The sequence below is a fragment of the Coffea eugenioides genome, chromosome 9, assembly GCF_003713205.1.
Source record: "Coffea eugenioides isolate CCC68of chromosome 9, Ceug_1.0, whole genome shotgun sequence".
NCBI lineage: Eukaryota > Viridiplantae > Streptophyta > Magnoliopsida > Gentianales > Rubiaceae > Coffea > Coffea eugenioides.
The window spans coordinates 41401025-41470998 of record NC_040043.1 but is presented as its reverse complement, the minus strand read 5'-3'; the positions used below and the strand labels follow the sequence as shown (position 1 = coordinate 41470998).

Sequence of the window (69974 nt, the reverse complement as noted above, 5' to 3'; positions counted from 1 at the left end):
CTTACACTAGGATGTGAAAAATATAGTGACCATTAAACAATTAGACGTGAAGCATACAAACTGTTATCAAATTAAAAGCATCTGCTGCAGTAGTAACCATGCTACATGAAAGAAGATAAAAGCATTGTCAGTATATTTAAGAGAGGGAGGGAGGCAAAAGTAATTTCAAAGTCAAAATTTTGTTAATGCCAACTACCAACAAAACAAAACATAGAACATACATGTCAATCACGAGTTTGACAAGCACGCTCACTGCCACATCCATTGATGGCTTTCCACTGTTATTACTTAATTTAGATGAGACTGTCATGAAATTAGCATTTGGAGAACGTGTCTCGGTGCAAACTGCAGCTATAACCTCGCATACCTCTGCCGCATTCAGACGCAAAGGCTGTTGTTCGCTGATAACATTCAAATTCTCATTTCGTAAGACAGGTAATAGAGCATATTAAACAAAAGGCAAAAAATTATAGATCAATGACAGAGAAACCAAGAAAACAGGAGGACAGTATGTATGTAGGAACTAATTTCTGAATTAAAGAGTCTCCAAAGTTCAGACAATATATTAGTTCCCTATTCAGCTAGAACTTTTCCTCTCTGACCCTGGCAAGATGCAAGGGGGGGCATCGATCAGTACAGTTTGCAATCATTCTAGGTATCTAAATACTCTTAACACTCAAACTGAAGAATACCAGATAATATGCAGTTAAAACAACTAATGCTGGTTGATCCAGTTGGTAGTCACAAATCCAAAGCACAAAATGTTCTACAGTCAAATGGAAGATGCATAAAGAACAACATTGTTCCACATATACAAGCCAACAACATGGTTCAGAATACTAATAATGTTTAGCATGACGTTCATCAACAGCATTATCAATGAGTGTATGAAAGGAACTAGAGAATAAAATTCAAAACAGTTCCGCCTTTAGAACCAACTAAACAGAGAGTCATCACACCCTTCCATTCCTTTCACCCTTCTAATATGACTCTAATTCTTATTGCAAGAGCTACAGATGCTCTCTAGTGTGCAAAAAGAGCTACCACAAACATAAATACAACTATACTAGTCATAGTCAGAAAGAACATAGAAAAGAAAATCAGATGCTGCCAATATAAGAAATCTGATATCATAATTGAAAGTATTCCTGCTCTGTATACCTGTAGTGCCTGTACTGGAAAAGCGGTTTTGCACGTGGACGGAACATACTTATGGGCGAATCTTCCCTGACAAACAAAAAGCATGGCTTTCAACACCAAAAATTACGCTCTTGAATGACAAAAATATCAGACAACTTGCTTGAAATACTTACTCGCAGCAAAGCACAAACAAGGGTAATTACGACATTTTAATTACCAAGTATCTACCCAATCATTTTACTATCCAGCATATCCAGTACATTTAGATTTGTAATTTAAAAATTCACAAAATTTAGGAATTCATATCCTTTCTCAGGAGATTATATCCTCATCAGGTTTCTAGTCCATGGAGTGATGATCACACGGAAAAAAATCATAAATAATTTATCCATTTTCTAATGTCATCATACATACTCATATCAAGCACTAAAACTATGTCCTAACATGGCCCATCTCTACGAGAAAGATCAAGTAAATCAGGACCGTTGATCATAAGTTGTCACCATGTTTTCATTGTCTGTCTAAAAAATTATAAGAAGATAAGCAAATACCTTCAGTAGAGATATGCATTTGGACTTATATCACTGATTCTTTGAGTTGATTTACATAGAAATTTGAAAACGAACTAATATATCAACTATCATGTGTCAACTAAAGGACAAGCCTACGGTGCCATTTGAAACTTCTGGACATAAAAATGGCCTCGAGGCTAAAACATATGAATTCCTAGATTTGCATAGCAAAGAAATGCAACCATGATAATATAAGAATTTTCAAAAAAAAATAAGCATAAGCTCAAATATGTGCATCCCACTAAAAGACAAGCAAGGGATGACTTATGAGTGCTAGTTACTGGAAATTCATGAAAGTCACCAAACCATCAACAATTATCTTTCAATATGTTAACACTCTATAGTCTATACAACAGGAGATATTCAACAGGAGAGGAGAAAAAGCTCTTTACTTTAACAGTTTCAGCAAGAAGAATTTCATATCTAACACTATACATGTATACATGTCTCAATTACCAGCAACCAAACAACTGGTGAATATTAGCCGATGTTAACTTATCAAAGGAGTAATCATGACAGGAAGAGCAGGTATGTAATAAAATATCAAACAGCAAGAATCCAGGAGTCAGAAGAACGTACCAGATTTGTTGAGGTCCTGGTTTAGAGCGTTTTAAGGCTGTTATTGCTTTTAAGTGCGCTCGAGCAGCAGCAGAATTGGTGACAGTTGTAAGCAAAGAAGGCTGTAAAAGTTGATCAAGATATGGCATATCAGCAGTCCCAAAAGCTCCCCATGGTTTGCCCTGCATTTTAGCTTCCAAGTCCCCTACAAGAAGGGCTGCAGCACCTACTTCCAGAAAATTATGTGTGCTGACATCTTGGGGTTTCAAAACATGATCACTGAAAGTTTGGAGATGTAAGAATCATACATAGCCACTGCAAAATGCTAAAAGAGATAAAAATTAGTGTTTCCAATCACTAACAGACGAAATCAACTACCTTTTAGGTGAAAGAAGTGACGACTGTTGATCTCTACACCAGCGCCATTTAAAAATGTCAAGGGCTATGTATTCGTAGTCTTCAGATACATCAACTTCTTCAGGAATTGCTGAGTCTGAAACCGATAATGCAGAAGCTTCTTTCTTTTCAGAAGCTTCTTTAGAATTTACTGGACTTAACTGGGAATTAAAAGATTTACTCAATAAAGATGACAAAGTTGGAAGTGACTGTCTTGAGGCAGTTGGTGCTCCAGCAAAAGCTGCAGGCTGGAAGGACCGTCTTGGGATGTATTGAGCCACTAAAGAGCGAACATAGCTCAGTGACTTCACCAGTGCTCCTGATGCAAAACTTGATACAGGCAAAGGAGAAACATTTGTGGATGTAGTGGGCGCTGCAGATTGCAGGTTTAAAGAATGAGAGTGGGCTGCCAATTTATGGTTTGGGTTCAAATTGCACTCAGCAATTATGCTAATGCAAAACCGATCTATGTGCTGCAATGTCTCCTCACTAGGTTTATATCTGCAAAGCATCAAAAAGGTTTGCAGAATCACTAAAATGAAAGAGCAAAATAAAAGCTCATTCTGCGAGAAGTAAACCTACATATATAGTATGCGTGCTATTTAGAGGTAAAGGGGATTATTGAGAGTCCAACATACTTGGCAAGCATTATGAACTTGCAACCTCAAGACCAACTTAACTCACAAAATTACCACCCTCCTTTCAATAACTTAACATGCAATAGAAGATAAACCCATTTCAAAGCACAAGCTAAATATATCGTCTAATCAGCTTAATTATTAAAGCATAGATGACTACTTAAGCTACGCAAGGAACCTTGAATGTGATTAAAACAAGAAGGTTTCCAATGTTATGGAATAGAAAGCAGTAAACATTAAAAGACGATAATGAGGAGATGAAAATTAGAATCAAAACATAAAATAAAAATAGATAACCAGTAGCTCAAACTAGAAAAAATGGAAGCTTCCCCATTTTTATAACCAAAATAAAACAAGGGGTAGTTGCTATCGAAAGAGATCAAACATATACTATTGGAGAATTGGCATTTATCTGCTAATAATTCCAATGCTGAAGAAGCAGAGTCAATCTCCACAAAGATAGCAATTTAATCTAAGGAAAGGAAAAGAAAGAAAGAATATGAAACCAGTCATTGATCCTTCATTTAGTAATTTACTTAGTGAAGGCATGATGAAGTAAAAAAAGAAAAATAGCAGGGTGCTACTAGATAAAATTATGGACAAACACAAACAGGAAAGTATGAATCGCAATCATCTTCCTTTTGCCAGACACAACTCTCACCAAAACAACTTTAAAGCAAGCAGAACAGCTTTATAACACTGGAAGATTAATTCATCCAAGGGAAACAAATGTTGAAATTTCTAATTCTAGAAATCCAAATCAACAAGTAGTGATCTTTTTATTGAATTAACTCTAATCACTTCAAACTACCATGCATGGATAACTACGTACTTATTGATTTACCTTTAGTACACAATTATAGCAGTTGCAAAATATATATTATTGTGCATCAACTCCTAAACACGGTTCAATATGTGAATTTATAGCTTAGAGAAAGAAAGAATGCTTATATACAATACCCAGACTGACCTCAAAAGATATCGCTTCAAAAGTGACACACACCTTGCAACCACCGCTGGACTGGTCAAACAAAAAAGTATTGCATCAGCAAAAATAACAGAGTAACAGAAAATTGTTTATGAACATCATCTAGAAACTTTTACTCAATTTCAATGTAAAGGAGAGAAGACACGTTGCCCAACACAAGCAAGTATTGCATTTTTAAACCATCAAAAAAACTGCCCAATCTAGTCTTTAACAGGTCTCTTAAAAAGTGAAGAGTTTCACTTTAGGAAGAAATTTTTTATTCTCTAAAACAATAGTGGGACAGATGGTTTGGGAAAGAAAGAAGCATATACTCTATCCTAGATAAAATTTTAACTTAGAATTAACCGACTGAGAAGATGACAATAAACCACCCTTAAGTTCCTATCTATCCTGTACATTTGCATGACTTAACTGCATTAACTTTCACTCCACGAGCTTTGAGATTTTCATCTAGGATATCTAATGTTTAGAATTTTTTCTATTCTTGTTTGCTCCAATTTTGATCCATGAGTTGGATTTCCCTGAATTTTTACATACCACCTATATGGTTTGCAAATTGGTTATTCACAAGACTAAGCCCAAAAGAAGAGAAAACAGAAATATTTAAGTTTTTTACTCAATCTCCATCAAGAATAAATAATTCTCCAAATCATTGGTCCAAGACTTGTCTAATAGTAAAAGTGAATGGCAAAGCTAAGAAAGGTGCTTCAAATAATCAGTCTACCAGGCAGTTCATCTGGGTAAATCTGCATACTGAAAGTGAGAATGCAATCTCAGAAGAAGCTCTCCTACTTTTAACAGGCAATATAACTTCATCTGTTAGGCTACAAGGTTGCAAGTTTCATGGTTACAAAAATAAAACAAATACAAACATACCCTTTTCATGAAAATGCAGCTCAGTTATTCCTTGAGGGATTATAAAAATACTTAAGACTCGATTAAATACACCCAAAAGTCTTGCGCAAAATACCAAGACCGAAGGCCAATTCATGGTCAGAAGTCCAAACCCAATATTACTGCAAATGACACATACTTGGTCTTTCTCGAGAAGAACTTTAGGATGAGAAGACCCGTGAAAAGATATGTTGGCAGAATAAAACACCAAAACTTGCTATAACTCTCGAATAAACAATTTGACAGTATCGAAACCATATGCAATACTTGAATGTGTAATTTATGTACCTGCGTTCTCTTTCTGCAAGTGTATGTTCTAAAAGCACACCATAAGCCAAGTCAGTTGTTGAGTTTGCTGCCAAGTAATCCTGCCATAGATAGATAATCTCAACCATCCACCATGCTAATTTTTAATTGTATTATGAAAACATGTACTTGGTGATTCAAAAAACCAAAGTCCGGGGTGAATCATATTTTTACAAATGAGAAGGCCCATGCACCCCATATATAGTGCATTTTTTTGCTGATATTTGAAAAATAAAATGATTCAAGAAAGAGTAAAAGGTTACAAGCATACAACAGAAAACCAAGAAAGCAAGCAAAGTTGTATCTTCAAAAAAGATATTAACATGAAAAACTTACGCCTTTTCATCTCACCTTATGCAATTTGATGTTCAGATGGATGAAATCATTTTGCAACAAAAAATCTTGTCCATTTCATTAATAGATTACTTCCCTTGTGAAAATCATCTTTAAATTTATTCCGCCATCATAATAATTCCCCACGAGGCATGTCTCGAACGAAGAGGCCCCACATAATGGCTCATTAAATCTCATTAGTTTCCATGACAAGGGAGTTCTTTGTCTTATAGTAATTTTCAACACTGCTATTTAATTATCGCTTGTCCTAAGCGAGATTGGATGGATCACAGTTCTGCTGAACTGAAGATACTTAATCCTAGGGGACAGCTAAATTTTAGTCAAAGTAACTACATAAGGAAAAAATTCAGAATGTTCGCGGTCAATAATTTGGTAGCCGTTAAAATCAACAGTGGGCTCGGTCAAAACACCCAAGAACAACATGAAGCCAACACTTTCTGATGCAAGGTTCTCACTGAAGAGTAGTGGCATTTTTATATAAACATGCACGTGTACCTTTATCTCTCTTTTAGCATAGTAATACAAGCGTGTACGTGTTCTATCTCATAATTATATACGACCTGTCATTTCAAACTACTGACTGCCAAATCCAAGCAACATTTAAAAACAACAGTCAATACCGTTTCTTTCCTCTTTTCCTTCTCCATTTGAACACAACAGTCATCATTCTACACTCTCTAACACACTTACATAAAGCGAGAGCCTTTATGTAAAAGTAAGTAGCTGATGGCCAAGTCATAACCAAAAAAATTCACATGTCCCCCTCCCACTCTCTAATTTCTCCTTTATACTTTCTCTTCTCTTCATTTCTCTTAATGCAGGAGATAAATTCGTGAGAAAGTTGCTTTAACAGCAGCATAGCTGCGAAATCTCTAAACAGGGAAATAAACGTTCAGAACCCTCATGCAAAATCCAACCTTTACAACCCCAACTTTTGGCATTATATAAGTAAATATTCATAATGCAGCACATTGTCACCAAATCTATGCAAAGCTCCGAATGCAGAATAAAGCACTCAATTAAAATAAAAAATAAAAAAAAAAGACTTTCCAATTAAATGCAGACGAGCAAAATCAAATTCTAATTAAAAGAATTAGCGCGAAATCACACACCGAAACGGCATAAATCCCTAACTTCAGAACCAATAAAACAAGACAAAACAGCTTAAACAGTTGAAGATCTAAATTGAGCAAAGAGAATTTGTAAATTCAAACCCGAAGAGTCCGTAAAGCTTCGGAGGCGGCTGCAGAGAAGCTCCCATGGTTGGACGGAGCCGAAGACGATAAACAGTCGGCAACGGCTCGGCGGAGGGGCTCCGGCGGCTTCTTCAGCGATGAAGATCTAAGCCTGGAAGCACTGCCACCTCCGCCCAATTGTATCCTACTACTGGCCGGGCTTCTCGACGGACTGTTAAAGCTCGTCGTCATCGATTATTATATTAATGTATATACCGTATATATATATGTATGTATAAATAAACAGTACATATAATACAGTATATATCTATACATACATAAGAGTGTGTGTGTGTGTGTGTGTGTTTTTTTTTTCTCCTTTTCTGGGGAGGCTCAGATTTACGTAGAGCAAACGTGTTGGTCCAAATTGAAGCGTCTGTTTCACTACATTTGAACAAGAAAACAGAGACTGCGCTTTTATGGGGAGTGTGAGAGAGAAGAGGGATGGGGGCGGTGTATTTTGGTGGGTAGGAATCTGATTTCTGATGTAGAAATTCTTCCGCTACTGATGAACAGTGTGGGGAACATTAGCGGAGATTAGCTGTTAAGTATGACGAAGGATTATTAGCTGTCAAGCGCTACTAATTGGCCCCATCCTGTTTCTACTTTGATGCTTTCAGCTTTTAAGGGGTGCAAAAGGATAAATACGGTAATACAAATCTAGTAGGAGTAAAAATTCTTTGATGCTTACAGCTTTTAATGGTGGCGGAAAAGGATAGACACGTCAATCCAAATTTAGTAGCAGTAGAAATTGACTATTTCGCTTCGGATTCAGGCCATGATGAAATTCACAGTGAATATTTTACATTCTTCTCATTTAATATAGAATTTTTCTAATTGGTGTCTAATAAACCGTTGTTAAGAGTCCCTTGGATTGGCTCAGATTATTTCGGAGTAAGCTAATTAAATTTCGAGATCGTGTGTTCGAGCCACCTTTCTATCACTTTGTGTATTCTTGGGTGGCAGGAGATTCACAAGCACAAAAAAATTAGTCTGATAAATCTGAGATATTTCTAATGTTGAAAATAATAATAATAATAATAATTAATCGTTGTTAATATCCTTAAATTTCATCTAATTTTATTATTTATATATATATATATGCTAACAATTATCTTGAAGTTGCTACGTATTAGTCCACTACACGGATGCCATCAATTATGACTTACAGCTATAAATAGAAAGCTGATTTGATAGCCCAATTCCATGCTCGTGGAAGAAGCTTTCTGCTTAGGCAACTTTCTTCATGAGTCTCCAGGCTTCCTAGATAATAATGCCTAATGGGCTTCTGTATTGAAACATTAGACGATGACTTATTTCTTTGAGCTCGAAGAGTAAAGATCCAGCCCGCTACCAGGACCACTGGGCAATTACGGGTAAGTGGAAGGAAACTTCCCCTCATGACAAGACATTTTGCGGCGGCTTTATTACAATTCATGGAATGGAAGCTAAATCTCATACTCGTAACAAGATTATAAGTGCTCAAGGTGTATCTCCATTATAGTAATCAATAGAGAAATTGACAACGATTGGTTGGTTTAGTGGGAGAAAGACATTTAATTGCCATATAAGGACAATGATCTTTTTTATTAAACCATTCGACAAATGCTTAAGAACACAATAGCCTTTCTTATAGTTGGATTTACAAGACTAATAACAACGTAATCAATGATTAAGACTTCTATCAACAGCATTTGAACCAGAGAGTTTTTTTTTTTTTTTTTTTGAAAAACCAAAGAGTTGCATCACCACATTTTTTCAAATTTATTCGTATAACAACCAGCCTAAATGCCAACAAGTTCATTAAAAAATAATAATAATAAAACTAGAAGGTAAAGGTAGGTAATTGTATTCGTGGAAAAATGCGGAGGCATGTTCGTTACACTTTTATAATTGAAGTGCAGTTTAGCATATCAAAATGACATTGGACTTGTTCTTTGTTGGTTATTTTAATTGATTATAAATTTTGATTTTAGATGATTAAATTTTTTAATGCTCTGGATTGTTTTTGTATTCTGATTATGAATTTTTTAATGACTAAAAACATTAAAATCTATAATCATCCAAAGAGGAGTTTTTGCTGATCAATTTCTATAATTAAATTTTGTAAAATCTAAACAAGGTCAAGGCCATCCTAGGAGTTAGAGGACACGAAAAATAGAATGAATATAAATGCTTCAAGAACTCATACTTCAATTTTGATTGGAGTTAATTTTTTTTTTTAAGCGAGAAATCTTAAATCCAGACTCCCTACTTACAATACCTCTTCTTTACCACCAAATCCAACCCTCTCCAAATTAATCATTATTCAAAGAACATTTCCCCATTAATATGACATCTTTGTTATTTAACTATATCTTACAACAGGAAAAAAAAGAATAATTAATCCTAAAAAGTTAAATAGGTACAACAGTACACCACATACATGCAAGGAAATGAATTCAAAGCTAGGAAAAGCTATCTTTAATCACGATTAAAGAAAACTTTTACTGCCATCACTAGAAAGTTTTTTGGTTTAAGAATTAGAGTACTAGGTAAAAAGTTTCAATAAAAAATTTATTTTTTGCTTCAACTTTATTGGTCTTACTTGTAAACAACTAGATAATAAAAAAAGCATGGGCCATATCAGATACATGCAAAGAAATGAATCCAACAGCAAGAAGGTTTTCAAGTCACAGCTTGGACAAAGTCTTAGCGACGGATTCCGCAGGCTTTTCATCATCACCGCCGGCACCGGTTTCATGCGAACGAACCGCAGCCAGCACCTCAGCAAACACCATCCTCCTGTTTTCGCTGTATACTTCTCCGTCCCATTTTCTCTTCACCAACGCCTCCCCTAGTTCCACAGCTGCTTTTACCGTCTCCTCTGCACTAACGTGAGCCGAGCTAACAACGCCCATCTCCATTCCCATCTCAGCCGTCAACTTAGCCGCTTTCAAAACCACCTCGCGCCAAGCCACCGGTGACTTGGCCTTGGACTTCAACAAAGTCACAAACCATGGCGGGATCACAAGCCCAATATCCAGCTCACTCATGTAAAGAAAACCCCGATCTTTGCGCATTAGGATGTAGTCGTGGGCCATGGCGAAGGCGAAGGCAGCTGCTGAGGCATGGCCTGTGACGGCGGCGATGGTGGGCATGGGGAAGTTGATGAGGTCGGAAATAAGACACCGGAGCTTGGCGTCCATGAGCAGTAACCGGGATCTGTCGGATTGGGCCCATGCAAGATCATAGCCGTTAGAGAAAAATTTTCCTTGGGCTGTGGTGATGAGGGCGGAGGGGCCACTACACTCACCCCGAGCACGGTGCAGAGCCTCCCTGATGGAGTCTATCAGCGTTGGGTTCAACCGGTGCTCATCATCACCGATGATGGTTAAGATGAAGAGGTTGCCTCTCTTCTCAAGAGTGCACATATTTTTGTACTACTAATTAACAACTAGTACTATTATTGAGAGTTAGCCCTCTATACGTAGATTAATGAGCTAACATTTTGTTTATGGAGACTTTATTATGGTATAGGGAGTATGATCAGCCTAACAAGCAAAGTTTTTATTTATTTTTTTGGCCAAGTCAGGATAGGCAGCTGTAATCAGAAACAAACAAGCAAGAGTATTTTCAAACAAGATGGTCAGCAGTCAGCCTGATTTTGGGTTAGTCAATCCACAAAGTAATACGTAATTCTTATAATGAAGTGATATTTGCACTGAAAAATAAAAGTCCAGGCACTCTACGCTTGTTTATTTTAGTTAAAAATGACAAAAACATCTAAAACCTGTATTCTTTAACAAATTGAATACCAAAAATACCTCCAAGGCATAGTAAATGATAGCTTTTGCATTATTTTTTTGTGAAGACCACTAAACTTTTGATTACAAAGTTCTAAAACTTAATGTAAATAGATTCATGCACACATATAGTTGGTTAAAGTTGTAAAGTTCTAGTAAAGAATAGTAATGAACAATTCCAAAAAATAATACACAACTTCAAAACCCAAACCACAAAGAATAATAGTTTACTTATGAATTACTAAATATTTTATAATCATACAGCATTTATAGAATAATATTTTAAAAAAAATTCATCCGTTATTAATGATACAACAATTTAGGGCTAGTGTAAGACTAGTGAAAATTGAACAAATTGAAAAGGAAATAGGGAGAGCTATCAGCAAATACATAAAAAGGGCCAATTTCGTCTCTTAAAACATTTTATAGGTTTTCTGTGTCATTTCATTAACTAAAAAATAAGAATGGAGTACCTAAAACCAGTTTAAAGTGCCAATATCATTTGCCCATACAACTTATATTATAATAGTTATAGAAAAGGTAGATAGCATTAACTTGTATGGTGCATTTTTTTTTTTTAATTGTAATAGGTACAGGTATCAGAGTTCATTAGCTCATATTAAACCTCGATTTCTTATTTATTTGTATATCCATTTAGGGTTGCAAACGAGTCGAATGGAGTCGAATCGAATTTTGGACTAATCGAGGCGAGTCTTAGCTTAATTTTATAAAACTCAAATTCGAGTTCGAACTCGACGAACTAGCAATTTAAAACTAGAACTCGAGCTTGAAAAAAATAAAAAATAATTATTTTTATTTTTAAAAATAATATTTTTTCTTAATAAATAATAAAATATTATGAATATATATATATATATAATTTTACTATTAAAATAAAAAATAAAAAATATATATATTCGAGCTTGCGCTTAATATTTTGAGTTTGAACTCGAGTTCGAATTAAATTTAGCGCTCGAACTCGATATTAATCGAATTCAAGTCGAGCGTCAATATCGAGTTCGAGCCGAGTTTTGACGCGAAGGGCTTGATTGCAACCTATTTAATCCATTACGTTGTCATTCTTTGCCATCAGGTCAACTCTCAAATTGGTGAACCAACAATTATCCGTAGATGAGCTGTGTCAGCTTTTAAAAAGATAACAATACAGGCCCAAGTTTGGAAGTTTGGATAATTAGAGAAGGTGTCAATCTTGATGTCTAACATGAAGTGTTATTTTCTACTTCTTTATCTTGTCTTCTTGAATCCGTGGTAACCGTCGCCTCCACACTTGCTTTTTTGGCCTTTTAGTTGCACGAATCAATCACGCCTTGCATTATTTTGTAAAGAACTCGTACGCTAGTACAATTTAACAAGAACGACAGCACCTAGAACATAATTGCTCCTGCCCCTAAGCCACCCCAACTAGTATTCCTCCTTTCACAATTTCCACCTCATTTTCCAAAAACCAATACTATTAAAATTAAACATGAAAAAGACAAACGAACAAACATGACTTCTTTTTTTTTTTTTTTTATAGGGTAGGATTATTACAAAGGAATATCTCAGAGTCTTGAAAAAGTCTTGGTTGAGCTCCCATAATCACCCACGGTTTCGTCAAATCCAAGCGTACTCAACACCTCATCCAGCACAGCCGTCCTATTCTGAGCGTACATGTGTCCACTCCACTTCCTTCTCACCAACTCCTCCCCTAGTTTCACGGCAGCGTCAACCGTCTCCTCCGCGCCATCATGCGCCGAGTCGATAATGCCCCTCTCCAGAGCCATCTCAGCTGTCAGCTTAGCCGCTTTCATTATCATCTCCCGCCGTGCCTTTGGCGAGCCAACTTTGCTCTTTATCAAAGCCGCAAACCAGAGAGGAACCTTGTATCCGATATCCAGCTCGCTCACGTAGAGAAACCCTCGATCCTTTCGCATTAGATGGTAGTCGTGACACAGCGCCAAGACGAAGCCGGCTGCGGAGGCGTGGCCGGTGATAGCCGCGATGGTGGGCATGGGCAGAGTGATTAGTTCGGAAACGAGAGAACGAAGCTTGGAGGACATGAGCTGTGCGCCGCCGACATTGCTTCCGGCCCACTTAAGGTCGTAGCCGTTGGAGAAATACTTACCTTGGGCCGTGGTTATCAGGGCCGAGGGGCCAGTAGATTCGGCTTTGACTTGCTGGAGCGCGGCCCGGATGGAGTCGATGAGCGTCGGGTTTAACCGGTGGTCATCGTTGCCGGTTAGGGTCAGTATAAAGACGCTGCCTCGCTTCTCCAGGGAGCACATATCTCTTGGATTTGTTTTCAGATGTTACCCTGAGCTCACAAGTCACTGCAATGATTCTATTTCTTTAGTTCCCAACCTTTTTAAGGGAAGATATTTTTCTAGGTTGTGTCTATTCTCCGGACATATAGGTACCGTAGCAATGGTGCCGAATTTATTGGGTACCATTCATTATTAATTGTTTCCCTAGAACTGTTGTTGTATCTTTGAATTAAATTAAATTTATTGTTTCTTGAATTTATCGAAGAAAAAAAACCGAATCTATCGGGTAATCAGAAGGTGGAAATCTACCACATTTTCACATTAACAATTTTTAAAAAGATGAAGAAATTCAATGTACTAAACAGGCAAATATCATCCATATACGCCGTCTGGAATGCATATACCGACATTTGCACGTTAAACAGTGTGTCAAATTGATAGAACAGTGTTCATTTTCGCAGTTAGATATGAAGGCCAAACAGGATTGCAGTAAAATTTCCCTACAATCTTTTCGTTCAAATTTGACACTTGGAAACAGTAAATTCTCACTCAATTTAGTGATGATTTTGGATGTAAGCAGTAATAAATCAATGTAAACAAAGGATAAGAACGGCAGCTACACAACTCATTGGACATAATTGTTACCAAATAAATTTACCTATTGTCGGATGGGCTGTGAAATAATGACAATTGTTACTTGTTCATGAAGGTTGTCAACTAGCAGCGAAAAACAGACCTTCAAGGAATTGCACGGCAGTGGCCAAATAATCAGAATTGCCAATGGCTGCTTGACTTGTATGAAAAGAAAGCTCACCTAGAAACTAGCATCATTCCTTAGAGAATCATATTCCAGCTTCCTTCTCATGGCAAGACCGACTCAGATGGCTGTAATGTACTGCAGGAACAGGTCTGATTCAAGGAGCACTGGTTCCGCGGAGTTGTCAATTATAGGTTCATGTTCTCCTCCTGAAAAGGATCTCTGCAGTTTACTCTGCAAATCAATATCTCCAAGTTAAAGGAGCATAGAGGATTGTCATCTGTTTTTTAATAGGCAACGGCCTCATCCAGGTTTCTCCAAGTTTTGGAAGCAATTCTGTAGGTAGATCACGATACCATTTGCAAAACTATCTGCAAAAGATCCTTTGAGTTCAGTTCAGTCATTAGTTGAAAAATCAGGAAAGAAAGTCAGGCCTGTCAGCATTTCTGATTTGAAAATGACCAGCTGAGGATTAAGAAAGACTGGCAGATAAAAGGACAATCATGTAAGGTAAATGTTCATGAGATGCATGCTTATTGCTGAGAAACCTTACAGATTCCCTTCTGCCGGGAATAATACAGGGACCCAAAGTAGAACCGTGAAACATTCAAAAATGGAAAAAAATTCAGAGTCTAGATTCACAACTCACTTTAAATTCAGTGACAGTCATAATAATCCAATGAATCTTTCCTGCTCAAACAACCAAAAACAGAAAATCACTCGAGCATTGATAATTTTCTACATTTCCATGTTGACATAATAACTTAAGATTAATTACTAGAGCTTCACAGAGCAGTGATTAACTAATACTAAAAAAGATTTGGGTGTTGGGGAGAGAGAGGGGGGGGGGGGCAGTTAAGGGGGAAAAGAAAGATTTTGCTAGAAATCGGGAACTAGTTACAACATTCCCCACAGTTATCATAGCCACATCACTGAGTCTTGAAAACTATCAACATGCTTGCATTTGGTAAATAGCTTTTTTGATACTTTCTCCCATGTTGGAATGACTTTCACATTTATTTTGACTAAGAATTCATTCAGAATAAACAGGAAAAATTAATTTAAAATGAAGCAAGCTGAATCCAACAATAAAGGCTGGTACTAAAATTGTGGATGAAACCAAAGGAAGAAAACCAGGGCCCATAATAACCAGCTAAAATCTGCAAAACCCAACATTGTAGCATTCTTGAGCTTATCATTTAATGCATCCCTGTCTAAACAATAATCACCCGACACTATTGTCAGTGTCCTTAATATGCTCTTGTTCAGCACTTGACTAATTAAAAAAATTGCAAATTGAGAATATAAATACCTATAACTCTGATCCTAAATAATATACTTCGTACAATATGGCCAAGAATGTTCCTTCAGAAAAGAAACCACTATAAGTTCTTACCCTGGATCTTGGATGAACTTGAAAATCAATCCAAATGGGAAACTTTCAGCACCAAGTAATGACATCCAGTCGTTACCAATAATCTCCACAAGAACAAAATCCATCTTTGAAGTGATGAAAACGGTTTGAATCTCTCACAATAATCTCCCTCTCAGTGATCTTAGATATAAATTTAGTCATATTGTGGCAGTCTCCACAAACACGCAAGTTCTTAAAAATTCGAATAGTGCTTTTTGGGGGTGAATTTAAGATTCCATAAGCAATAGCCAATCTCTCACTGTGACTTGTGAGAATGTTTTCCTTCTCATCATCCTCAACATCCTGCAACACAAAGCTGTAGTCTGGAGCATAACCAAGGTCTTTTGCTTTGGCAGTTAAAATGGCCAGTTCCATGTACATCTCTTCAGACTGTGGATGTCCAGTATAAAATACCTCAATCATATTATTTAGCTCAATCGAGCTCCACCCAGGTGTCTTCCTCAATCCCTTGTCTCTAGCCCATGATCTTACCACATCAACCCCTTCCCATCTCCCAACATTTGCATATATATTTGACAATAAGACATAGTACCCAACATTATCTGAATCAACTTCAAACAAGTGGTGCGAAGCCACTTTACCCAACTCAATATTTCCATGGATTCTACAAGCATTAAGAAGAGCACCCCATACGGAAGCATCAGGAGGTACAGGCATACATTTAATAAAATTGTATGCCTTTTCCAGATGTCCGGCCCTACCATACAAGTCCACCATGCACCCATAGTGCTTCATACCAGGTTTAATTTCATATTCTTGCTGCATCAGGTGAAAATATGATTTACCTTGGTCAACCAGGCCTGAATGGCTGCAAGCTGCCAATATGGATAAAAAGGTTATGTGATCTGGCTGTACCCCCTCATCCAGCATATCTCTGAATAGTTGTAGAGATGTCCCACCGCATCCATGAATTCCATGGCAAGCTATAATTGCATTCCAAGGGACAGAACTAGTCCTGGGAACCTCATAGAATAAAAGCAATGCCTCATCCAGTCTCCCACACTTTCCATACAAGTCAACCAGGCATGTGCCCACAAAGATATCCCAATGTAGACCTCTTTTGAAAACCTGGCCATGAGCTTTAGTCCCTTCTCGCAAGGCTCCAAGATGAGCATAAGCAGGTAAAACACTAACCCAAGTACCCTCATCAGGTGTTATGTTTTTGCAAGGCATCATGCGGAATATTTCAATGGCCTCGCTTGCAAGACCATTTTGACCATAACCTGCGATCATTGTGTTAAACGAAACCACATCTTTAACAAACATTTCATCAAAAACCATGCGTGCAGAGTCCATAATGCCCAGTTTAGCATACATGTCAACAATTGAATTTCCAAGTACAACATCTTCATTAATCCAACATCTCCGTAAAATATATCCATGGATGGATTTTGCAGAAACACAATCTCTAGTCTGAGCAATGCTGGAAGCTATGCTTACCATTGTCAATAAATCTGGCTGAAGTTGATTGAGTTGCATCTGATGAAAGAAGTAGATTGCACAACCTGGGAGATCATTTTGCTCATATGCAGCAATCACTGAGTTCCATGAAACTATATCTCTGAGCACCATCTGATCAAAAACCTTCTGGGCGCTTTCTAATTCACCAAATTTAGCGTACATGTTAATCAGGGCATTGGACACATAAACATCAACTTCCAAGTGATGCTTTATGGCATACAAATGAACCAGCATGCCTCGTAAACTATCATTCATTTGTGCACAAACAGGAAGAATGCTAGAAACAGTCACTGAATCCATCTTAATTCCTTCCAATCTCATTTGATCCAAGATTGCCAACGCCTCCGCTGCATTCCCATTCTGACAGAACCCAGATATCACAGAATTCCAGCAGCCCATATCTCGAGATGGCATGTCCTTGAAGATCCTATTGGCAACAATAAACTGCCCAAAGCGGCAATACATGTGGACCAGTGCAGAAGCAACAAAAACATCCCATTCCAAGCCCAATTTGAAAACCCAACCATGTAGTCTCATCCCATCAATTAATCTACCACAAGCTTTCAGAACCGGAGGAAAAGTATAGAAATCAGGCCGAACATCAGACATTGACAACATTTTGTAAACACAATTAACGGCTTCAGTAAATTGGCCATTACGAACATAAGCTGACAACATCGAGTTCCAGCTATAGGTGTCTTTTGTTTGTATCTGATTAAAAGTACTGCAAGATAATGAAACATCACCCAGATGGGCATAAAGATTGACAAGTCTAGTTGTGTGGGACAGTCTCTGCGCCCTCCCTGAGACAATAAGGAGGGCATGAAGCCTCCTAACGATATCAGTTTTGGTGCATGAGCTGAATAAAAGCTCAAAATCAATCTCATTCTTCTCATCCTCAATGTCATTTGGTGGAATCTGAAGGCAGATTGCATTCGTGGAATACCAATGATAGTTGGATCGAACATATGGAAGAGATGTTGAAAAATGCCTACCTTTCCAGGCTGGCAACAATCTGAACATGCCCTAGAGCCACTGCAATATCACAAGGCAAATACTAAATACATATAGTTTATGTGCTGGAATTGGGACAAGGACACAAAGCAATATCGGTAACCAAGTTATTTTAGAAAGACTGAGTACCAAGAGTTATTACAACATTCTCTGCAGGTCTGCTGTTATAGCCTTTTTCTTTTGAATAGGTTTTCAAATTCCATCAGAAACAGGTGACCAGAATCAAGTCTTGTCAACTACTATGGACCTTTCAGATAATTAATTTGCACGGTAAGTCATTACTACATCTTTTTTGCCGAGACGGAATACTTAATTGTGGAGTATTTTCTTCGCGTTGCTCCTTCCTTCCGTCAAATTCTTTCTGAAACATAAAATTTAACTCAACCCTATATCAATAAGAGCTTTATAAAGAAACAAACTTCCTTAACGCTAGACTAAAACCTGCCAATAGTATTGTACTCAGCTGAAGTTACTAAGATATATTTCGTTTTTCTCTGCATGAATGGTGAGAAATTTTTGCAGTGGAGAAGAAATTTAAAAAGATTTATTAAGAACAAAGGTAAATAATCTGACCTCCTAAGACTAGCTTTTCTGCGTTTAATTCCGCCCCAAGTGCTACCAGAAAGCAGGAGTGGAATGAGACCATCGATTGTATGATGTAGGAAACCTCAGAGGAGGAGGAGGAGGACGGCGGGAGTGAACTGATGTTGTACCTTCAAACTTGGGAAATTTGAGGGCGGTGCGTGAAACGCTGCCGTTAAACAGCATTTTCAATTTTCTCTCTTTTTTTTTCCCTCTTTCTTTTTTATCCTTCTTCTTTTTCCTCAGGAAAATTGCACAAATCGTCCCTCACATATTAACGATGTGAAAATTTAGTTCCTAAGAACGAAAACGAGCATTTTTAGTCTATTACAAACAAAAAATGATCAATTTTGGTGTCTGTTAGCTTTTTCGTGTGAATTCTCGACGAATCCAGTCACGAAAACATCACATGACCAACTTTTGAGGGACAAAAAGGGCAAATCACTCAGATCTTGACCAAAATGTAGAGGACCGGTATCTTTTTTCCTTCAAAGCACTTCAAATCCCTAAATTTCTTTGAAGTTGCCATGGAGAACTCCCAAACTTACTTGGAAGGCCAAGTTTCCGAGCTCCGGCGGACTGACACCAGTGAAGAGGTTGGGACCGAGGGTGAGGATTTCAAGACGAGTCAACTCACCCAGTTGGCTTGGTAACTCGCCGAACAACTGATTATCGCCAAAGTCTAAGACTTTGAGCCTCTGAAGCGAAGCAATTGGGGGTGGCAACAAAAATCAGCAAAGAAAAAATCCCATAAGTTTAGATTTTGGTTAAGATGAGTGACTTGCCACCGTACCCTGCTGCTGCGACTCATAAGAAATCCAATATTCTTCTGTTCACATCGCAGAGGAACGGAAACCGATATTCTTTCGGAGACAAAACTAACCTATCCAACAATGGAGGTGGTGTCAAGGGGTTCAATTGCATTGGTGGCTGTCATTTTGCCTCGTTTTAGCCACTACTTTCCCCACCGCCGCTGCCATAGCTAATGCTCCTGCTCCCACCAGCAGCGACGGTACTGCGATAGATCAGGGGATAGCCTACGTTCTGATGCTGCTGGCATTAGTGTTGACATACATCATTCACTAAATAATCTTTGGCGTGCTTCTTCATCAATTATCATCTTTATCACGGCTTTCATTCAGAATCACTTGTACAAAATTTGAAGGAAGAGGGAAAGCAAATGGAAGAAGCAAATATCCAATTTTCAACCAAATTCAACATTGACTTTTGACGGCACATTAGATAGAAGAGGCAACATTTATTCAAAAATTTGGACTCGATCGATGATTTTTATTTTATTTTGTTTATCCTTTATCATTTTCCGAAGTAGCCAGATTTTTTTTTATCGGGTTTTTGGTTTGTATAGTTTCTTCGTAGTTTTCTTTTCTTTTTTTATTTGATTGCTGGGGTTTTTTTTCCCAATTTTTATGGGGTCTTTCAATTTTTTGTTTAAAAAAATAAAAAAAAAAAGATGAGTGACTTGCCCTTTTTGTCTCTCAAAAGTTGGTCACGTGATGTTCGCATGACTGGATCCGTCAAGAATTCACGTGAAAAAGCTAACAGGGACCAAAATTGATCATTTTTTGTTTGTAATAGACTAAAAATGCTCATTTTCATTCTCAGGAACTAAATTTTCATATCGCTAATATGTGAGGGATGATTTGTGCAATTTTCCCTTTTTCTTAAGTAACTTTCTTCAGTATTTTTAAGGCAAGGAAAGGAAAGTAATTCCTTGTTTTTCCTTCTTCTTTTTTCTTAAGTAACTATCTTCATTATTTTTCAGGTAACGGATCTTCTGTCCTACATTCTGTGCCACTATTTGTTTCACTTTTTATTATATTACTATTTCTCCTTCATAAACATCATATTTTAATTCTTTTTAAATTTTTTAAAATCTAATAACTATTAACTGAGTAATACACAAAATTTAACAAACTCACAAAATAAAAATGCATAAAAAATGAGATTTTAAAGAATTTTTTGCTGTATTTTTAAATTTTCTATTATATATTACTTTTTAAAGTTATTGTATTTATGTTTTACTCAGTTAATAGTCATTGAATTTTAAGAAAATTAAAAAAGAACTAAAATATAATATTTATGAAAGAGAAAAAGCAATATAATAAAAAATGAGACAGAGAATAACACAAAATGTAAGACTGAAAATCCATTGCGATGGGAAAAGGACCTTCATTTTTCCTTTCTTTGAAGAGGAAAAGGAAAGTATAGAAAGGGTAGGACGGGTCTATATTATTTGTTTGACATTTAATTGTCATCCAAAAATGGGTGAAAAAAAAAGAGTTAAATTAAATGAAATAATTTAAAATTTTTAAATATATGTTATTCCATTTCTTTTCTATTAATTAAGACTTGAACTTTTCCTTTCCTCAATCTAAATAAAACACTGGTGTTTGTTTATTTATTTTTCTTTTCATACTTAGTCCAAACAAAATTAAAGGGAACCTGCCAATAGTATTGTACTCAGCCGAAGTTACTAAGATATATTTCGTTTTTCTCTGCATGAATGGTGAGAAATTTTTGCAGTGGAGAAGAAATTTAAAAAGATTTATTAAGAACAAAGGTAAATAATCTGACCTCCTAAGACTAGCTTTTTTGCGTTTAATTCCACTCCAAGTGCTACCAGAAAGCAGGAGTGGAATGAAACCATCGATTGTATGATATAGGAAACCTCAGAGGAGGAGGAGGACGGCGGGAGTGAACTGATGTTGTACCTTCAAACTTGGGAAATTTGAGGGCAATGCGTGCAACGCTGCCGTTAAACAGCATTTTCAATTTTCTCTTTTTTTTCCCTCTTTCTTTTTTATCCTTCTTATTTTTTCTTAAGTAACTTTCTTCGGTATTTTTAAGGCAAGGAAAGGAAAGGAATTCCTTGTTTTTCCTTTTTCTTTTTTCTTAAGTAACTATCTTCATTATTTTTCAGGCAACGAATCTTCTGTTTCACATTCTGTGCCACTCTTTATTTCACTTTTTATTATATTACCATTTCTCCTTCATAAACATCATATTTTAGTTATTCTTTAATTAAAATCCAATAACTATTAACTGAGTAATACACAAAATTTAACAAACTCACAAAATCAAAATGCATAAAAAATGATATTTTTATGAATTTTTTGTTGTATTTTTAAATTTTCTATTATATATTAAAATTTTAAATTATTGTATTTATTTTTCTCAAAAAATAAAATTCATAAAAAAATGAGATTTTTATGAATTTTTTGCTGTATTTTTAAATTTTCTATTATATATTATTTTTTTAAAGTTATTGTATTTATGTTTTACTAAGTTAATAGTCATTGAATCTTAAAAAAACTAAAAAAGAACTAAAATATAATATTTATGAAAGAGAAAAAATAATATAATAAAAAATGAGACAGAGAATGACACAAAGTGTAAAACAGGAGATCCATTGCAGTGGGAAAAGGACCTTCATTTTTCCTTTCTTTGAAGAGGAAAAGGAACGTATAGAAAGGGTAGGAAGGGGTCTATATTATTTGTTTGACATTTAATTGTCATCCAAAAATGGGTGAAAAAAAAAGAGTTAAATTAAATGAAATAATTTAAAATTTTTAAATATATGTTATTCCATTTCTTTTCTATTAATTAAGACTTGAACTTTTCCTTTCCTGAATCTAAATAAAACACTGGTGTCTGTTTATTTATTTTTCTTTTCATACTTAGTCCAAACAAAATTAAAGGGAACCTGCCTTTTTTTCTTTTTAACTATCCTTTCCTTCCCACTCATGTCATTTCCCTTCAATCACCCAATCCAAAGGCTCAACCTCTTCCCCCTAAACCCTCAAAAATAAAATAGAGCACAAGGAAGCCGGAAAATGGCAATTTGTTACGCGTCCAGCCCACTGGTGGCAATGACAAGGAAATTGATTTATTTTTGGCCCACAGACGGCTTGACAAGTATCTTCTGTAAAATATGCAGTCTTGTAGCGTAGGTCGAGATGTTACTCGCATTTCAAAAACTTCCTTGTCCTTCAAAGAAAAAAACTTCCTTGGGCCAATTAAAATAATTAAGACTCGACCAAGTCGTTACTCCATATTCCCGACTGTGAAATCCTCCTATTTCCCTCTTAGCTCTTTTCCGTGTTAGAGAATCTCCCTTGTTTAAGATCCAATCAATTGCTTACTTAAAACTGCTTAAAAAAACTCGTCCACTCTTATTAGTTTGGTCACACTCTAGTCTTTCTCCCTCATGGCTCATGAGAAGCACTCACCTGGATTCATCCCAAGAAAAAGAGGCTTAAAACAAAAAAGGAAAGAGAGAAAGAAAATAGGACTGCCTATCTCCACGAGTAAAAATGAAAGTTGTTTTCTGACGTGCACGGCTGGCTGAGCCTCGGTAAAACCATTGCTGACCTGGCCGGAGCTTTTATATGTTCTTCCGGGTACAACAGATTTCTAAAATGAGGCCACCATACGAGACTACTCATGCCTGTTCAAACTTTAGGGCCAATTCGTCTTCACAGTTTGTGTGACAGGCCGAACTTGGCCAATTTCTCAGCACCTTTAGTCCCTCTCTGAGTTTACACGTTGATAATTGCAATTCCAGACTTCAAGATCTTGCAGGTACACTTCTGTAGTTAGATATCCAGGCAAAATTGAACACCATTTCTGCTGGGACTTCTTTGCATCATACGTCCATGGGAAGTTTTGAGGTCACCATTAGATGCCCCGAGTGGTGACTAAGCAACCAGGCGATTGCCCTCTCATCCTCTAATTCATTTTTCCTAAGCAACATTTAAAACAATGTCGAACCTATTGCAGGCTGATACACACAGAATTTACTCCTACATCAGTATATGCCCACTTTCATCATCGTTTCTTTTCTCCTTGAATACTTCCTACTAGGGGGCTCAAAGCCATGACACCTTATTATCATTCTCCTCTTTACTCTTTTTTTTTTTTTTTGGGTCTTGGCAAGTAATTCCACTCTTCATTTTACAACGCTCACAAATTATATCAAGTAATTGAGCATACTAAAAAGAACCAAATAAAGCCAACGGTAAATTTTTTGCTAAGCTACACGAAGGATCGAAGGATTACAAGAAGAACATGAGCAGAAGGTGAGAAGCTTGATGTATTTCATTTGTTGAAACCTTTGTTGCCGAGCCATACAGTTTGCAACAGCAAGCCTTCTCAACTCAAGTGGAGCAGAAATGCTCTTATATTGCCTTCAGAAACCTGATGCCTTATGAATACATCACCCTGAGACAAAGTGCTAGTTCTCAATGAGTGAGGTATTAATTGAAAATTCACCAACCCATCAGAGTTCCTTTAACCCTCTCAACAATCTCACTTCGAGCTTGCTGGCTAGCTAATGGGAATCCTCGGCTTTCTTCCAAGAGAAATCTATACACTTCCCACTGGCGATCTGATGTTGAATGCCTATCAATCTCAGCCTGCAAATGAATCAAAAGGATAAGTAATTTGAATAGGTATAATTGAAGGACTTCTCGCTCTTCTCTAAATGCACAAAAGTAAGTTCGTTCACATAGAGAGAGAGAGGCTGGGGGAAGGCCAGTGAGCTGGAAGAGCAAAAGAAACCAAGATCGTGTAATTGTTTAAAGTATGTGTTTTCATACCGAAAATATACAGATCCCAAGTGTTTTTAGGGCAAATGTAACATCATAAAAAACACGTGGCCTTCCCTTTCCAGATAACTCAACAGGATTAGCAACCAAGAGTTCTGTATCAGGGCCACGGCTGGTAATGGTGACTCTCAGCGGATGAAGCATCTCTTCCTTTAGGTGAGAACATAAAGCAACTTGACTTTCATCACCTACAATCTTTTTCCCATCTCTTTTCTGGATAAACAGGTCCATGTTCCGATATCCTTTAGCAGTAGGAGAAATTCTTCCATAAGCAATCTAGAAGAAAACAGCAAAAATTGGCATTGCAACATTTCCCTCAAAGTTACAAAGAAAATCAAGGAATGCCAATTTAGAAGAAATCTAGAAGAAATATGGAGGAATTCTTCCATAAGCAATCTAGAAGAAAACAGCAAAAATTGGCATTGCAACATTTCCCACACAGTATTTCAGTCCATGTCAACTCAAGTGAGAAGCTCTAGATTCAAATGATTGCTTGTAAATATGGAGGACCTAACATCAAGCCTGACCCCCTTATCCAAGAAAGATCCTTTAAACAATTGTCCAATACTAAACTATATAAACTGGCCTATCCTGGATAATGCACAGAAAACTCAATACAGTTCAGAAGCAACTAACATTAAATTCTTGATAATCCAGTCAATAAATTTACGACTCAAGGTCCTTAAAGCACAAGCACTTCCAGAGGGAAAAAAAGGGTGCTGTTTTTCCAAATTTAGTACAAGATAACAGTTCCAGTTAGTTATAAACAATACACCCAAAGAAGTTTTGCAATGGCATACCTGAATATCTAGATCCTTGAACGTCCTCAAAATGTCATAGATGAGGCCCTTTTGATCAGTGCATTGTATTTGGAGCAATGTATGGGCTGGGCTCAACACATTATCCACGGTGATCATAGCTTTGTTAACCCTTGCCACTTTAGAAGTGACAACCTGTGAACAAGCATCTTTGTGGGACAACTTGCAACTGAATAAGTCTTCAGCAACTTCCGGTGACAAAGAGGAGAAGTCCTGCTGACCAACATATTCAGGCCCAGCTAGCTCAAGTTCACAGCTGATACAATAGTCGCCTAAAACAAGGCCAAGATGTTTGCAAGTTTTGTTCCGTCTTTCTTGAGTGTGTAACAAGTCCCTGATGTCATAGATGATAAAGTAAGACAAAGGATAGATGATGCAGGAGACCCAAAAATTGTCAATTGTGTATCCTTCAAAGTGGCCAACAGTGACTAACGATCTTATGACACAAAAACTGAGCAACATTAGGCAGCATCATAAGGGATTTGTTCACTAGTCCCCACACAATCAAAATTTTTAGGAGAAGTCTGGGGAGGGGTTCAAGAAAGTTCCAGATTAACTATCGCAACGCAATGAGAAACAACAAAATCATCAAGCACTACACAAAATGACAAGAAATAGGTGATTGAAAGCTCAAGAACAACATCATGAGTCACATCAATAGTTCACAATAAAAATAAATATCCATAGTTCCAATAATAGAGAAAGTAAGAAAAAGTACAAGATGATGACAGATGCATCAAAAAAGCTTCTTTGCAATTATTAAAGAGTCAGGCTTATGACTCACATGCCATCCGTGATGAAGAAAAGGTCTAACACTTTGCCATCTGGAGTTGTCATCACTTTGACTTTTTGAATGCTTAGTTCGAGCTCACAAAGGAGCTTTGTTACATCTGAAGAAAAAACCCACAGAATCTTGTCAAAAAATAAAAAATACACAGGAAAAATGGAAAGAAGGAAGTGGGGTCCTAACTTTACCATGTAAGAGTCCTTTCCTATCCAAGCAAAAAACCTTCAGCAAGTAGACTTGGGGGGGAGGGGAACAACTAGATTGTTGATTGAAGTAGGACAAAATCAAACATGATGGGCAAGCAGAGAGAAGCCGGCTTTTCAAGCTCTCCCAATCAATCTTCAAAGAGCTTGGACGTGGAACAACCCACAACACGATGTAACACCATTTTCCATCAGTAGAGAAATCTGTAATAGAAACACAAAAACATAGTGTTATATGCAACATCTTGTGTACACGGAAAAGGCATATAACTCCAACCTTTTATCAACGTGTTCAAGAATTAGAGAAACTGCATAAATTAACATAGCACAAAAATTGCGAATGATTCTGTTAATTGAAGAGACATACGATTAAAAAAAAAAAAAGACAAACACCATGTGGCTCCTTCAAGAAACTGTTATTCATATGTAAAATCATCTGGAGCCTCTACCATCAAATAATAAATGCCTTCAGAAGGACGTAACCAAAAACTTCTCTGTTTCCTTAACCATTCCTAGTTTACTGACTATGAGAAACAACAAAAAGGATTCACAATGGAGCATCAACCTGAGGAGCAGCTTAACTATCTACCAACAAAATAACAAGAAAAGAAAATTCTCTGATCATGAGAACAAGGTATAATACTCAAACCAAAAGATATGCTTGTCTGCAAATCTCTATGCCCATGCCCTGTTTATCATCTATCGTTAATGTTTTATATGGAATCTGGAAACCAACCATTTGGTTTGGAAAGAAGCTAACAGCACTATATGCACATGCATGTCAGCTCCATCATCAACAATTCTGACAAACTATTGCAAGTTGTCAAGCTCAACACACATGAATAAAATCAGAAATCCATCCTGTGCAAAGAGATTTGTAAACCACAACTGCCAAGATTGGAATTGCATGAAGAATGCAATCTAAAATTGAAAATGGTTAGTATAATCACAAACCTCCACGGGTGACATAGAGTCCAAATTCGAGAATAATGCGAGTGAGATCACACCCGAGTCCGGCCTTATCAGGGCAGTTCACCTTGACAACGCTCGGTTCACCGGAATTCTTCCCATGCTCGATCAAGACGATATCGTCCCAAGAAGGAATCCCCATTATTATCTTCCTGGACCCGTACAACTAATAATAAAGGGCTAGGAAATCTCGCTCTTATCAATTAATCTACAGTCATAATTGTTGTACTTGCTGCAGTACTAGAAAGGTCGAATTTAAGGAAAAGAACAACTCTGGTTGAAAATTGAAATCTCTTGTATTTATTTCTATGAGAAAATAAGAATCAGAAAAAAGGAGGAAGTTAGTTTTGTTTGTTTCCAGAAAGGCCGGAAAGAGAAGCTGTGCTGTGTTTTATACTTTATTAAGAGAGCCGCCGCGGGGGGGGGGGGGGGGGGGTTGGGAGCTAGTTAATGTTGGAGGGATGTGTCGAGCAGGGCTGGCGGGATGTGGCGTGGGGTCACAGGCCATGCCTGATCCACGTAAGCTTTGGTCATTCACCAGCCAAATTACCACGTGTTTTTCTTAATTCTCTGATTTTCTTTTTTTTTTCTCGGGTTTGTCGGGTCCCTTTTAGGAATCCTGAAAAATCCCAAGGATCCAAGGATAGCGACAATTGAACCAATCAAATGTCGGAGTGTTGGAAAGAGAGAGAGTTGATGTGATTTATAAAACGACAGCATTGTTGTCACTGTTCATGTGATGCCTAGCCATCTCAAGCCCTTTTTTTTTTTTCCTTATAAAAAAAATACATCTCCCTGGCTTTGCTCGTCATAATTAAACTTTTCGTCCTCTAAAAATGATTTTAAAATTTAAACTTCTTTTCATTTTTGTCTCTAATAGATGGATATTGAACAGGCGTTAAAATATATTCAAGTACAATATAAATAATTAATGAAAATAAACCATAATATTAAGTTATATTAATGAAAATATTGAAAGTATATAATTAATGAGGAAATGTAAATAATATTAAATAATAAAAGTATATAAATGAAATGAAAAGTAATAATTATAATATATATACATGATATGTCATTATTATCTACCTTGTATATAAGAAAAAAGGGCGGTTTAGTTCTTTGCCTCCCTTGTTGCCACTTTTTTTTTTTTTTTTTTTTTGTCAAACTTCAGCTGTATTATATAATTCAATGATTAGTCTGCATAGCAGATTTACAAAAGGCTGGCAACTGCCAGGAAATCATTGTGGGCTTCTTTGTTAAGCCACACAGGAAAGGATTGCTTCCACCTAGTTTCATGTACCAAGTTAACAGCAAACTTAGCTAGCCTATGGCTACACAGGTTCAATTCTCTCCTTATGTGAAAGAATGAGCATTTCCAGAATGAAAGACTCAACTGCTTTATGTCTTCAATGAGCATGTCCAGAGAGGTTAGACCATGGCCTCCTAAATTGATCCTATCCACCACTGCTTTGCAGTCCGAGAGGATCAATAAGGATGTCATATCTTCCTCAATAGCCTTGCTCAGAGCTGTTCTAATAGCGATAGCCTCCAATTCAGCTGCATCTCTACCTCTTGGCTGCGGGATAGACCAAGTCGTCAGAATCCTGCCATTGTTAGTTTTAGCAATGATTCCAATTCCTGCTTTCATTCTGGTTTGATTCATTCCTGCATCCGTATACATAATGGAAACATGTTGTTCCATTAGACCAGCTAACATGCTCTGTCTGTCCTCTGGTTGGGGGCCCGTACCATTGGTCACCTCTGAATTCCTTCCAGCTTCATCAAACTCTATCCATTCTTCCATTGTTTTTTTGGATATCAGGTCACTTCCTTTTAGATCCTGGTTAAAGTTCCACCCGTTTCTTGCCTTCCAAATTTGCCAGAGGAAATTTGCTGTAATTTCAATGTGTTTATTCCCATCCTCTCTTGCTCTGGCACCCTGCATATGTTCCCACCATTTCCAAAAGTTCCAGTTATGTTCTTCAATGCCGTCCCAGGAGACAGGAAATGTTGCCCAAGCCAGCACTCTAGATTTGCAGTGAAAAAGTGCATGTTCAGTCGTTTCTGGTTCTTCCCCGCAGCATTTGCATAACGGATCACCCTTGCCTGTCCTTGTTGCCACTTGGCTTCCTAATAATTTGACAAGTTGCATAACTCTAATATTTTTCTTGCACATGGTTTTTCTTGCCTCTTGCATATCGCTTTTTTTTTTCTGCTCTTTTTTCATGCCAAACCGAGCAAGTCTGACTCCTTTATTCTCCTTCTGAGCCCAATGAATTTTTTTAACCTTAATTATTTGATTAAGTGAGTGTACTGTCTAATTCATCACCATTGGATTAGTTTTAATATACTAATACTACATTACAACCTTTGGATCAATTTTCATTCTGTTCTAATTGCCTACATATTATATAAGAAGACATGGGAATTTAATGTAGCACTCCCATTTCTTGACACATGACATAACTTTCCTTCGAGATATCTATGATTTTTCTCCCATTTTTTATCTCCCTACTTCTATCTTGATGGATCAAGACAAAAGATGTACCATACAGGATAAAACAAAAGATTTTAATTGCAAGTCATTTTGCATAACTACAAGAACTTGTATTGTTTTTATATATTGTCTAATTTATGACTATAGAATCAAGCTTTATAGATTAAAGAAAAACTTTTAATCCTTGGATATTGATTAATTATGTTTGATTAGTAGCTAACCAACTATTACATTTAAACAGCTCCTTTATGTAATCAATTAAAGTCTCTTTTTCTATTTCTTTATAAATTGTTTCTAAAAGTTGCACAGAAAAATCAGATTTCTTCCTTCCCAATTGTATTCAACTGTGCACCTGTTTCATTGATTGCCTTCATTAACTTCAAGATCAGTTATGGATTTAATAGATGCTGTGTTTATTGTCTCCTTGATTTAGAAGAGCTAACTTCATAGATGGAATTTCTTCTGACAGCCGAAATACCTCTAGTAATTATAATATAAAACAATAAAAGAGGGGAGCACTTGATGGTTGTTGCCTGTTGGGCAGCCTGCACCGTAAATGTGTAAAACATCAGCATCCAACAGCGAATGATTGGAGCAGAAGTGCAGAACACTCTCCGATTGCTGACTGCCCCACATTAATTATCACAGCAACAAAACAAATATTAGACGGCGAAGCTATTGGTGTAGACAAAATAAAAAATTCAGAATTATCATGTCAAGTTGCATTTTCTTTGGCGGATATCATTCCATTGAAGATAAACTAAAACTCTATTCTGTTTTCTGGTTTATTTTTAATTTAATCTTGTCGCAGATAAGAACTTCATTTCTTTCGGGACGTTGGATTAAAGTATGCACCTCAAAATATGTATATGAAAATGTTGGATTTCTGTGAATTACAATTGAGTGCTAATATTTAGTTCAGTATCTTTTAAGAAACAGCTGAGTTTGTTTAGATAGGAGTTTATTTGGATGATTTATTTGAGATAATCACTGTAACACTTTTTATGATGTGATGTATGTGAAATAAAAAAGTGATTTGAAAGATAAGAAGGTGGTTGGAATTTGTGAAACAAATTATTTTATTTGAAATCAGATCAATCCAAACACACGGAATAGTAGTGTCCAATACACACTATCAAAAGAATTTTTGGTTTATGCCCCGCAAAACAAGCGAACCACTAGTTTGCTTTGATGTGATATACAAAACTTGCTCAAGTTGAAAATAGTTCATCAGCAAGCTTACTTGGACGATCAAAACAAGCGCACTAATAAAATTGATCAAGCTGAGCCAATGAACCCTTTGTACTGGTAAAACCTTTTCATAAAGTCAAAGACCTGATCAGTTCTTTTGCATAAGCAGCCATTATAAAGCAAATGGATCCAGTTCCCCATTGAGGAGCCAGCCATGGCTCCTCGTACCCAACACAAGTCAATATTGATCCCCAGCAGAACGAAGCCTAGCAATAGAAGGAAGCCATAATCACCATGAGACTAAGAAGCCAGAGGCAAAGTACTTAGGGATGCTTGGTTTAGGGACCAATATAAGATACACTTCAACAAAGAGTAGAGGGAAAAATATTTCTAGCATCAACAGTAAGCTACTCATTCCATTGTCAGTGGAAAGGGCAATCTCCTAGGCGATTAACAAATATTTCATTTCATAAATTACTTTGCCTAAAATGCAATATATGTACCACGCTAACACTGAGAGAGTATTGCTTCGGGACCTTTGGCAATAAAGAACACTTGCCAACATGTGTTAGAGAAAAGAAATTCTAGTTTCTTTTTTTTTTTTTTGTGTGTGTGGATATTATGAAATAAAACGCAAAGCAAAAAGAAAAAGAACTAAAAGAGTAAATGTAAACAAAGTAAAGATATTTCTTTTTCAGGAGAATGATAGCTGGATCATCGTCATCTAAGTTATTGATGGATCACAATTGGAAGTTCAGTAGCATTATGCCAGAAGGGCCAAAAACAATATAAGGCCTTTGAGGTAACTACCTTCACATTTGCAATATGAGACTTTTATGTCGCTTTATCAAGAAGAATGGCAATCGACTCTCCTGCAAGCGAATTATGATATCAGAGCTACGCATGTCAAACACCAGAACCAGCAATGCAGCAAGCACACCAAAATGGAGAAAAGTCTCCACAGAGTTTTCAATCAACTGTTCCAAATCCATTCAGTAGCTCTTCTGTTTCCTCACCGAATGAATGAGCTACTTCCAACCTCTTCAAAAGGTTTTCATCCAACTCCTCTGGATCATTGGAAAGGACTTCATCAATTACCTGCGCTGGAACCAAAACTTTCACACTTCAATAGGGCTCTTATTTTGATTTATATTTTCCTTTTCTTTACTCCCCTGCTTTACTGTTTCGCCTCCATTACCATCTTCTATTTGGTTCTCAATCCTGGAAAAGACAGGTTTCGGCTGTGCCATAACCTGTCCAGCCTTAAGCCCACCCCACTTGGCATCACTCTGCAAGATGCTAGAACAAGTCATGTGCAGCAAGGATGCAGCAAAATTTTGTGATGTATGTGCACATGTGGATATGGCAGTGCATATCTTGGTGAGTGTGCATTTGAAATAGAGAGAGAGAAAGAGACCCAGGTGATGGTGTCGAATTGGTCCTCTGTGTAGCCCAGCTGGTTGTATATTCTCAAACATAAGCTTGGTGTAACAGGGGACAAAACTATGGCTATGATCCTCATTGCTTCCAGCACAATTACAAGTTCCTATCCACAACTTAGAAACAAACACTTAGCACCAATAAAAATGACAGCAAAATCAAGAAATTATTGTGCACACTTGCAAGGTCCATCATAACTGCAAGAGAACTATCTTTAAAAGCAAAAAAACAAAACCTTAGCTCAAATAACCATCAAATTGAAATCACCAGAAATCATAAATGTCCGTGTAGTCCCTATGCTACTGTACTCTTTAAAGCAACAAATGGGTAACCCCATAGAATGACACAAAGAACAGGTAGACCTAAGGTGCACAATGAAGGCAATTTTTAATGCCAGTGAAGTGATTTTTTGGTGAATTTCGGGAGTCGTACCAAAAGGAACTTACTTGCACTTCTACCGCACATATAAAAACTGGACATGCAGTGTAGACCCGATGTTACGATGCATTGCATAACATATAAACATGAGTTATTTCATAATGATGTCTGTTAAAAACTATAACAAATTCCATACAAGCTATTCCTCATGAAAGCAAATGGCCAAGGAAAGGAACCTTCGCTGCAGTTTCAGAAGCAGCACCTCCTTGCTTAAAAAGAGACCAAGGCGCCTGTTGATTCATGTACAAGTTCCCAGCATTACCAATCTCCAGCACAGCTTCGCAAGCTGACGAGAGAGCAAGGGTTTCATAATGAGTTTTCGCCTTCGTGACCTAGGAACAAAATCAAGCAAACAACACTGTGAATAAATTCATAATAAAGCAAAAGTGCAGAGAGAGATAGAGAGAGAGAGAGAGACAACACATGAGGAATCTCTCAGTCCAGGAGAAGAGTCCAGGGAAAATTGAGGATAGCTAGGACAAGGAAGAGAGGGATGGGCCTAATCTGTGAACCCTCACATGGTTGAAAAGTGTGCCATCTATCTAAGAGGGAAGCTGCTAGAATTCTAAACATTAACTAATCTTCCTTGTACAACCATTACACTGCTGGAACTCTAACCAACTAATCTACCTCATGCAACTAGTACGGATTCCCCACTCCACTGGCAGTCTCCAATTCTCCTGAGATTGAGGAATCCTATCCCAAGATGACACAGTATCCTGAATAGTAGTTATAATGTTCTTTTGATGGTGAATGGCTAAATATGGAGATCTAATTTACTTGAACAAAAAGTCTTACTGTCCAAAGGGAATTTGCTATAAATTTGACTTCTGCTATGTATTTTCTTCCTTCATTATGGCCTCCTCTGGCCAACACTTTTGTCTTTTCCAACAAGTAATTAACAGTCAACTCTATATGCCTTCAAAATAACATGTAATAAAACATTCCCAACAGATGTTTAAACTTCAAATTAGATTTTTTCATTCTTGGCATTTTCTTTAGTCTGACAAATTTGCCAAGAGTTTGCATGGGTAGCAATTACTTGATTTTGTCTTAACAAAAATGGCTGACTAAATGGTATATATTCACAAACTAAGCATGAGGCTAACAGCTGCAGAATGACTGTTTAATATTGGAGCTCTGCAGTTTACATGAAAGGGGGAAAATTTTCTGGTTCAGACCATGCAGAATAAAAGCTGTAAAAAATTGAACTGCATACGCAACAATCCTAATCAGGAATCACAAGAAAACAACATTTGCTTTATGGAATATGCCTACATGTGAAGATCATTTAAATGATCAAAAGTTACTTTTCAAACTATAAGAAGTGAAAGATATCACCCTTTTTGGATAAATAGCAGAGAAAAAACATGTAACTCAAGGATCAGTGGTAACTTCAAGAAGAAGTTGACAGATACAGAAGAGCCTATCCATATGAAAAGGTTTTGGCACAACTATGTACATAGAAGCTCATTATTAACCTTAGCCCTAAAAGTCTATGCATGTGGTAACTAGTATCTTACAATGATTGTAGTACTACACCAAATGATTTTGATTTACACACGTATACATATTGTGGAGTTAAATAAACTAAAACAAAGCACTGTAGAATCTCCCCCACTAATTCTCTGTATATTATAAGACAAAAGATATCTGCAAAAGCAATAACGACTATCACATGCCAGACTTTTTACAGATAGAATACGTAATATGCATAGTTTACCAACATCTCCACTGCATCTTTGAATGTATTTCCCTCAGCAGCAATGGCTGAATCAACAGCCAAAGTTGATTGACAATTTTTCTTCAGAAGCCCAAGTGTTCGGTTCAGAAGATTCCCTTGCAGAAGTGACTAAAAGGTCAGCCTTGAAAAAACCAATTACCAGAGCCTAAAGAGGAATGCATGATGGACCCAAACAATGCCAAATTTTAGGAATTGGAAATTACCAATTGTGTTAGCAAGATGTGCATTGACAGTATTAATGAAACGGCTCTCAGAGTAATCCCCATCACTACCAAATTCAACCTCCTTGAGGAAAAAGTACCTGACAGCATCAGGTCCAAATCTTTGCACCAAATCAGTTGGTTCTAGTGTATTTCCCAGTGACTTGCCCATCTTGTTGCCATCCTAAGATTGTTAAAATGAAAAACATTGCTGCAGGAATCGAAGTATATAAATCATATAAATAGTGAAATCACATCACTTATCATTCAATTCTTCTTCTCAGTTCAAAATACATAGTTTTTTTTGGAGGAATACTAACCTTTACTACGTGGAATTCTAAAACCAAGGTATTGTAGTAATGATCCATGGAAGGTTTTAAAAGCAGGAATAGCTAATTATGAACCATAACTGAAGAGTTAATTTCTGGACGTCTAACACAATCATGGTCCTTGATATATAACAAGTCCAAAAAGAATTGAATAAAACTACCGTACAGAATTCTAGGAAAACATTCCATTAAGACAAAGAAGAATACAAATATTATTCAGGATTAAGTACCTTTGTCAAAAACCCATGGCCAAATACCATCTTAGGAAGTTGGAGTCCAGCTGACATGAGCATAGCTGGCCAATAAACTGCATGAAACCGTAATATATCCTGCATGGAAATGTCAGAAATTGATTCATCTATTTGTTAAAATAAGAAATATTGAACACATTAAATCATAAAATTCAATCAGATGGGCAAGATTGCAATGAGGACCAAGCAGATTATTTGATGCTGCTATTGCTATATGCTGAAGGTGATAATTAATAAAACATAAGAAGTTGGAGGAGACAAGCGGGAATGAATGTTAAAAAGCTACACCACGTGTTATTATCCCAAGCCAAGCAGAACAATGGTTTTCCCATCAATAGGATGTACATGGTTTGATTTTGACAGACTAAACCACATGCTACTTACAGGCTGCCTCCTAAAATGGGTAATACAGACATCTCTCGTGAACACATTAAAGAAACAAGAACAGAAAATATAGAAACAATTTATCGCATTAACAGTGAAGACAAAAAAAGGTAAAAAGTAACAGAAATATGCAGTTGTAGATCAGAAAATTCTTAATAAGTGCAAATAAAACATTAAAAGGTAAAGAATGATGTTTCTGTAATCAAGAGACTTTGTAAACGCTTGCTCAGCATGATACTATTATAAGACTCACTTGCTTTTCACTGGAGAAGTTAAATGCTATAAAATAAGTGGAATGAAGTTCTTCATATCAGATGAACACCATAAGAACCTAACATACAGAGCAGTTGTCCTTTTCATGTTCTTGTAGCTGCAATAGATTTTGGAGCCAAGAAGGAAGGAGTATAATATATCATGTACATCTTATCTCATCTCTATATCTCTGAGGTAAGCATAAAAAGAGAAGCTTCACAGCCTTAATCATAAAGTAAGCAAAAAGAGACCATACCTTGCCAATTAAGTGCAGAGATGTGGGCCAGCCTGATGAGATTGCAGTCTGTAAGTTTGGCTGCTCCCCATCATTCAATAAAGCAGAAATATAACTGCTCAAGATAAATAAAAGAAAGAGAAGGAAGTATAAGCAGAATAACCAAAAGAAGTATTGGAGGAACCTCTAAAGAGGGGCTACTCCACCTTGAACCAGGAAGAAAAAGCATGAAAAAAGGGAAATTAAAAAAAAAAAAAACTTGAAAGTGAGATTGCTACAATACTGAAACAAATCGAAAGAGTAAGAAAGAAAATGAACTGAACAAAATTAAGTTTGAGGAAGCTTGTCAAGCAATTCCATGCTAAAAGATGAAGCAATGCAAAACCAAACAGTCAGATTAATGGAGAAGGCATTTAAACTCAAGTCAAGAACTACCGGTTTTGAAGAATGAATTAAGTAACTCACCCTACTAAAGCATCAAACCAAACATATATAGTTTGCTTGGCATCATTAGGGACCTCTATACCCCAATCTACTGATGCACGGGAAATGGAAAAATCTCGCAACCCACTTGTAATCCAGCTTTGTACCTAAATAGAGTTCTACGTCAGAAATAAAAAATGAAAATGAGCTTGATAAAGGAACAGATAACACCCACTAGTCATAATGTACTCTGAAGCAGGACTTTAGTAATGCTTAATGAAGAACATCTTTAGTGGGAGATAAAAATTAATAAAAAAAAAATGCATATGGAGCCAGGTAAAAATATATAGGCATGAGTGCAATCATCATTTCAATGAAGTCATCCCTTTAAGTTTTATGAGTAGAAATTTGAATGAATACTCTTAATTGGAAGGATAGTGTTTAGTTCAATCTACTCCAGCAATGACATTACAACATAAGGTTTATCGTGCACCAGGGTTGCTTTTCTTAAGCAAAAGGAGAATCCAGCACTATACTAAAAAAGGGTATTCCCTCTATCAGAAGGTATACAATACAAACTGAAGTTTGGACAGAAGCTATGCATGTAGGAATAGTCTGCCCACTCCAAGAGAACATACAAAACAAAACCAGTGCTTCAAGCTCGCTGGAGGTTTAAGGTGTTGAGAAGCTCCCGTATTTCTATCATTCCAGATTACCAAAACACTGCAAGTCCTGCACATTCCCAAGGTCTTCCATTTCCTCTATATTTACCTGCCTTCTCCAACAAAACATAACATCTGAAACCCTTCTTGGTATGACCCAATGACATCCTAACATATTTAAAACCATTACCCTGCATTTACATGACAGTCCAAACTGTAAGTTTATTTAAAACCATTCCTGTATATTCACCAGATCTCCCATACGCTGTTTGGTTTGTAAGTTTATTGCATTCCCGCTACCGCGAGGACAAGAATGCTGCTTCCTTTGGAGCCTTTTCCCCAAATAGCATACTGAGGAAATCTTCTTTCCAGTCATCCTCGTAGCATGTTGTAGTAGGATCTGCAGTGATTATTCTCTCCAATTCCATGAATCCTCTCCACTTTCACAAGGTTTCAACTGTATAATCTATTTCAATCATGGAACTGAATGTTTTGCATAATTTGAGTATATTACGGAGCTCAAGGTCAGTTTACTACAATTTCCAAAGTAGTTTAGACTCAAGAATAGAAGACTAAATTAGAAGTTTTGGTGTCCCTTCCTACTGACCACTTCCATTTGCCTCAAACTGTTGCATACGAGGAATAGGTCTAAGAGATAGTAACCAAATTGAAACAATCTAATCAGAACCCATGTATACATTCTTCGGATTCTAATTATTTTTCCATTAAAATTCAAAGGTGGTAAATGCAATGAAGTTCACATTAATAATAAAAATTAAAAACTCAGAACTTAAAATCAAGCTACAAAAATAAAATGAAGCATAAGTTGAATTACAGATAGATGCATAAAACTTTTTAACATATGAAAAGTGTATATGTCATGTGCAAGCCAGCATCAGGTTCTCCCAGCTCAATCAATTATTCAATTCACAGCTCCACAACTATATCAGATGATACATATTAGTCAAACAAATAGTACGTGCAAAAAAGATCATCAAAAATCCAGGAGCAATAAGATTGTGCTGTCATACCTCATTCAAGCGAAAAGAAGGCTGCACAAATTCTGGATTCTCACTTAGCATCTTTCCTAGGAATCCTTCATACTTTGACAGGGCAAAGAAGTAATTGTCTTCTTTTTTGGCAACACATGGTTTTAGGTGGATGGGACAACAGTTGTTGTCCAGCAATTCCTTTTCCTCCTGAAATTTAACAGAGCAAAAATTTACCGAACCAGAAGCAAAAGGTGGAGCACCCCTTTTATAAAGCCTTCTCAACCCCTTTTATATTGCTTTCCTAATTTATCGAGGGACAAGAAAGGTCCCACTAGTACCTATCCTAGATTCTAAATTGATTTATTTTTTATTTTATTCTAAATTGATGGTTCTCACTGCACTGAAAATATAAAATTATAAATTAACCGTTTGCAAACACATGATTTCTGGTAATTATTCCCCTTTTACCTCCCAAATAATGTTCGCCCCTGCTGGTCTCTCCAGGATAATCTCTCTGAAACTTGTTCTACTAAAGCCATAAGTACAATGTCTAAATTCAATGCGAGGAACAACAAACTCTCATTCATCAGAGAAAGTGATATGAACAACAAGAGAACAAAGTAATGAACTATCCCAAAATATAAATTCACGGGTTTCAAATACTTGAACAGACAGTTTATGAACTTATCCAAACATTTTACTGTTTACATCTCCACTCCCAAGGTTAAGCATTTCTATTCATGGAGGGATCCAGAGAAAGAATAAGTTTTTACAAGTTTCCTGCATAGTTATATAGCATGCGCTCTTTTTAACAAGCAGAAATTGTGTGCACTTCATGTCTGGTAAATCAGGCAACTCAGGCTCAAGTGATGCATATAACAAAGATAATGAAACAACCCAAAAGCAAAATAAATAAAATTTAAATATGAGGTATGACCTTGTACTCTTCACAATTTACACAATACAGTCCCTCGTAATCCGCCCGATAAATGTCACCATTTGCTAAGACCTTAGAGTAGAATTCCTTCACAATTGCTTCATGCTTAGGATCAGTGGTCCGGATGAACTTATCATAAGCTATGCCTAACTGCAATCCGAGTAAAAAGGATTGAAATAAGAACAAAGTCTCGTTCTAGTTAGATGCTTCAGAATTAAGAAAGTCATATAGAAGCATCTAAGTATACATCTCTCCAGAGTGTCCTGTAAGCCTGTGATACGACATTGCAGTGTTCAGCAGGGCTACAACCACAGGCAGCCGCAGCAGTAGCAATCTTTTCCCCATGCTCATCTGTGCCAGTAATGAATACAACCTTATTCCCAAGAAGCCTCTGCACTTAGAATTATGAACAAGGATTAAAATTTACATTCCTTAATCAGCCTATATTCTAAGGTGGCTCCCTTCTATTATTAGCACAAGAATAACTCAACTAAAACTTTTGCATGCAAAAGCAGGAAGATGTGAGATTAAATGGCAAAAATGCACCTTGGTAGAGAAAATTACTGAAACATTAGCATCATTTACCCCAAGAGAAAATTAATGAAACTTTAGCATCAATTACCCTAAGAAGTTATCTGATTTTCAAACGAAGATACCATCCATTGTTGCTTTGACTGTACCCTTATCTTTCTAAGGTTCCATCTCAAACTTTTAGTGTCTTTGGACAATTATTGAAGAGAAAACTAACCCCTATCCAAGTAATATTTTGAATTAAATAAACAATTCTACGCTCCAAATAAGGGGAGAAAAAAAATATGGAAAGGACAAAGAGATGGAACCTGAAAACGAGCAATGGCGTCAGCAGCAACGGTAGTATAGGCGCTGCCCATGTGAGGCGGGGCATTCACATAATAAAGCGGAGTTGTGATGACAAAAGGCTCAGCATTTTGCCTGCCACTACTGGGACTAGTATTAGAATCCATAGTGCTGCCTCTGCTGGTACTGCAAGTACAGTAAAGATTTCGTCTTGAAGAAGACCACGACATTCTCTTGCCGAAAAGGGACCTATTTGTGAAACGGGTCCTATTTGTGAAACGGGTCTTCTTTAAACTTACGGAATTGCACAAAGAAGAAGACGATGAAGTTGAGAATGATAGCAACCACAGCCTATTTTGTATGGGATTTTGAACTCTAGAAGCCATTTTTCTGTATTTTTCCACTTTCTGCCGAAGCTTTTATCTATAGCTACTAGTTATTGAAAAAAACTGAACAGATACATGTTGTTGAGTGAATTTTTTAATTAAGCAGGGATGTGCGGTAGTCACCAATTCGCCACCTCAAAACTCGAACGTTGTGAAGAAGGCTCGTAGCCGGAGGTTTTGGGAGGATAAAGGCAAGTTTGAGGCTTTAAGAAGTCTCGGGGGCAAGAAACAGGGGAACAGGAGGAGCAATAATTTTATGTGCTCAAGACTAGGATAAGGTGATATGGCGCCAGAAAGGCCACGGGATTTGGGTAGTTAAGTCCTGGAGCAATCCAAGAGTTGCCGGCTTTTGGGTTGACTTCTGGTATTAGGTTTAATTAGTCAAATTTTCGTTTCTCGAAAGAAGAAAAAAACAATGGCAGTAATCTGCCTGCGTCAGTTCGAAAGAAACTCTGCTTGGGTCGTCATTCTCTGGGCTTGTGGGGGGTCTTCACCGCTTAGTAGCAGCGGGTCTAGTGGGTTTGGCCCCTGTCGGGGTTTCTATCCCACATCGGCTTTGGGGGGTTGGGATTTGGGTAGTTAAGTCCCTGGGAGCAATCCAAGAGTGGCCGGCTTTTGGGTTGACTTCTGGGATTAGGTTTAATCAGTCAAATTTTCGTTTCTCGAAAGAAGGAATGGCATGCGACGAGTCTTGTAGTATTCCAGATTGTATTTTCAATTCGTATAGCTGGATTACTACTTTGTTCTGAAACAGATAAGAGCCTTCATATTTTTTTACTGTTGAATACAGTGAAGGAAAAAAATGCAATCGATTCTTTCGTCAATTTGATTGCCTTTTTCTTTCTTTCTTTTCACTTGTCCGGTTCTTGAACAAACAAAAGCACGGAGAAGTCGAACGTATTCACTCCGAGTCTGATTCGTTGCATTCTGTACAGCATCACTTTCATGGGGTTCTCAAGAACTTTCATCCGCGGAGAAATGACCAAGTAGAACAAAAGCTCCTTGCTCGGATATTCAGGACCATCTCTTGCAATCCAAAAATTTGCTAGAAAAGGAATTTAAAGATCTAACTCCAAAATTAGCTGGATTTTGAGCTGGACCAACCCTTTGTGTCTACCAGTACATGGTGCAGATTGCAGAGAATCACTAGAGAGTTTTGACTTCTTTGTATCCAGTTCTACAATTAACCATGCCCGAAATTTAGTTGCTCTTGAAAAGTTGAAATCTTCTTTAATGAAGCCTAGTGCAGTAGAATCTTAATGCAGTGAAACATTCACAAGAAAATTGTTCTACTCCGTACGTGCCTGCAAGAGGTTTTTTTTTTTTTTTTTTTTTTATTTCAAGATCGAAAGGCACACATAAATATCCAAATGGTTCCGGGACCAAGTTAACACAGCTAATGATAATTTCTCCTGCACGTATTGACTAAAACTGGTTGCACTCCAATAGCTCTCATGCTTGAATGAGCCATTCGATCACACACTGCAGCTCATGATGCATATTTTCACGGTATGCATGCAATCTAGATGGTAGGAAGTTTAAGTACTTCCATTTATGATTTCAGATAAGGCAAAATGGCATCACATTACCAATTTGCTTCTGCTGTTGTGCGTGCAAGACACAGTTCTAACTATTCAGAACTAATCTCGGACATGGGAACTGTTTTGCACATTACACATCGGTCACCTTCATAACAGAATCTCAATGCAGTGAAAGATTTCAAAGGTCATGTCTGAATAAACTGAACCAATAAAACCACAAAATCCCGAACTTTGCAGTATCAGTTTATAGAAACTCAAGCTAGTTTTGCACCCAGATAGGTTAAGAGAACATTTATGCAACCAGAGCCATCATTTTTTGATACTAGTGCTCAACAAATCCGGAAAAGAAAATTACAGAGATGAAACCCTTTCCAACACTGTAAAGAGTCTCCACTTATCAGGAAATCATACGTAAAGAAATTCACCTGCAAATGTAAACGAAACAAAGTCAGTAGAATGAAAAAGATCCAAATATTTAGTCCTGTCTAGACTGTACTTTAGAACATAAAAACTTAAAAGAAGAAAAAATCTGTTCACCAGCTCATAACTTAAATGTGAGATAACAATTATTAACCAGAATGAATACAGGAGGTGACGTTGACGATCAGGAAATGGTTTTTAGCTAACCAGAACACAAGAAGGATTAATCTTTTACTTGTAGATTATTTTACATCAAGGGGAACTTCTAGGTGAATTCATGTATTTAGCCAAATCAGAATACAATAGCCAAATAATCAGGACATCAGAGCCGTAAATGCAATTAAAGTTGAAGATTTATTAGAAACAAAAGCCATACATTGTAAAAATAGCTAGTGAACTTATGATGTACGACGAAAAACAGGTAGGGTAGCGACATCTCAAGTTGTCATCTAAAATATCACAATTACATGAAAAACGCTAATAATAAGCATAATTGCACATTAAGGAAATCATCTACCGCAGCAAGCTTCTGCATAGTTAGCATTTGACCTGTTCTTTAACATATATTTAGCTGGGAAAATGTAAATTTCAGAGTACCTTTGGAGCTGCTATTTATACTAGTTTTAACTTGTTGAAACTTTGCACACAAAATGCACTTTCCCTTATACATAACTTTCCCAGGATAGTAGCTTACTTCTTTAGTCATAAATAGCTAAAGCAAACATAATCATGCCCACAAGTGGATTAATACTTTCAGAAGATATTCCAGTTGCCACAAAGACGTTGCTCCTCGTGCAAGGCACAACTCAGGAACTTTTAACTGAGCAACTTCTCGAATGTACTCTCAACAATGCCTCAATTAGAGTCAGTTCAAGCACTATATTATATAAATAATCATGCATGAGGGCAAGAAACAACTCAATTTATTTCATTCATTGTAGATACCACTGTCATCATTAGTCTAACAAAACTGAGTAAAGAGCTTGGCAATGGGGGAATTTATGAACTCATGGGGCATCTTATACTTAGGTCAAGTATCTGAATGCTAACTCATAGGCAACGATGTCCGTCATATCATCAACAGTTTGGATTATTCGAATAATGCCACAAAAGTATACAATATGTGCATCACCCTGGAAAAATAATGATATGGTACTACCAACAACCATACACCAAGAAATGATGTAATCCGCAAACAATTTTGACTTCCACTTGCAAATAATGGGCAAATTGAAAACTAGGCGAGGGCAAGTGTGTGAATGTTGAGATTTGAGAACCAAACAATCAACCTAATGTTGCTTCAGTCAGTTACAATTAAAACAACGGCGCAATTAAGGACTCAAACTTTTCTCCAAACGAACGAAGAAAAGAGAAAGATGGGCACACTCGAACGAAGAACATAGAAAATAAACCAAACAATGTAAGAATCAAGAGCCACGATTAAAATAGTAACGAACAAAGAGAGTTCGTGGATTGGATCTAAAATCTGGAAAAGCTTTGCTAGGGCTAGTTTAATAGAACAGATAACGGACTTACTATTTTCTAATCAGTGTTTCTTGTGCCTCTGCACAAACGGAGAGTTCTTGGCGTCCTCCTCTGCCAGATCAATCAATCATCCCACCAAGATAATTAAAAAGTAAAAGTCAGGCACAAAAATTATGAAGATAATAGAAAATGAATAACAAATACAAAATAAATACAGGAAAACAGCAAGAGGGTAAAGGCGGGCGGGCTGACCGGTGAGGCTGAGGGACAACTTAGTGATGATGGTGCCAGTGACAGCGAAGCCGACGAGGAAAGGCCAGCACCGATTCCATTCTCTCCTGAAAAACACCGGCCACGGATCAAATTTCCTCATTTCTCTCTCACTTCTCGATGGAATTGGAATACACTCAGGTGGTCAGCTGAAAACTGGTAATGAGACTCCTGCGAGTTGAGACGGGAGATAAAAAGACCCACAAGTAGTTAGTGAAAGGGCTCAATTTAGCTTCTGTATTGGGCTGGGCCTCAAATGGATTTTAATAAAGTCAAGTTTGACGGAGACTGGGCCACATACCATTTGCGTACCAAAGCTTAAGAGAAAACTGTATACTTTATGATAGCTACTATGAATCAAGAATATTCTTTTTAAAATTCCAAAATTTATTGCTAGTAGAATTTGTCTAGAGGTTTTTTTTTTGAGAATATTCTTTTCAAAATCCCACGAAATTTATTGCTAGTAGAATTTGTCTAGAGTTTTTTTTTTAAAAAAAAAAAAGAACTTGTCTAGAGGGTAATGGACCTCAAAATTATTTTGCATAGGAGATTATTTGAAATAATATTTTAAGAAAAACGTTTTAACATCTTTTTTGATGTGATGTGTATGATATAAAAAGATAGTTAAAAAGATAAAAAATTATTTTAAAAAATGTTTGTGATGTAATTAAAAAATTTTTTGGCAAATAAACCTCTATCCAAACACACCATGTTTCCTTCCATTTTCAATCAAAATCTAGGTTTTATAGCAAGTGATGTTGCATGTTAGCCTAACGAGATTCTTTATATAGGCTATACATAAAAAAATCTAAATGATTGTGGATAATGGCCTGACATGCAATACAAGTTATGCATGCATTACCTCTCTTACCTTAAAATCTTCAAACCTTAATTTATTTGATTGTTATGCGACTAGGTTGAAGTAACGAATGCTTTTGGACTCATCTCTTGTGGCATCTAAGTAATTAGGAACATTAGCTTGGATATTTCTTCATTTTGGTGTGGAACTAGCAATTTTTCAACATAAACTATTCTCTTGATGCTTAATTATTTTACAACTACATTTAAGGGTTATATCAATGAATTGCAACATGTATATGTGTACATTTGCACTTCCAAAATATCAATTATCCCTAAAAAAAGAAATGCTTTCACCATGGGGAAATGATAAATTTCAAAAAAATGTTTTCGAGGTTTAGAGGCTTTGGAGCAACTAGTGGCATCATGCAGTCACGTGGCAAAAGGCAAGGCAAGCAATGGGATGCAGGGAAAAATGATTTAGGTAATCGTAAATTAATATGCCTCCACGTCAAGGATCAGCCTTGGACCAAATTCGAGGTCCCGCAGTCATCCATCAGGCGTAAATCGCGCTCAAGCTACTCGGCCAGGTCATGGATCCAGATTGAACCAAAGAAATAGCGAAATATCCACCGTCGATTTGAACCAAAGAAATAGCGAAATATCCACCGTCGATTTTCGCCTGAACCATAAAAAATCAAATAGTAAATGGAAATTCACAACTAACCGCCCAATTGCCCAAAACTAAAAATTAAAACAGCCGCCAGAATTTCAAGCCCCGCTTTCACCTTCAGATCCCTTTATATAAACGAACCCAGTCTACTTGCCCAATTGCCACAATCAACAGAAGTTGATAACTTCCAAGTCACACAAATATTTGTGGAGAAAATGTCAGGCCGTGGAAAGGGAGGCAAGGGATTGGGCAAGGGAGGAGCAAAGCGCCACCGTAAGGTGCTCCGAGATAACATTCAGGGCATCACGAAGCCGGCAATTCGGAGGCTGGCTAGAAGGGGTGGAGTGAAGAGAATCAGTGGGCTGATCTACGAGGAGACCAGAGGGGTTCTCAAGATCTTCTTGGAGAATGTGATTCGCGACGCCGTCACTTACACAGAGCACGCTAGGAGGAAGACCGTCACCGCCATGGATGTAGTTTACGCTTTGAAGAGGCAGGGCAGGACTCTCTATGGCTTCGGTGGTTGAATTTTGGGTGGATTGGCCCGCCCCTTTGTCTTTCCTTCTTTTTTCCTTTATTTTTTTTGCAATGGGTTTTTAGGTAAACGGGGCGCTACTTTGATCCGGTTGGGTTTGATCAATGTAATTGAATCAAGTTTCAATTTTATGAGAAATTCAGTTAAAATTCAGTTAGTGTTTCACATTGGATAGACCTTTCTTTCGCTCTTTTATTTAGTATTAGTTTTCCTTTAAAAAAAAAAGTCCATCTTCGGACCAACTTCAAAACCTTTTTCTGTTCAACTAACACAATGGCCACATAAAGGCATAAAAACCATCTTGAGTCTCAAACATAAGGAGGCCAGTCTGACCACTCACATTTTCACTAATTTATATATTATGACGCAAATTTTGAATGTAGCTCATTCTCTACAGCTTAAAGCGCGAAAAGGGATGAGGCGGAATAATGAGGGATATATTATGACATGGACGTATCAAGTGTTTGAACAAGTTTAGTTCAATTCTTTCGGGAGATCTCAAGCCTCTTTCGGAAATCATCCTCCATGAGGGGAAGGCCTTCTCGTAATTTGACCTTTGGCTCCCAGCCTAACAGCTCCTTGGCTTTTGTGATGTCTGGTTTTCGCTGACGAGGATCATCAGGGGTGTTTTCAACAGTGATGATCTCCACTTCGGGATTGATAAGCTGCAAAAGCACAACAATTAATTAGATTTACTAAGCTATCCGAGTTAGTTCATTATGAGCTTAAAAAATGTACAGAAGTAGCTTGAGAAATTTTTTTTTTTCTCTTATTCGAGCATGAGTCAAGATGCTACCTCCTTCACAGTCTCCGCAAGTTCGATCATAGTAAATTCACCTATTTGAAAACATTCGGCAACACGAGAAAAAGAGAAAGATGGAGTTAATAGAAATGAGAAAGCATGGACAGAGGAAATATTAAATTAAAGTTAGAGCAAATCACCTGGATTGCCAATGTTAACAGGACCAGTGTGCTCTCCCTCCATAAGACGAATCAGACCATCAACCTTCACGATTTGAATTATGGATTAGGCATCAAGGCAAAGTCAGACATGATAAGTGTGTAGTTCAGTAAGGATGCATACCATGTCAGAGACGTAACAAAAACTTCGCGTTTGTGTACCAGGCAACTGGACTGTCAACGGTTCATCGCTGTGCATGTGGAGGAAGAACAGGTAGTGCATTTGTGAGTAAATTTAGCAGAAATCTCAAAGTTACATGACTATCATCTTGCAGATGGCAAACATTAAAGCACTCTTCCATTAACATTGTGGACAATCAACAAGGTAGAAAATGCTTTTGCAGTAAGACTTGCAAAGGTAAATTGAGGAGCTAGGAGCTACGGACTAAAGTAACATACCGAATTGCTTGAGCTATGAAATTGCTGACCACCCTACCATCATCAATATTCATACGAGGTCCATAAGTATTGAAGATCCTAGCAATCCGTATCTCTGCCACATAATTACAGTTCCACATCAATTACAAATGCGTTACATTAGCACCATTTCAATAGCAGTTAAACAATGCATTACATTGGAAAAGAAATTAACTACATGTTGAAAGTTTTCCATGAGCAAGTGGATCTAGAGTGAGCGGGGAACTTACCAATTCCATGCTGTCTATGGTAATCAAACATTAAAGTCTCAGCAACCCTTTTCCCCTCGTCATAACAGCTCCTAACTCCTGCAATTAACATAGAGGCAATAAGTACGTGCTTTTCTTTGCATGATCACATTCAAATAAAACCAGAGGCATGTTCTTAGCATGTTTGATGAAACTCAGGCTACAGTTCCATAGATAAAGCAGACAATAACTGTCTTTAGTCTGAACTTCCAAGGAAAAACCAAGCGATGCAGAAAACCAGTTCTAAGCTAGGGAGTTTAATATTTAGCTATTTCAAGAAATTCTGGCGTGAAATATGAATCACTGTTCTACAACATCTATAATTCTACACACTTTGAGCCAGAAAAATCAGTTAGCAATAACTGTAGCAATTTCAAGAAAAAAGTCGTAATTAAGCACTCGCTCATTGACTGAAGTCATGAGTACTGGCAACATACAAGAAATCAAATTTTCCTCAAGTATCAGTCAATTAGTGGGTTAGCAAATTCATCATCAAGAACTAAAAGATAGGTTGATCAGTATACCAATTGGGTTAACATTTCCCCAGTAGCTCTCAGTTTGAGGATGCACTAGAGGATCTCCATAAACCTCAGAAGTTGATGTCAGCAAAATCCTGTGGCAAAAGCAAATATAATGAAATGTGGTTCTACCCAACAAATATAGAGAGAGGGGAACTTGAAAAGTACCTTGCCCCAACACGCTTAGCAAGTCCCAGCATGTTAAGCGTCCCAATCACATTAGTCTTGATCGTCTACCATGACAAGAAAAAGTGAGAACCAGAAGAAGTTAACAATGATGAAGTCACAGCTGTAAAAAGTCTATACGTGAAAACAAGTTTGACAAGATTAAGCCATAAAGACCAATAAGGAGGAGGAAGGAGAACTCCCTCAAAGTGCAAGAATTAGTTGAGTAGCAGACATACAGGCCACAAAATAAAAATGTTGACGGAGAATATCCTGGTTACAAACCTTCACAGGATTGTACTTGTAAAAGATAGGGGATGCAGGACAAGCAAGATGGTATATTTGATCAACCTCAACTAACAATGGTTCTGTTACATCTGCAAATCATAAAAATAAAACAATTAACATTCCTTACCTGAAGTGCCATCTAAAGTATCTTCAACTCAATGAAATATATTTAAATCCAAACACAAAATGGAAACAGGATATAACATGTGACAGACTTTAAAACCAAGAAGAAAACGATTAGCATCTCCATATTATACGAGCAACTGAAGAGGAAGAACACCTAAATCGGAAACCCTGGTTCCAGAGTTTGTAATGGTTGAGGAGATATGATCCATGGTTGTTCAAAGTAGTATTCAGAGTCTCCACAAACATCAGATGAGAAACATTATTTATCACTCTCATTTTTGATATTGTTGAAATCACTGAAAGCATAATAATTCAAGAAAATCTGGTGCCTAATATATTAGTTTCTCATACTAAGGATATTATAACTATTAAGACAATAGCATACCATGACGAATAAGCTCAAATCTTGGATGTCCAATCCATTGCTTTAAGTTGTCTTTTGACCCAGTAAAGTAGTTATCCACGACAATCACCTAGTGAAAATCACAGTAAATTCTAGTATAAAGACCAAAAAGAACAAATATCCAATTCCTACAGCCCGTTAAATAGCCATATCCTAATACTAACTGCTGCAAAAAACAGCATGAGCTAAGAATTTCACCTCGTTTTTCTCATTCTGCATTAATCTGTCAACCAGGTGAGAGCCTATGAATCCAGCGCCACCAGTTACCAAAATTCTCATATTTGCCTGTTCAGGATAAAAACAATTTCCGTATGACAGCCAAGAATTAACGGAGAACAAAAGAGAAAGGAATCTGGAGTAACCATCAGACAAAAGAATTGGATTGAAGTGCACATGAACGTGCATCCAACCACAGGAACAAAATTAATAAACAGTCAAAATGTCTTTAAAACTTTCAAATTTCTACTCTATCTTATAATGGTTGTCTGTTTGTTCTATGCTTGTGCCCTCCTAAAAAATCCACGATGAAGGTGGTTTACGCATATTTTTACCTGAAAAAATTTGGCATTTCTCAGAGGCGAGGGCTCCGGGGGTGGTTTTGTGGTCACATGGTTCTCTCCGTTTGAAACTTCCTTGGCCATTTGTTTCACTTCTCTACTTCCTGAACCAAATCCAACAAAACCCAAAAATGGCCATTTAATTCCAGTCAATCCCAATAAAACATAGTAATTCTGGTAAAGTTTGCATCTTGATACCAATTCAAACAATGATCTAAAAACAATAATAACGACGAAAAGAAAAACAAAGGAAGATTTAATTGCAATCCCCAACTCGTTCCCACGGAGAGAAATTTGAAGCTTTGATCACCTGATAGAATTCTCAAGAATGTAGTTGTATTAACAAAAAGCAGCAATCGGCAAAACTTGAGCTTTGTGCTTATATAACCGAAAAACTTTAATGCTCGACAGCAAAATTCAGACAAACAACAGACATGAAAAGCATGCATTAATAATTGGCTCCACACCAAACTGTACCAACCTTTGAGAGAGACAGAAAGATTGAAAAATCTTCAAGATCACGGCAACGAGAAAAGAAAAAAAAAAAAGAACCAGATTTAAATGTGTGTGTGAAGAGCGTGATGGAAGCTTGAAATAAACGAAAGTGTAGTCCCACACCTGACGATTTCAGATCTAAATCTAAACAAATCAAGTGTCCCAAACATGTCAAAATGTTTAACAATCACGTTGATTGCATAAGATCATTAAGAATAGATTGAATACAAATTAAAGAACAAAAAGGGTTAAACCCACAACGTTTTGCAGTTTACCTCTGTTGAGTCTGAATCAGATGAATTCTGAGGTTTTAAAACGTAGTCCTACGTTGATGTCTCCACGCTTATAAACACCGCTTGCGAAACTGATGCGGTGGCGGGTCCCGTAGAGCAAGAAAGAGTACAGTAGTTTCCTGTGTTCGGCCAGTTAGGCGATTTCTTCTTCGTAAGCCGTCTAATTTAGTCAAGGTGGGCCACATCTTCATACTATCGGAGCGGTGTATAAATTTCTTTTTTTTTTATTACTTTGCAGGGATAATATCAGAAACCTCCTCTGAAGTTTTTAACTATTCCACTGGCCTCCCTTTAAATTTTGAACATTACATTAATCACCCTTAAGATTTATTCTCTTATAATATCTAAATTCAATCAACAATTAAAAAGTAATGTTTAGCAGAGAAAAGATAATAATATGATCTCACTATTGCTCCTTATCTACTAAATTGTTTAATTAAATTAATACCGACCCAATTATTAAAGAAAGCACTAGAATTTGTTATTTATTATTAGAAATTAAATCACATATGATATCAAAAATAGTATATTATTCAATAAATTTCACTTAATATAAGATCTAAATTACTCTTTTCAGCTACAAATCTATAGTCAAACATAATTAGTAACAGATAATTAAAAATTTTGTAATCAAAATATTACAAAGAGCAAATTTTAACATAAAAAACTCAACAACTAACCTGAATATATTGATAAGAATATTTATGATGTTAAAGTTTGTTTTCTGTAATATTGGTTGCAAAGTTTTTGATTATTTGTTGTTGATCATATTTGGCAATGAGTATGAAAAGAATAATTTGAATCTTGTATTACGTAAAAAATATAAAATAATATACTAATTTGGATGTTATATATGATTTGATCCCTATTGATAAACAACAAAATTTAGTATTTTTCTTTAATATGTAGATTGATATTAAATAATATAATAGATGATGGGCAATGTTAAAATCATATTATTTTCTCTCTTCTAATATCATTTCGTAGGTATTGGTTGGAGTTAAATATTACAAGATAATTAACTTCATGAAGTTAGCGCAAGATGATTTCTAAAATTATCCCTACTTTGTATTGCAGGAGATGATGCAAGCGGTGATCTGCCACGTAGGCTGCAGTTAAATTTGATGCATTAGCAAGATTAATTTGGGTGATTATGGGTTTTAGACATTTTTGGTTGCTCGGGCGATTGGATTTATTGCGAGTTAGGCAAGCCTGTAATTGCAGTGACGTAGTATGCACCACCTATTGGACAGCAGCTGTCATCGTCTTGGGTGATTTCATGTTATCTGCTGTGTCATTTACACGCAAGTTATATACCAAATTGTAACTTTCTTCCCTTTTTAGGCTGAAAACGTACGAATAGGATCTTATTTGATGAGGAAATTTCTATCAACTTAATGAAATATCTGAGAGAATATATATGCATGTATTAAGGACAAGCGCCAAAGGAAAGTCTTCATGATGTTTGTTAATACACTACAAAAGTTTAATAGCTATTAACCAGTATGAATCTCGTATTATTAGGAGAGGATTGGATTGAATAGTAAAGTGTGAGAAATTATAAGCATGACATTTTGGATTCAGGATTTGATGATAATTGTGGCAGAATATACGGACACAAAGATTAATTCAGTGGCTTTGCTAGTGATTCTAAATTGGAAAAGGATAAGAAGCTGATTTTATTAGCACTGAATATCATCAATTTACTTTTAGTATCGTCGTTAGACAATCTAGATCTAATAGATTACTTATTCCTTGTTAGTAAATTTAGCAAACGAATGTACAAAAAGTGGCTGTAGTTTAGTGGTAAGAATTCCACGTTGTGGCCGTGGAGACCTGGGCTCGAATCCCAGCAGCCACAGATACACTTTCTTATTTTTCTGCAGTGCATTTTTCTAAATTCCCAAACTACCCTCATTCATCAGCCTCAGTTCCGGAAGTACCCCTCTATAAATTAGCAATAAACCCTGGGCTATACTCGCTAACGTTTGCGGTTTGCTCTCTTCATTTGCGACGCGAGCGTGATTGGTTTACGAGGACGACGTCGACGTCCGCGGTTCACCGGAAACTCTTGGCCTTTTATTTATATTTTTATCATCGGAAAAAGGTATGACCACTAGCGATCTGTCCTTCCGTCTATTTGTATGAAAATCTCGTCCATGCGTCCAATATTTTTAAATTTTTTCCCTCACGTAACGAATAAATTACTAGACTCTCTCATATTTTTGAAAGCAAAAAGAGTGGAGACAACAAAAGGTTTTGGATGTATTTGCATTTATTAGCTTCAGTTTGGAACCATTTATGACATTCGTAACTGTCTTAGATCAGATGATGATAGATGGGGTGAAAACTGAAAACCGGGCTAAAAGTTCAGATCTCAATTGTCACTTTCTTCCATATGTATGCTGTTTTCTTCTGAATTGAACCAAGAATTCCATTCCAATGCAAAATTAGAAAGGGATCGCATAGCGGAGTGGATATCGCGTTAGACTCCGGATCTAAAGGTCGTGGGTTCGAATCCCACTGCGATCGCCTTCTGCTTTCCGTCTTCTTCTTTTTTTTTCCATCTTTTCTCCCTTTTGAATTTGTCTATTCTAGTTCTTCCTGTTTAACTATCAGGAATTCTCTTTTTTTTTTTTTTGGGGGAAAATGACTTTGGCCAATAGCTGTGTAATATGTTTGTGTATTTGCTAATTGCTACTTTTTTTTTTACCCTCGTTATGGAGCAGTTGTTTAACTCAGTCACAAGAGTAGTGTCAAACCTCGTACCTTCAGAGAATTGAGCTGATTCAGCTGCAATTTCTTGTATAAAATGATGTTATTACGTTCATACACATTCAGAAAGATGTGTGTCAAAGCTAGCTTCTCGTGTCTATTAGATGGGATAAGTTAATCAAGAATAGCTCGTGCATCCATTTTTCAGGAAAGGAAAAAAACGAAGAAACATGTATATGATGGATTATCTTAGTATTTCTTTTGACGTTATGATGACAATTATTGAAGGTAAGGATGTTGTAGGAATCTTAGAGGTGGGTTCTTGATTTTGATGTGTGATTCATATATAATGAGATAGGGATACATTATTGAGGACAGTTGCAATAATTCTTCGATCAGATTTTTACTTCCTATGTGAAGAGTACGATGAGTCAAGGGTGGCATTCTTGATGGTTGCCTGTTTTGTTTAGATACCGTGGCCTTGTGAAAATAATATATTGATTTTCTTTAATAATTGTTATTTAGAGTCTCCAATCAACGAAGATTGTGAGAATCTTGTGAAAGAAATACCCAGTTTTGTTGTGGAATAGATTAAAAATGAGTTGGGTGCATTGACACTATAGGGCGTCTATTATCCATGTCACTTCATTGTCATAGGGGTTTAAGAAAATGATGAATGAATTGGTACTACGAAAGGGTAGTTGACCAGAAGTAGGCATCTGAGTTTTTTTTTTTTTTTTTTTTGTTGGGGGGGGGGTGTGGAGGATCTTGTCTTTTGAGGGAATTGAGGTAGCCATTTTGAAAAACAGAGGATTGTAAAAAGCTGGGAACATCATGAAGAGTTCTTGTAGTTTGCAAGTTGCTCCGTGTTCTTATTTATTTATTTTTTACGTTTCCAAGCAAAGGTAACAGATTTTTCTGACTGTCATGGAATTAATAGAGCAAGCATCATTTTACTACGTCCTTCAATAAAGTACTACTTTTGACTGAGATAACCATCTTAACTCTAACGCTAAATAATTGTCTTGAATATCTGTTATTGCAGTGATGGATGATCAGACTTTGGGATTCTTTGCGAGCTTTCTCGGCGTGTTCATATTTCTTATGGCTATTGTTTACCATTACGCTATGGCGGAGCCAAAATACAGAAGCAACTAGACCTTCATCGTCTTCGTAGAACAAGAAAACTAGAACTTCATCGACTCCAAGAAAAAGAAAGACCTGTACTTTTTGTCTTATGTGTGAAAGGTTATTAGGAATTGGCAGGTCTAATTGAATTGTGTCATGATACATGATGCTTACAGCGTTCTACAAACTGGCATAATCTTCTGTTCCCAAATTGGCCATGTTCCGAGTATGGTTGTATCTTCGTTTGCATCTATTTCTATATCGCGCGTGAACAGCCACGTTTAACTTGTCTGCTGTAGTTCTCTTTGTCAGTAGTTCTTATTTCTTAACCTTCAAATTTTGGCTAACGCGGAGAAGCACGCGAATATCAACTGCTAATTCAGAAGCTTTCCGGGGATGGCAACTACAAGTGGGGCCAACATTTCAACATTGTCGGTAAGTACAAGAAAGTAAGAAACCAAAGTTTGCTCTGAACAAGTAAATTAAAAAGGAGTGGAATCGAATCGAGTTAAATTTTGAGTTCAAGCAGTGCTACTCGAGTTCGATTTGATTTGAGTTAATAAGTTTGAACTTGAGTTCAATTCGAACTCTATCTCGATTTTAGATTGACTTACTCGAATTTGATCGTATCAATTTCATTTGATCTCAATTTAAGTTCAATTCAGCCCGATCAATTGAGAGATATGACTTGTTAGTTTGTAAATGAGTACACGTTGAGTAATGTTTCAAGACTAATGAGTTCACGTTAAATAATGCTTTAACTTTTTTTTTTTTTAAAAAAAACAATTCCATTTCTTTTTGTAGCTTGGTGCACAATTTTTACTCAGTCAATTATATTTTTGAAAAAAATCAATCAATTAGTAATTACAACTGAATTAGAGAAGGTTGTAAGAATAAACCTCCCTTTGCTCATTTCTTTTTTTTTTCTCATAAGAAATATGACGAGTTGACTCAGATACGTTATGGAGAAAGTTGGTTGACTAATCATGAGAGTTGGTTGATGCTATAATTTTTTTTCGAAGAGGAAAAACTGCGCCATTTATTTCTTGTAGGAAAATAAATTTTCTTGTTTTCAACAAATTTTATCTGAAAAACCACTTTACTTTTTTTTTCTTTATGATGCTTTATTTTCTTCTTTGTAAAAACTATAAAAGATATTAAGTGGTATTAACAATGCCCTATTAATAAATCAAGCGCTCATTGCTTTTCATTGGCTTGTTTAGCATTTAGTGTACGTGACCTGTTTTATCAATTAGCAGTATATTCAAGTCTCATTTGTTGCTCTCATTGCATGGTGAAAAGATTATTTCTGAACGGTCAAGCCGAACTGACCTAATACGTCCTCTTCCCGAGCGACGTGACTTTGTGCTGTATTTTTCCTGATACACACACTAGACAGGGCTTTTTCTCCCAGAATACCTCCGATGATTAAGTTAGTTTTTTGGAAAATGAATAATGGAAATGAAAATAGTAGAGAGTTCTCTCCCTTTATTTAGGAGGGAATGATATTTATAGAAGATCAACCGGAGGGAAGGATGGACTTGATGGTGGACTCCAATTCCCTAGGATCTGACAGCCTGTGTGTCCTGTCTGTGTTGACAAGATGTAGCAGCGGTCAGATCTCGTCAAACGTCATGTCTTTCTTTCATGTAGATGTTGGGGGTCCCTCAAGGTGTCAATTATTAGGGACAATTCATTAATCGAGACACTGAGGGGCTCGGCATTTCATTGAGGAGCCAAATTGATACAACCTCGGACCGAGGTAACTGGAAATACAAGAAGCCCCGGTCCTTTCTTTATAGCGGTAGGGTCAAGGTGACCGTCGTCACATGGTATTATTAAATTCTTTTTCCTACTAGTTTGAAGAAATAAAACAGTTTGAAGAACATATTAATTGTTTTGTAATATTGAAGTGATCCTTTCAACTGGCCATGGCAGTGGGTCTAAGGATTGTGGCTCGTTCGATCAATGTATCATTTCCATTCGACACTCTTTAAGCTGGTTTGTTTGGATAGGGTATTATTTGAAATATTATTTGAAATAATTATTGTAGTACTTTTTGTGATGCGATGTATGTGAGATAAAAAGGTAGTTGAGAATATAAAAAGGTGAGTTGGGAAATGTGTTTATGATGCAAGCGAAATATTGTTTGAGATAATAGTGCTATCCAAACACTTAATGATTACCACTGCTTTCTTCCTTCACTTCTTTCATTTGCGACGGAAAAGAAGTAATCCTAGTATATTAGTCTTCATAAGTGTGTTTGGATAGAAGATTATTTAGAATAATTTTTAAAAAATATTAAAAATTTTTTGGTGATATGATGTATGTATGTGACATTTAAAAAAACTAGATAGAAAGATTAGAAAAAAGTGATTAAGAAAACACATTTATAATGTAATCGAATAAATTTTTTCCATATAAGATACCATCCAAACAAACTTATTAACTATCAGTAGTTAAATATTTTGTGTTTAGGAAATATTCAAATATACTATTGTTCATTAATTATAAAAATATGATTAGTTTTTTCTATGATTAATTAATTTTTTTACATTATAAAAAATGTAATCAAATTTTTTCTATGTTAACAATTTATAACCTAACGATTAGATGCACGTGACATGTGTAAATTTTTTTTTTATTTTGGTAAAGTTTAAAATTCACATTCAAATTGTATGAAGTTATCTTTTTAAAATACCCATAAGTGTATACACCATTCATTTTTATCTTGGATGCGTCGCCCGCTGCCACCTTGGCTGGAGTGTTTCGTCCGCAAACACTTTACCGGGTCGATTAACCAATAACCATGCCAGTTTATGACGATTAATAGTAGTACTTCAATATTTTATCTAGGAATAATTATTTAAAACGTCGTTCAGATTTTTTTAAATAAATTTTTTTATCTTTCATTTTTAAAATATTAGCTTTACAACCCTTTTAAGTTTAAATCAATAAAATTTAGTCTTAATTTAAATTTTTGACCAATTTTTACTTTGAATTCATCAAGTAACTCACACTTGATCATTTTTTATTAGCAAGAAAAATTAGATACCATTTGTAATTAAACAAGTGATCCATCCATATTTAAATTTTCATATAAAAAATGAAATTTGATCCAAACTATATTTATTTTTTCTCTAAAAATGTATTATCTAATCTAATTCATATTCGTTTCTACCTCTAAACAAGTGAGAACAAGTCGTTTTATACATGAAAGATGATCACATGTGATTATGTCGTAATTTCAGATTAAAAAAATGTTCAAAAACTTAGGTTGAAACAAAATTTTATTGATTTGAATTTGGAAAGGACGTAAAATTAATATTTTAAAAGTGAAGAACGAAAAAAATTTATCTAATAAAATGTAGGGATCATTTTAAACGATTTTTCCTTTTATCTATAAGTACCTCTTTGGCATTATATACAACTAGTACTTCTTTGGCATCTTCTGTTAAATACTAAATTTGATTTTTTTTGTTGCAATTAATCTTCAACTCCAAAAAAAAAGAAAAAAGAATAACAACTGAATGAATGAATTGCAGACTAGTCAAATTAGCTGGGGAAAGATTAAAATGGTGGGCATTATCGGGTAGAAAGAGGATTGAGGAGAAGAATATATTGGTTAAACCAACATTTAACCGAGCAAATCAGTTACGTTTCACCATCAAATTTCACTCCTAATTGATTTTTTTTTTACATATAATTTGGGTGGTTGCCTTTCGTTTCTTGAATTTCCGAGTGTACGTCCAATAATGTTCATGTATTCCTGTTCCTTTTAATTTTCCCTGCTGAGACTTGAACTCCTTCACACAAACAGAATAGGTGTTTATATGTGCCTAAAATTTATTGTCTAAAATATATATTATTGGTTTTACCCACTTTTTTATTATATTTTTTTTACCCATTAGCACCTAAACGTTTCTTTGTCTGGTCGGTGAGAGCCACAACAGATTGAGTGGACCCAGCATCCTGTAGCGTGGAAACCTGGAAGGCACCCATCATCCCCCGCCTTTGTTTGCTTCTGAAGTCCCTAGAAACGTGTGATCTTTCAGGCTTGACAAATCCACTATATGCCACTGGCCATTTGGTCCAGTGGTCATTACCCTCTTTGGTGGTGCTGGAGGTCAGGGGTTCAACCCCTGCCTCCCTCAAATTTGCCACAATATGTGGCTGGTCTTAGTTGACCATCTCCCCTTGCCCCTAGATTAGGCTAGTTTAGGTTATAGGACATTTATCGTTACAGACAAAAAAAAAAAGAAGACAAATCCACTATATAATGCATATAGCCTTGATGCTCAAGAAAGAAAGAACACTAAGATTGAGAGAGCAAAAAACTGTTGAGAGTTGAAAGTGAGATGGATATTCTTGGCCTGAGCCTTTTGGAAGGGTGCGTCATTACTTAATATTGAAATGTTGAATTCTTTTGGACTCGTTGTTCTTACTCGTATTGAATGAATGAAGTAGATACTCAGATTCAATTGCTCATTATACATATTGATTTTATGCTTCTAAGTTAAAACAAAAGCAAAATTACTCATTAGATTTAGGGATAATTTCAAAAACCTCCCTTGAGGTTTTCGACAATTTCATTCGACTTCCTTGAGGTTTACATAATTACAGAGACCTCTCTTGTTGTGATAAAAAGACAATAATACCCTTTATTAATTGTCAACTTATTGAAAAACTCTATCAAATATTAAAAATCTCTCATCGATTATTAACCAATAATTCAAACCATAGTTTTTTTAATTTAACTATCTATTTTCTTTCTTATATATTTATATTTCTTTCAAATCCATTTATCTATTATTATCAATCAAATGTGTACTGTCGCTACTAATAAAATCAGCATACACACTAAATCACAAATACTTATATATCTTAGTATCTATTCCTAATCATCGATTTTCCATTATTAGTAAATAGTTTCCTTGCGCCCATTTTTATTTTCAATTTTTGATAGGTATTAGCAAATTGAAATTGTCAAATGACAAATTGATTGCTAATTTCATTATCAAATTAGATGGAGATGAAGATAGTGACAGTGATAAAAAATAAAAATTAAGGATAATAAATAGAATAGAAACTAAATATAAGTTATGCTATTATGGTTATCATGAAAAAAAGTGTTCTTGTTATATATTTATAACTGCATTGTATTTCTATTTTTGATTTACAATTATTGATATTATTCCTACAGAGGAAATTTGATTGATTTTGAACTCTGTGCCAATGGAATATATTGAATATTAATATTAGTAGTGATGGTTTAGATTATTTTGTATTAAAAAGGTGGCAGTCATGAAATTGAAATTTAGGAATATTGATGAATATTGTAGTATATTAAGTAAAATCTGATATTGTTATGAGATTGTAGGTAAGTTTTTGGGTATATAATGTAGCATTTTATAGTTGATACAATGGTTTACATCGAAAATTTTAGGTAAAAGAGGAACATTAGAACAAAGATAAGTGTTTATTTAATGGTAATTTAGATGTTGATCAGTAGGTAATAGTGGTAGGAAATACAAATAAATGAAATAGAGACAGTAAACCATTTTTTTCTTTACATTTTTGCTATGAATTATAACTCAAGGGTATTATAGAAATTTTGGGAAAAAGTATAAACTTTTGGATCTAGAATGTTACTTAAATAATGAAAATAGGGGAGATAAATGTAATTTTTAGAATTTGAGGGGCGCTTTATGCAATTGTTAAAAATCTCAGGGGAGGTATTTGTTATGTCAATGACACCAAAGAGATATTAAATGAATGAAATTGGGTATGGATGGAATATAATGAAATAAAGCCACTTTGAGTTTCCTTCTTAAATGAGGCATGGAAGGGAGCCACTACGAAGAAATTCTGGGTGCTACAAGGAAGCTTCTAGCTCATGGTGAGTATTCATCAAGCAACTGAGTAAGACAAACAAACATGATTAGTAAAAAGCTGAACAAAAAAGCCCGAAAAAAAGTTGGAGGCAAGCAGTGACGGAGCCAGGATTTTTTTTTTTTTTTGGGCCAAAATTTTTTCCTAATAAAATTATCTTAATATATTATGTTCAAAATAATTTTCTTCTATTTAAATATATGACATCTAAAAATATCAAATATTAAATTTAATTATAAACGTATGTCTATTCATAAATATGCGGTACAGTCATAACAAAAATTAACAAAAAAGATAATTTTTGATTAAATATCTTATAACATCACAAACCATCCAATTTGTACATTATGAGAAGATGCTCTCCAATATGTCACCTATGCTATATATATATATATATATATATATATATAACCATGTAATATAAATGTAACTATTTTCAATTGAAAAAAGATAAAAGTTATGTTAACATACTTTGAAATTTCAACATCTTTTCTGAGAAGTAAATTGAGCTCTACGCTCTTTCATAGAACTAAATTCATTTATGATTGAATCATTGCTAAATTTTTCAGCAATTTCCTTTTCTATATACATAGTTAGACAATCATTTAAGAAATTATCTTCCATCTTGTTTCGGAGCTTTGTCTTGATTGTTTTCATAATTGAAAATGCCCGCTCTGTAGTTGCAGTTAATACATGAAGAATAGGAATAAGTTTAATCAATCTGTCAATAAGAGGATATATCACTGATTTTTTTTGTTTTCACCAAACCTTGACATAACTCATGAATACCGGATAATTCTTGCAATTCAGGATGATTTGGAATGTCGAACTCAAAATGTTGAAGTTCTATTTTTAAACGTACTAGTTCTTACTCCATAAAATCATTCGGATAGAACTTCTCTGCAAGTTTACAAATATCATCAATCTTGAACAGCATAAATCTATTTCTAGAATCTAATGCAGTGCTCAAAACAAGCAATTCCAAGGTATGATCATTAAACCTGCTATGTAACTCTTGCAATTGATAATTAATTATTGCAAGAAATATATCCACTCGATGACTAATTCATGTATATAGATATCAACTCTCATAATATAAACTAAAATTGTAAAAATTTAGGGGAGACCAATTTTATTTTACACACATATTATGAATTAAAATTTTCAAAACTTAGAGGCCATGCCCCCTCTACCCCCCTTGGCTCCATCATTGGAGGCAGGTATGTGGCAATTATTTTGCTCTTCCTTCTGTGTACGCAGTTACTTAATAACGAAACGCTCAATTCTTCATAGAAAGTCATTTTTCCTACTCCCTACTGAGTCAATTAAATAAATACCCAAATCAAATTAAATTGTTCATAACCAGAAAGTGTATGCATTGCGCTTTTTTGATGATGGAAGTCGCTTGTTCGCGGCGGTTGGTGACAGTGTATATGAACTCAGTACCGCTGATTTCCAGGTATTTTCCAGATTACTTGTCCGGATGACTTCACCTACTTAATATCAAAATAACAATTAAAAAAAAATGTTGCCGGCGTTGTTATTGCCTGATGTTGCAGAACAAAAGAATTTTGTTTGGGGTGTTTCGTTGTTGTCGTCTATGTTTGATGACTTGACTGCCATTTATTTGATCAATGGGAAGGATATTGCGAACGTTTGTTTCTAGTTGTGGATGACTTCGATGAATCAATTTCTTAATATTGTTCCTGTTCGTTTATATTTGCATTGTAAGGGTTCCAGTGAATTGCCTATTCTGGTTTTTTTCCGATTCTTTTGTCTTATGATGTGGAATCCATTTTCATGCCTAAATCTGAGAGAGAATGTTTACGAGCAATCTCCATGAGTCATTACTCATATTTTGGTTGTTCAAGCTGAAACTAAGGGAAATAATTGTTAATCCAGATTAGTCAGGATAACATGTTAGTTTGGGTTGATTTCAGATGATAATAGTCGTACGGCACTAGTATGAAAAGAACATGATTGCAATCCCGAGAAGAAGACTTCAAACTTCTAGTGGCAAAATAGTCATTTGAACATTCTGATCTTAATTGGGTAGTATTTATTGAATTAATAGGTAATCAGGAACTACCACCAACTACCACCACCCTAACAGCGTAACAAGCTTCTACCTGAATTCGTTTGACTAGATGATGTACACTTCATCTGGTCATAGAGTGATGTTATGGGACTTAAGATGATTGCTTATTTATTGCTTCTTTCTTTCATTCTTCTCCTCTATTTTTTTTTTTTTTTGGTAAACAACAAAAAAGTCCCCTGTGGTATAGCTATCATACAAAAAAATTCCCTCTGATTTCATAGCATACACGTCGATACCCCATGCTTTGAATTATTGTGAAAATTCGACGGAAATCGTCAAATGTACCGCTTTTGACTTAAACGCACTGGAAATGCGCGTGTTTCTTGCGGACAAGAGATTTCTACCACAAACTTTCAGCTGATATGCCTTCGTTACCCTTCAGTGACTTTAATAAAAAGAGGGAGACATCAAAATTGAAGGCTCGGCCTTCATTGACTTTAATTCTTTTAGCTGATATGCTCGGCTTCAGCCAAAATTGAACGATTTCCATACATCGAGAGTAATCAATCAAGTAGAGGTTGCAAGCCAGCAAAGGAATTGCAGGAAAGTGGAGAATCGATGTCTTCCTCAAGCTCTCGAACAACCAGCGGCAGAAACGGAGCTAGAGGTCTGCGATACCAGTATAAGATATGTAATTGTGGAAGGAAGGCGAAGCTAAAGATTGTTGAGTCGGAAAAGCCATCGAAAGGAATGTTGTATTTTGTGTGTGAAAAAGATGAATGTCGGTTCTTTTCATGGTGTAGTCCAATCTACAGAGACGAGCCAGATCGAGATGCACCTGTCCCCGTAGTGAGCCAGCATGTTCAAGAAAATTCGTATTTGGGTGGCGTGCTCTCAAAACTGGAAAATTTGGACAATGAAATGAAGAACTTGAAATTGCTAGTTGGAGGTTGTGTTATGGTAGTTATTTTTTCTATTTTATTGTTGTTGATGTCTACCAGATAAGATAATGGTAGGCTGTTGTTGATGATGTAGTTCTTCATCTATCGAATTGCTAGTTGGTAGGTTGTTGTTGATGTTTTGGCGTTTTGTTGCAGTGAAAAGGAACGAAATTGTTAATCTGTATTTTGGAGTTTTGTTCTGGCAATCTGCATTTTGAAAACCCCCAAAAATGAACAAAATAAGCAATTTGAAGTTTTGTTTGGTAATCTGCATTTGAGCAAGTGTCTTGAAAATGAACAGAATTGCAGCAAGTACTAGTTGGAGTTTTGTGTTATGTTATCTTTTCCGGTGGTGTTTTGTTTGATGTCTACCAACCGAATAATGGTCAGTGTTGGACCAAAAGTTCAATTCAAAGTTCTAACTACAAATCATCTTACCAATTTTACCGCTTCCCAATTGAAAAACTACACAATTCTTGAAATTTGGAAAGAAATATCGGCTCGTAGAATTGTGGGATGCCATCATCTTACCAATTTCCAGATTCATTCAGCAACTACAACTTACATAGTTGACAGAAAAAGAAGCCAAAAATAAATGTAGTTGCCATTTCACATAGCAGACACCAAAATCTGTTCACGGAAGAAATATACAACAAATGTTTCCAGATTCATTCAGCAACTATAACTTATATAGTTGACCGAAAAAAAAGACAAAAAATGATTAAAGCTACCATTTCACATAACAGACACCAAAATCTGTTCACAGAATCTGTTCCCAGAAGAGATATACAACAAATGTTATAGATTCATTCAGCAACTACAACATCACATCACCCATATCACATAACATTAATCTGGTGGTTGCCAAGAACTTCAACCCAAAATCTGTTCCCAGAACATAGATTCACCAAATGTTCAGTTTCATTCAGCAACTACAAATATTCCAAAAGCTATTCTAACTACGGCTAGGCCACTATTCTGGCAGGTAATTAAACCTTCTTAGGCTTTTGATCTCTTTGGCCTTAATTTCCGCAGGACATCAGTAACAATTGGAGCTCTGGCTCTTTTTACTGTTGCAGTGGTGCCATCAGCCTTGTTACCTCCATTCTTTGTAGTACTTCGAGTACCAGCAGCTCCTTCACTAATTGGCTGTGGTTGAGTGGACGACTCAGCAATTGGTTGTGATTGAATGGATTCAGCTGCGCTTGCTTCAGGTGCCTATAAATGCCATTTAACATTGTTAAAACATACAGATACTATAACAATGACATTTAAGCGTATAAGGAAAATTACCTTATAAAATTTGGAGTTAGGGTGAATGGGATTCTTGCACGTCCGTGAGTTATGCCGTGGCTGAAAACATCTCTTACAATGTACCACAAGACCCTTTCTAGTTGATACTTGACCCTTCTTAGGCTCATCTTGCGCTCTTCGGCGCAGTTTCTTTGGTCTACCAGGCATTCTCCTAACCACAGGGGGGTTTATGGCCTCTTCTTCGCAAGTTATCCAGTAAATATCACTTGGAACAGGTGTGATAGTATGTGCATATATTTTCAGATATTCAGCTCTAGTGTAGCAAGTATGCACATAATTTTTTATAGGTAATCTACACACTCCTATCGCAGCACATGCATGGGCACAAGGATAACCTGTTAATTGAAAATACCCACAGGTACATGTCCAGTTTTTCAAGTCTACTACTACACATTTTCTCACACCACAGTCAACCTCATACTTGTGACCCCCATCCCAGGTCGCAACAAATGTCCTACTCAACCTCTGATTCTTGTCAATCTTTTCTGCTATATTAGGACAGATTTCTCCTTGAAACTTTTGCATTCCAGATCTCTTTGTTTAAATTCTCTGCATCAATCTCCTCCTTATCCATTCAAGCATCCCAATGATAGGTAACTCTCTTGCTTCTAATATGTAGTTGTTGAATGACTCAAAGAGTTGGTGGAATTCTGCTCAACCAGTCAGCAGCTTCTTTGTTTGCCTTTTCTAGTTCAATCATTGCCACTTTCCATTCCTTTTCATTGCCAGCACTTGCAGCAACCCAAAACATGTCTTTCATTTCTTTTCCTTTGAACCTTTGGTTAAAATTCTGGTACATATGCCTCAAACAAAATCTATGTTCTGAATCTGGAAACACTTCATTGACGGCATGCACAAGCCCTTTCTGTCTATCTGAGATAAAGGTCCAACGAATGTTATCTCTTCCCATGCCCAAATCAGCCATTAGCAACTCCAAAAATCATTTCCAGGAGTCATACCGCTCTACCTCTACCACTGCAATTGCTATTGGCACCATGTTATCGTTGCCATCTCTGCCAAGTGCTGACAATAATTGTCCACCAAATGCTGTCTTAAGAAAACAGCCATCTAGACCAATTATTGGTCTACAACCATCAAGAAAACCCTGCTTGCAGGCATGCAAGCAATAATATAACCTTTGAAATATACCTGTTGAACCATCAGGTGCTTTGTCAATCTGAATTTTTATAGTACTTCCAGCATTTGTGTCTCGGACGGTGGCGGCATAACTCCAGAGTTTTTGATACTGCTCCATGTCCGTGCCAAGCATCATATCCTTTGCCTTACGCTTAGCTCTACCAACCTTAGCAATTGACACATTGATCATTAAATCTCTTCTGATGTCATTCTTCAACCCCATCAACTCAATTTTTGGATTATCCCTGATCTTATCTTGATATTTGCTGCTCAGATATGTGGCTGTTGCATGCTTATTTTGATATTCTCGAGCACACACATGCTCACCCTTCAGTGACTTTATTTGGAAGGCTGATTCATCTTGAATTGGTGTTGCCCGAATCCTCCGACTACAACCTTTTGCACAGTTGGCCCTAATTTTCTTAGAGTAGTTTTTCACCCAAGTAACTTCATAACCCTCTCTTACTAGCCATTCACACAACACAGATCTAAACACTCTAAAATTAGTAAACTTTTGCCCCACTTTCAGCTCAAAGTGTGGCTTCCTAAACTCAACTTCAGGATTAAAGTCAAGGCAGTCATCTTCTTCTCCACTACCAGATCTAAATTTGTCTAGCAACTCTTCATCCGGAACCACAGGTTCTTGCCAATCCTCTTCAGTCACCTCAGCATTCCCTACCCTTTCGTCTTCTTCTCTCAAATTTGATTCTCTAAATGTTGCAGGTGGTTTTTCAATGTTTATAGCTTCATCTTTTGATAGCTTCTGAGATGAAACAGGTCCCTTTTCAATGCTTACATCTTCAACTTCTGATGGCTTTTGCTCTGAAACAGGTGGTGTAATTTGCTGAATCACATCAGACCCTCTATATTGTGAATTTTTACTGGCCCTTTTCTTTCTCACAGAACCCCTTTTAGGAGAACTTTTTTCATCTGACTTTCCAGCAAATGAGAATACATGCACTGGCAATTTTGAAGAAGCACTAGTGCCATCTGCCCCTGCCCCACCTTTTTTGTTGTAGTTGCTGTCTCCAACAGTATCTTTCTTTGGGCTAAAGATGTCTTCATCTTCTATTGTTTCCAACCCATCTTTTAACCATTCTGGCTCTTCATCATCTTCACATGCAGCTGTCCCCGTAGTGTTAGTGACCCCGCCATCTTCACATGCACCCGTATCATGGCCTTCATTTTTTATTCCATCACTGACCCCACCATCTTCTGGCTCCTTTTCAAATGGCTCATCCCCACTGCAAGCATAAATTAGCCTTTCCTTAGGCAAGTTCCAGTAGCACTGGTTCATTAATTCAATATCATTATTGTCTCTAATTGGGTGTAGACCACCTTCTAAATCCACATCTGGGACACAAAACCAAAAAGTTATTCTAGTTGCTCCTTCATCTACCTTTTTAAACATTCTACACAGACTCACTATCGATAACTGATTTTCTATTCTGTCTTTGAAAATAGCCTTGTGGGTTCCTGTGTAGTGGAGCCTTGGCTTTTCTCTAAATCTCCCATAAAAATACATGTGTATGTCAACTTTGTTCTCGAATTTCTCCTCTGCTGCAGCATGATAAGCAATAAAGGACATCAGATATTAGTAATTTGTCTTTGACAACTACACAAAAACTAACATAACACAATCAGAACAAACAATTCATTGTAGGTGGGATTGGGGACCACATTGGACCACAATATGTCTCCATATAAGCCATATTAAGATAATTACATATTACAGAAGTTGTCGTGCTTGACTAGTCATGGCATTTAACTGTAGTAATTGATCAATACAAGTAATACTACACATTGATAGTATAAATTTAAGCCAAAAACACGGACTGTCAGACTCAACAATTGAGTCTGACCAAAAAGAAGGGGTGACCAGATTAGGACATGAAATGTGTAGCCTTATCTTTGCCAAACAATTGAGGAATTGGAACCAAAGCTAGTAAACGAGGGACCTCTTCTATAAAGCTATCCCTTTTTAAGCTTTCAATAATTATCAAAACTTTAGCAATTTGAAAGGGACGCTTAAGCTGTCTATCTATGCAGCTAGGTTTGCTGGACATACATGAACAACCTTCATCTTCATTACGTAAATACATCAAAAATATTATCTTTGTTAAATAATGGCCTCCCAATTTAATCTGAAATCAGTAAATAACATTTTTCGCTTCCACATCATACCCTAAAACCCGAATGGAAATAGATGAGAGATGATATACTAACCCATTTTTCTTCGATTTTTCACCGTAAATCTTCACTTCCTCCTATTTTCCGTCGATCTTGATATTTGATTGAAATAAGAATCAAAATTTTTGCTGAAAATTGGCTACAGAAGGGGCTGCAATTGGCTACAAAAGGGGTTACTTTTTCTTCGATTTTTCACCACAGATCTTCACTTCCTCGTATTATCTGTCGATTTTGATATTTGATTGAAATAACAATCGAAATTTTTGCTGAAATTTGGCTACAAAAGAGGCTGCTCCATCTTCTCTCTAGGGTTTTTTATTTCTTTCTCTCTCTCTTCGTTGGTTTTGACAGAATGAAGAGCAAAATTACTTCTGCAATTGTCGCTTATATCAAAAGGGTATTTTCGTCGTTTCACTCAGCTCCGTCTGTTTTAACGATTTCCGTCGAATTTTCACAATAATTCAAAGTATGGGGTATCGACGTGTATGATATGAAACCAGAGGGGGTTTTGTTGTATGATAGCTATACCACAGGGGGCTTATGTATTGCATATATATTATTTTAATAGTAAAATTACAAATATATTCCTAATATTTTTATTATTTATTAAGGAAAATAAATATTTTATTCATTTTTAAAAAATAAAATAATTATTTTTAAGCTCAAGTTCAAGTACGACTAGGCTCGAATTTGAGATCGAACTTGAGCTCCAATTTTATATTAAAAGCTCTTGAGCTTGATTTCAAGTTCTAAGTTCTAACTTGATAAAATTGAGTCAAGACTCAACTCAATTTGACCAAAACTCGACTCGCCTCATTTAAAACCCTAGATAGACATACAAACGTAGATTAGATGAAAGAACGGAGAAGCAAGAGTCCGTACATATTACTATATTAGAGTTCAAACCCCTTCTGGAGTTTAGAGTTATAGATAAATTCAAACTCTATAAGACTATTATTACAAATAGAACTGAAATAGGTGTCATAATTTCCTCTAATTATTTATCTATTTTTGAAGTCTGTAGTTGCTTTTTCTTTTCTTTCATTTTTAATTGCTTATTCATAGGTATCTACATAACTATTTATACTTTTAATAACTGAAAAAATATATTCACTTATACATTAAGAATGCTGTACCGTGGTAATGTAGGCCACACAAAAATATTCTAACATTACTTACAAATCAGAAACTATTTAGGTCTTCAATTGTTTAAACAACTGATTCAAAATTCAAATATGTACTTACCCTCAATTAATTATTCTAAGTATTAGTCTAGATCACTATAACTATTGAATAAAATCGACATTGTATTGTACACTTGATCTTTAAAAATTCACTTCATATTACCCTACCCTTTAAACCTCTAATTTAAAGCATGGATAAACATGATCATCATTTAAAACCATGGAACTAAATTATGTTTGAGTAAAAATATATGTTTTCTTACATAGTATTTTCTACTGTATAGAATATCTTTCTTTATTGTTGGGATATCAAGTGTGAATCAATATCCCACATCGGAAGGGGAGATTGTTGGGATATCAAGTGTGAATCAATATCCCACATCGGAAAGAGATGAGTAGAATGAGGAACATATAAGTGGGAATGATCCATAGACCCAATGCCTTAAGGTTTTGGGTTGGATGTGATGTCAAACCCATGGTTGTGGTTCCCATTCTAACTCATGGTTAAATTCTCCCCGAGTTTGGCTCTCCCAGAGCCCAACATTTATTTATTCCCTTAACAAATTTGAAGAGCCACCATTAGCTAGATAAATTTCTTCTTCTTTCATTCTTAATTTGCTTTGGTTAGGGGATGGCTATTGGGTGTTCCCAACCTAGATCTTTTCATCAAACTTTTAACCAAGAAGTGTTAGACCAGGTTTGATTAATCTAATCCATTCTCTTAAGCTAATTACTTTCACTTATAGGTTAATGATGGTTGTGGACTTACCATTTTCAAGCAAATCAGGTAAGGAACTCGGATGAACTTCAGCAAATCTCACCAATCTTCCTAACCACTGCCTTCGATCTATTGACAAAATGGGAGCGCTGATGTCAAGAGTGTTGATTAGAGGGGCATAAAGAACCTTGAGATAACTTTAGCGGAGGTCAAGCACCACGGAAATTCGGTGAAATTCTGCTTCTACTGTAAATTATTACTAATCAGGTAAATAGAATATTTTTGTGCCATAAAGCTATTGGTTGCATGGGAGTTGGTAGGATAATACGTAAATTGCATCCAAATACAAGGAACTGACGAGGCTGGAAGATAGTACCAGTCGGGAGAAAAGGGTCAAGAAAAAAATTTGGGACTGGCATTCCTATCCGTATTTGAAATTTGTCATAAAAAAAAAGTATCATGATTTCTCGAATTTGGGACAGGAACGGCTGCTACTGCAATCATACCTGAACATTGTATGATTTAGATTACGAGCTGTACATCGATTTTAACATTGTACGTAAGA

General features: G+C 36.2%; 10 protein-coding genes and 2 non-coding genes across 21 annotated transcripts in view; 3 read left to right on the top strand and 9 right to left on the bottom strand.

Moving 5' to 3' along the window:
• Positions 1-7282, bottom strand: part of LOC113783662 — a 17751-nt gene extending 10469 nt beyond the window's left edge. For 7 of the 8 annotated variants that reach the window (XM_027329858.1, XM_027329861.1, XM_027329865.1 and 4 more), the window contains exons 1-7: positions 7061-7282; positions 5475-5554; positions 4275-4325; positions 2649-3167; positions 2292-2549; positions 1162-1227; positions 222-401 (exon numbers count right to left, since the gene is read on the bottom strand). In XM_027329858.1, coding sequence (XP_027185659.1) covers positions 222-401; positions 1162-1227; positions 2292-2549; positions 2649-3167; positions 4275-4325; positions 5475-5554; positions 7061-7273 — 1367 coding nt within the window. In that variant the 5' untranslated portion in view covers positions 7274-7282. The remainder of the gene's footprint in view (positions 1-221; positions 402-1161; positions 1228-2291; positions 2550-2648; positions 3168-4274; positions 4326-5474; positions 5555-7060) is intronic. The other variant, XM_027329866.1, reaches the window with a different exon arrangement.
• A 2373-nt stretch (positions 7283-9655) lies between these two features.
• On the bottom strand, positions 9656-10494 carry LOC113748422 (enoyl-CoA delta isomerase 1, peroxisomal-like). Its single transcript, XM_027291973.1, has one exon. It carries the CDS (start codon positions 10492-10494, stop codon positions 9754-9756), a length of 741 nt encoding a protein of 246 aa, XP_027147774.1. The 3' UTR covers positions 9656-9753.
• A 1680-nt stretch (positions 10495-12174) lies between these two features.
• Positions 12175-14127, bottom strand: LOC113783065 (enoyl-CoA delta isomerase 1, peroxisomal-like). 2 transcript variants are annotated; one of them, XM_027329088.1, is made up of 2 exons: positions 13945-14127; positions 12175-13196 (listed from the first exon to the last, which is right to left on the bottom strand). In XM_027329088.1, the coding sequence occupies exon 2, from the start codon at positions 13149-13151 to the stop codon at positions 12429-12431; it is 723 nt and encodes a 240-aa protein (XP_027184889.1). In that variant the 5' UTR covers positions 13152-13196; positions 13945-14127; the 3' UTR covers positions 12175-12428. The 2 variants fall into 2 exon arrangements, with proteins under 2 accessions (XP_027184889.1, XP_027184888.1); XM_027329087.1 differs by lacking the exon at positions 13945-14127 and adding an exon at positions 13789-13862.
• Positions 14128-14178: 51 nt separating this feature from the next.
• Positions 14179-18107, bottom strand: LOC113783063 (pentatricopeptide repeat-containing protein At4g33990). The gene is made up of 2 exons (XM_027329086.1): positions 15284-18107; positions 14179-14258 (listed from the first exon to the last, which is right to left on the bottom strand). Exon 1 carries the CDS (start codon positions 17804-17806, stop codon positions 15356-15358), a length of 2451 nt encoding a protein of 816 aa, XP_027184887.1. The 5' UTR covers positions 17807-18107; the 3' UTR covers positions 14179-14258; positions 15284-15355.
• Positions 18108-22677: 4570 nt separating this feature from the next.
• LOC113783058 (ACT domain-containing protein ACR9) lies at positions 22678-27150 on the bottom strand. The gene is made up of 6 exons (XM_027329079.1): positions 26769-27150; positions 25800-26018; positions 25609-25714; positions 24807-25158; positions 23998-24282; positions 22678-23814 (listed from the first exon to the last, which is right to left on the bottom strand). The coding sequence occupies exons 1-6, from the start codon at positions 26923-26925 to the stop codon at positions 23668-23670; spliced, it is 1266 nt and encodes a 421-aa protein (XP_027184880.1). The 5' UTR covers positions 26926-27150; the 3' UTR covers positions 22678-23667.
• An 843-nt stretch (positions 27151-27993) lies between these two features.
• LOC113782591 lies at positions 27994-28980 on the bottom strand. Its single transcript, XM_027328472.1, has one exon. The coding sequence runs from the start codon at positions 28978-28980 to the stop codon at positions 27994-27996; it is 987 nt and encodes a 328-aa protein (XP_027184273.1).
• Positions 28981-30437: 1457 nt separating this feature from the next.
• LOC113783480 (methionine--tRNA ligase, chloroplastic/mitochondrial) lies at positions 30438-40223 on the bottom strand. Of its 2 annotated transcripts, XR_003469913.1 has the most exons (13): positions 39598-40223; positions 39006-39149; positions 38759-38908; positions 37861-38028; positions 36210-36334; positions 35766-35859; positions 34853-34951; positions 34297-34477; positions 34073-34188; positions 32526-32681; positions 31889-32017; positions 31282-31760; positions 30438-30737 (listed from the first exon to the last, which is right to left on the bottom strand). XR_003469913.1 is itself a non-coding variant. In XM_027329630.1 (12 exons), the coding sequence occupies exons 1-12, from the start codon at positions 39958-39960 to the stop codon at positions 31590-31592; spliced, it is 1896 nt and encodes a 631-aa protein (XP_027185431.1). In that variant the 5' UTR covers positions 39961-40223; the 3' UTR covers positions 31089-31589. The 2 variants fall into 2 exon arrangements, 1 of the variants encoding a protein (XP_027185431.1); XM_027329630.1 differs by lacking the exon at positions 30438-30737 and having other exon boundaries at positions 31089-31760.
• Positions 40224-41656: 1433 nt separating this feature from the next.
• LOC113782981 lies at positions 41657-43854 on the bottom strand. The gene is made up of 3 exons (XM_027328971.1): positions 43659-43854; positions 43458-43517; positions 41657-41926 (listed from the first exon to the last, which is right to left on the bottom strand). Exons 1-2 carry the CDS (start codon positions 43777-43779, stop codon positions 43468-43470), a joined length of 171 nt encoding a protein of 56 aa, XP_027184772.1. The 5' UTR covers positions 43780-43854; the 3' UTR covers positions 41657-41926; positions 43458-43467.
• Positions 43855-45240: 1386 nt separating this feature from the next.
• Positions 45241-45841, top strand: LOC113782943 (histone H4). Its single transcript, XM_027328924.1, has one exon. It carries the CDS (start codon positions 45363-45365, stop codon positions 45672-45674), a length of 312 nt encoding a protein of 103 aa, XP_027184725.1. The 5' UTR covers positions 45241-45362; the 3' UTR covers positions 45675-45841.
• An 84-nt stretch (positions 45842-45925) lies between these two features.
• LOC113782942 (UDP-glucuronic acid decarboxylase 6-like) lies at positions 45926-50237 on the bottom strand. The gene is made up of 13 exons (XM_027328923.1): positions 50135-50237; positions 49359-49468; positions 49006-49092; positions 48790-48877; positions 48276-48367; positions 47994-48058; positions 47832-47920; positions 47290-47367; positions 47042-47135; positions 46767-46833; positions 46625-46688; positions 46479-46519; positions 45926-46347 (listed from the first exon to the last, which is right to left on the bottom strand). The coding sequence occupies exons 2-13, from the start codon at positions 49446-49448 to the stop codon at positions 46162-46164; spliced, it is 1041 nt and encodes a 346-aa protein (XP_027184724.1). The 5' UTR covers positions 49449-49468; positions 50135-50237; the 3' UTR covers positions 45926-46161.
• Positions 50238-51941: 1704 nt separating this feature from the next.
• TRNAH-GUG lies at positions 51942-52013 on the top strand. Its single transcript has one exon. It is a non-coding gene; the product is annotated as a tRNA-His (tRNA).
• A 598-nt stretch (positions 52014-52611) lies between these two features.
• Positions 52612-52684, top strand: TRNAR-CCG. Its single transcript has one exon. It is a non-coding gene; the product is annotated as a tRNA-Arg (tRNA).
• The last annotated feature ends 17290 nt before the right edge of the window (positions 52685-69974 follow it).

Coding starts and splice junctions, on each gene's coding strand:
- LOC113783480 (XM_027329630.1), bottom strand. CDS start 39,960: ATGGCTTCTAGAGTTCAAAATCCCATACAAAATAGGCTGTGGTTGCTA. Junction 38,909..39,005: donor ACAGGACACTCTGGAGAGAT/GTATACTTAGAT, acceptor CTCGGATTGCAG/TTAGGCATAGCTTATGATAA. Junction 32,018..32,525: donor CTTCTGAAACTGCAGCGAAG/GTTCCTTTCCTT, acceptor AGTTGTGGATAG/GAACTTGTAATTGTGCTGGA.
- LOC113782943 (XM_027328924.1), top strand. CDS start 45,363: ATGTCAGGCCGTGGAAAGGGAGGCAAGGGATTGGGCAAGGGAGGAGCA.
- LOC113782942 (XM_027328923.1), bottom strand. CDS start 49,448: ATGGCCAAGGAAGTTTCAAACGGAGAGAACCATGTGACCACAAAACCA. Junction 47,921..47,993: donor GCTAAGCGTGTTGGGGCAAG/GTACTTTTCAAG, acceptor CTTTTGCCACAG/GATTTTGCTGACATCAACTT. Junction 46,348..46,478: donor TTGCGGAGACTGTGAAGGAG/GTAGCATCTTGA, acceptor GTGCTTTTGCAG/CTTATCAATCCCGAAGTGGA.
- LOC113748422 (XM_027291973.1), bottom strand. CDS start 10,494: ATGTGCACTCTTGAGAAGAGAGGCAACCTCTTCATCTTAACCATCATC.
- LOC113783058 (XM_027329079.1), bottom strand. CDS start 26,925: ATGGGGATTCCTTCTTGGGACGATATCGTCTTGATCGAGCATGGGAAG. Junction 26,019..26,768: donor ACTCTATGTCACCCGTGGAG/GTTTGTGATTAT, acceptor TTTCTATTACAG/ATTTCTCTACTGATGGAAAA. Junction 24,283..24,806: donor TCAAGGATCTAGATATTCAG/GTATGCCATTGC, acceptor GTTTTCTTCTAG/ATTGCTTATGGAAGAATTTC.
- LOC113783063 (XM_027329086.1), bottom strand. CDS start 17,806: ATGTTCAGATTGTTGCCAGCCTGGAAAGGTAGGCATTTTTCAACATCT.
- LOC113783065 (XM_027329088.1), bottom strand. CDS start 13,151: ATGTGCTCCCTGGAGAAGCGAGGCAGCGTCTTTATACTGACCCTAACC.
- LOC113782981 (XM_027328971.1), bottom strand. CDS start 43,779: ATGAGGAAATTTGATCCGTGGCCGGTGTTTTTCAGGAGAGAATGGAAT. Junction 43,518..43,658: donor GTTGTCCCTCAGCCTCACCG/GTCAGCCCGCCC, acceptor TTGATCTGGCAG/AGGAGGACGCCAAGAACTCT.
- LOC113782591 (XM_027328472.1), bottom strand. CDS start 28,980: ATGCAAGAGGCAAGAAAAACCATGTGCAAGAAAAATATTAGAGTTATG.